The sequence below is a fragment of the Peromyscus leucopus genome, chromosome X, assembly GCF_004664715.2.
Source record: "Peromyscus leucopus breed LL Stock chromosome X, UCI_PerLeu_2.1, whole genome shotgun sequence".
NCBI classification, from domain to species: Eukaryota; Metazoa; Chordata; class Mammalia; order Rodentia; family Cricetidae; genus Peromyscus; species Peromyscus leucopus.
Window position 1 is genome coordinate 15,947,896 of NC_051083.1, and position 64,277 is coordinate 16,012,172.

The 64,277-nt window shown below is 46.5% G+C and overlaps 3 protein-coding genes across 11 annotated transcripts; all 3 read left to right on the forward strand.

Moving 5' to 3' along the window:
* The first annotated feature begins 465 nt into the window (after positions 1 to 465).
* On the forward strand, positions 466 to 12,653 carry Porcn (porcupine O-acyltransferase). Of its 8 annotated transcripts, none has more exons than XR_005089921.1 (15): positions 466 to 612; positions 1,249 to 1,417; positions 2,650 to 2,842; positions 3,227 to 3,270; positions 3,520 to 3,701; positions 3,781 to 3,911; positions 4,027 to 4,044; positions 5,386 to 5,400; positions 5,491 to 5,616; positions 5,775 to 5,875; positions 7,231 to 7,307; positions 7,405 to 7,468; positions 7,575 to 7,660; positions 7,823 to 8,538; positions 8,666 to 8,757. XR_005089921.1 is itself a non-coding variant. In XM_028881397.2 (15 exons), exons 2-15 carry the CDS (start codon positions 1,282 to 1,284, stop codon positions 12,320 to 12,322), a joined length of 1,386 nt encoding a protein of 461 aa, XP_028737230.1. In that variant the 5' UTR covers positions 466 to 612; positions 1,249 to 1,281; the 3' UTR covers positions 12,323 to 12,653. The 8 variants fall into 8 exon arrangements, 7 of the variants coding, with proteins under 7 accessions (XP_028737230.1, XP_037054727.1, XP_037054728.1 ...); XM_028881397.2 differs by lacking the exon at positions 7,823 to 8,538 and adding an exon at positions 12,221 to 12,653 and having other exon boundaries at positions 8,666 to 8,776; XM_037198832.1 differs by lacking the exon at positions 7,823 to 8,538 and adding an exon at positions 10,315 to 10,566 and having other exon boundaries at positions 8,666 to 8,776.
* Positions 12,654 to 13,598: 945 nt separating this feature from the next.
* LOC114701311 (EBP cholestenol delta-isomerase) lies at positions 13,599 to 20,681 on the forward strand. Its single transcript, XM_028881395.2, has 5 exons — positions 13,599 to 13,710; positions 15,958 to 16,317; positions 18,890 to 18,926; positions 19,044 to 19,174; positions 20,192 to 20,681. The coding sequence occupies exons 2-5, from the start codon at positions 16,017 to 16,019 to the stop codon at positions 20,413 to 20,415; spliced, it is 693 nt and encodes a 230-aa protein (XP_028737228.1). The 5' UTR covers positions 13,599 to 13,710; positions 15,958 to 16,016; the 3' UTR covers positions 20,416 to 20,681.
* A 10,365-nt stretch (positions 20,682 to 31,046) lies between these two features.
* Tbc1d25 (TBC1 domain family member 25) lies at positions 31,047 to 54,218 on the forward strand. 2 transcript variants are annotated; one of them, XM_028881393.2, is made up of 6 exons: positions 31,047 to 31,314; positions 32,712 to 32,821; positions 34,397 to 34,551; positions 51,839 to 51,966; positions 52,195 to 52,383; positions 52,636 to 54,218. In XM_028881393.2, exons 1-6 carry the CDS (start codon positions 31,192 to 31,194, stop codon positions 53,995 to 53,997), a joined length of 2,067 nt encoding a protein of 688 aa, XP_028737226.1. In that variant the 5' UTR covers positions 31,047 to 31,191; the 3' UTR covers positions 53,998 to 54,218. The 2 variants fall into 2 exon arrangements, with proteins under 2 accessions (XP_028737226.1, XP_028737227.1); XM_028881394.2 differs by adding an exon at positions 34,087 to 34,192 and having other exon boundaries at positions 31,228 to 32,821.
* Positions 54,219 to 64,277: the final 10,059 nt, after the last annotated feature.

Below are 64,277 nucleotides of genomic sequence, written 5' to 3' on the forward strand. Positions count from 1 at the left end.
TCCTGGCTGGTCCCTGAGGCTAAGGAAGGCTGGGAATTCTTTCAGATCCTTTAAGAGATAGGAAAAAAGGAACCTCGGCCTAATTTTTCAACTGTAACTAGGGTCACACTAGTATTTAGACTAGAGGAACCGCAGGGGCGAGCTCTTTGGCCGAGAAAGGGCTAGCCTCTTCCCTTGCCTTATCTTTTCCATCTTGGTTCTCAAGGATTACAAACTAGACATTAGGAAGCGATTTCTTGGAAATTGAGAAATTCTTGCGCCTGGAACGTCTTGAACGTTCCAGAGCTGAAATGGCAATTGACCTGAAACGGGCACCCGCGAACCCTCCGTGCGCCGACGTGCTCCAGCGCCCCGCGCCCCTCAACCCTGGGGCTCCTCCTCGCGATGCTCTGGCTCACTCCTCCCGGTCCCCGCCCCGCTCCCGCTCTCCGATTGGAGGAACTCAGCCGCTGGCCCGCCCCGGGATTTAAAGGGCCCGCTCCGCTGCGCCGCCCTGGGAGCCACTGCTGGTCCCGGCCTTGCGGCCTGCGGGGGAGGCTGCCCGGAGGAGGTGGCGACGGTGGCAGCATTGCGCGTCCCCGGCCCCCAGGACCACGGCTTCCTTTCTGCCAGGTAGGTCTCCAGTAGTGTGCGCGCGGCTCCCACGTTCCCATCCTTAAGCTGGCCTCCGGGGCGCGGATCTGTACCTCCTGTCCTGGGACCTCGTCCGCATCACCTATAGGACTACCTCCCTGCTATGTCCCCTGCAACACTTCCACTTTCCTGCAGTCCCTCGACCAGGTCAGGGCTTTGTTGGCGGCTTTTCGCTGAGTGGGGTGAGATGAAGCTCACGGAGGATACATCCATACAAGGAGAGATGCACACGGCCCCTAAGTGTCACAGACTCCCCCCTTTCTGCTTTCCACACTGAGTGACTACCTTGGAAATCAAGGAGCCCACTTCTTCTGACCCATTTGATATATAGGTCTAGAATTCATACCATTCTATCATCAATGGACCGGACTGTTCACAGCGTTCAAGATACACAGGTCCTTCATCCCCTGCGGGTCACAGTGCATCCCCAACACCCACTGATAGCACAGTTGGTGGCTCAGCCTGATGTACCTGATTCACCCCCTCCCCCAAGCCTTCCAATATCACGCTGGGGCTTTGGCAGCCCCAAGCTGAAGTCCTGAGTGCTCAACTCCAAACCTGGATTGTGAGCAGCCCCACGGACATCTTACTCCCTCTGTGTCCTCCCTTTGGCAGATCCATCTGTCCATCCATTTGTGTGGGTCCACAATGGCCACCTTCAGCCGCCAGGAATTTTTCCAGCAGCTACTGCAGGGCTGTCTCCTGCCTACTGTCCAACAGGGCCTTGACCAGATCTGGCTGCTCCTTACCATCTGCTTCGCCTGCCGCCTCCTTTGGAGGCTGGGTAAGTGCCTGCCATGCTGTTCCACCACATCAGATTGTATCTTATCTGCCACATTCATGGATACCAAGCTATATGTTACCCTGCCACATCCTAACATGGCACATCCTGCCATGCCAAACCAGACCCCCACAGGTCCAGCCCCACCACATCCCGTTACACTAAGTGCCTTTCCACCACAACACATCCTTTCTGTACAGCCACCACCTCCAGCCACACTATGCCAAGCCACATCCTGTGAAACCAAAACATGACCTTCAGCATTCCTCACGCTGGGATTGTGGGAGCCTCAACTGTCTAAATTCTAAGGTTATCAATCAGATGCTGGAATGCTGATGTTACAAGTATCAGATCCCAAAGTATCATAGTTACAAGGTTTGAAGAGCCTGCCAAGTTGAAATTTTCACATGCTGGGCTTCCAAAATGTGGACACTATGAATTTCTATAATCAGGACATGATGAAATTTCTGGGTTCTTAGATGCTATAGTTTTCACAATCATAGCAAGTCAATATCCAAATGAGAAAGTTCCGAATCCCCGGGATTCCTCTAGGTACAGAGATTTCTGAAAACCACAGATTCTCCTCATTGTTTTTCCTTTTCATCGTAAGTGACTGTTTTCTTTTTCCAGTTTTATTATTTGGGTACATATCAAAGCTACTGACAAGTTGAAAGAATAGTAAGTAGCGCACGCAGGCACACACACACACACACACACACACACACACACACACACACACACAATCAATCAGCAGGTTCTCCAGAGCTCATATTTTGCCACAACAGCTTGCTCTGTCTTCCTACCTGTCCACCCAGCTGTCATCTTCTGAATCATTCAATGACCTGATGGTAGCATGACATTTCACCCCAAGTCCTTCAGTATATGCTCCCTAAGAACAAAAACACACCCTGCCCCCCCCCCAGCCGTAGCTTCAACCATCATCCCCGCCCCTGCAAAATTTCAATCTGGATGCAATACCGTCCAACATCAATTGAGTTTCTCTTTCAGGGTCTCTGAAATGCCCTTAGCAGATGTTCCTTTTTAAATCCAGACCTTGCCATACTTGCTAGCTCTCCAGTGCCAGCATTGGGTCCCCTTCAACGCCATCACATTCTAGGTCTTTGCCCAGGCTGGGCCCTATTGCCCGAGTCCTCCTTCCTTTCCTGCCAGCCCACCAACCTCCCGCGTCTTGTTTTTCCTCCCTGTCTCTGTTTCTCTCTCCCTCCCCCCCTAAGGGCTACCGTCTTACCTGAAGCATGCAAGCACCGTGGCAGGTGGCTTCTTCAGCCTCTACCACTTCTTCCAGCTGCACATGGTTTGGGTCGTGCTGCTGAGCCTCCTGTGCTACCTCGTGCTGTTCCTCTGCCGACACTCCTCCCACCGAGGCGTCTTCCTCTCCATCACCATCCTCATCTACCTGCTCATGGGGTAGGGGTGTGCATCCTCACCCTCACCCTGAAGGCAGGCGGGTCCCCCCCCCCAGGTCGTGATGAAGGGGTCTAAGATAGGATGGCATGGGATTCTAAGGAGAAAGAGAGGCGTCAGGGGGCATCATTCTACAGAGAGAGACCAAAGAGAGAGAGTGACGAGGGTTCCCGAAGGAGGAGGGCTGAACATTTGTCCTTTCGGGAGGCTGTACAGGACGGGTTGATCAGGGGCTTCCCCTGGAGGAGGGAGGCCTGGGGATGTTTTTCCTTAGTGTGTAATATGGGTCAGGAAGGAAGAACCCCTTCAATACCTTGGTGCCCCCTCTGTAGTGTCCAAAGCCCTAGGAGGCATAGGGCCAAGACCATCACCTTTTTTTTCCCTCAGTGAGATGCACATGGTGGACACCGTGACATGGCACAAGATGCGAGGTGGGTAGCTCCGCTCCCCTTCCCCTCCTCGTCTCCTCAGAGCCCCCGCCCTGATGCTTTCCTCCCTGACGTTCCCCTTCATAAACCACACGCAGTGCAGGTCTCCCTCTCCCCTGGCATCTGTGTCTCTGTATCTCTTTCTGCGTATCATTGTGTCTCCCTTTCCTGTCAACTCACACCTGGTACACCTTATCTTTCATTGTGACATGCTTTCTCGTCCATACACTTGACCATGGGCCCCACACATAGGGGCCCAGATGATCGTGGCCATGAAGGCGGTGTCTCTGGGCTTCGACCTGGACCGGGGCGAGGTGGGTGCAGTGCCCTCACCCGTGGAGTTCATGGGCTACCTCTACTTTGTGGGCACCATCGTCTTTGGGCCCTGGATATCCTTCCACAGCTACCTACAGGCTGTCCAAGGCCGCCCACTGGTGAGCTCCTGGGTGACCAGGTGGGCAGGGACTGTGGGAGCCGTCATGGGGCAGTGTTCATGGATCCTTGATCCCACAGAGCCGCCGATGGCTGAAGAAGGTGGCCCGGAGCCTGGCGCTGGCCCTGCTGTGCCTTGTACTGTCCACTTGTGTGGGCCCCTACCTCTTCCCTTACTTCATCCCCCTCGACGGTGATCGACTCCTTCGCAAGTGAGCACAGCCTTCAAGGCCCCTGTGTAGCAGTGAGGAGGTTGGGGAGGAGCCTGGGGTCTTCCCAATTCTGAGCCTGTCTCTTAATGCTTCTGTCTGTCTTCTGTTACTACAGCAAGAAACGCAAAGCCAGGTAAATGAGGGCAGATGCTGAGGGCAAGTGGGATGATCAGGGCTGGGCCAGAGCCTTGGACCATTTGGTGCCAGACATCCGAATCTGACTGACCATCTACCCCATTACTGCACAGAGACCAAGTGTCTGTCTGTGGATGTCTGTGTGACCAAGAATGGCTCAGTGACTCCGTGTATGGCTGACACTCCAACACTACTGTGTCTGGATGTCCTTCTGTTGTACCAATAGAAACAAGCTATGTGACTGTAATGGAGAGTGGCAAGTGTGTATTAGTCGATGACTCTGAACTGTCTGGGACTCCAGATACCAGGGTTGAATTGTTTGCCTGTGGCCACTGACTCCATGAGTGTGGAACTGAGAATCCTGACTGGCTGGCTGTGCATTGTCAGTGGTGGGGCTTGTGTGGCTGTCACTGGCTAGGATAAACCTGGGTCGGTGATTCTGCCTTATCCGTAACTCTGGCCTGCCTGTCCAGTATGCAGCGTGCATGCTTGCCATTGACCCTACCAGTCTGTCTGCCCTCCCAGACTGCTTGGTGCCATCTGCCTAAAGGATTATGACAAGCTATGTGCCTGTTTCGCCAGGACTCTATCTGGCTGCTTGCTAGCCATTTGATTGTGTGACTCGCTACCCTTCCTCAGTGGCTCCTGGTTATGTCTGATCCTGAATGAGACTCCAAAAAGTGGCCGGGCGTGGTGGCGCACACCTTTTTAGTCCCAGCACTTGGGAGGCAGAGCCAGGCGGATCTCTGTGAGTTCAAGACCAGCCTGGGCTACCAAGTGAGTTCCAGGAAAGGCACAAACTACACAGAGAAACCCTGTCTCGAAAACAAAAAAAAAAGAGAGTGAGAAAGTCTCAAAAAAATGAAGTCACTTGACCAGTGTCCCTGAATTAAAGAGCCGAACACAAAGCCCAGGCCTAACTGAAGTGCCTATGTGTTTTGCAATGCAGGACACTATTCTGCTTTTGACATTGTCTGTGAATTTGACAGTGTATGTGTGCATAGCGGGCATTTAACTGTCTCTGTGTCTCACTAAGGTTTTATTTTATTGTCTTATAAGGTGACTAAATCTGGTTAGAGAGCTGAGAGGCTGAGAACATTTTTGCCTGGCTGTGTGGCCATTTTAGTGTGCAGGGCCATGTCATATGCCAGCTCATGCATTCATTTGAGCCACGTGAAATCAATCAATCACCTGACCATGTATGTGTGTGACCATCAGAGTCTGCCTCTTTTGCTACCATGTTTCTGTCTTATCTATGAAGACCTCGGGCCAACTTCCAGGGCCTCTCTGACTCTCTTTTCTCTCTTCTCTGCTGCATTCCTGACCCTGGGGGCCCTAGGGGCACCATGGTAAGGTGAGTCCACAAAGCCGGGATGCTGAAACATGGAGGGGAGGGTGTCGTGTCGGAGCCTGGATGTAATCCCTCTCTTCCTGGCCCTCACAGGTGGCTACGAGCCTACGAGAGTGCTGTCTCCTTCCACTTCAGCAACTATTTTGTGGGCTTTCTGTCTGAGGCCACAGCCACATTGGCCGGGGCTGGCTTCACGGAGGAGAAGGACCACTTGGAATGGTGGGGAGGGCTTTGGGGCCCCTTCTCCCACAGGGTGCTGCCTGGTGGAAGTGTAGGGTGGTGGGAGGTGCTCCTGGGAAGGGACCAGTCTAGACAAAAGCATAGCCACCAGATAGCTTGACATGCCAACTGTAATAGAAGGTCTGTTTTGCCCACAGGGACCTGACAGTCTCTAGACCACTGAATGTGGAGTTGCCCCGGTCCATGGTGGAAGTTGTCACAAGCTGGAACCTGCCCATGTCTTATTGGTTAAATAACTGTGAGTCCCCAAGTCACCACTCCAGAAAAGTTGGTAACCCAGACCCTTTCATACATCTGTACAGCAAGCATTTACTGAGCAACTACTGTGTGATGGGCACTGAAGACAGAGCAGGGGCTGTTAGTGTACCCCAGTTTGTAGAAGGCTTGCCTAGCATTCATGAAGCCCAAGGTTTTGATCCCCAGCACCACACAAAAACTGGGTGTGTGGTACCTGCCTGTAATCCCAGGAGGCTGGAGGATTGGAAGTTCAAGGTCATCATCCTCAGCTACATAGAGCTGTTTTAGGTCAACCTTGGATATATGAGATCCTGTCTCAAAACAAGGTATATTAGGAACAACAACAACAAAAACAAAAAAACCCACGACACTTGCTAATCTGGTAAAGCTGGCAGTTCGGAGGGTGGATAATTAGGAAAAAAACATGCAGTAAGTCAAGTAGTGTTAAATGCCCAAGTAAATAGTAATAACGATGTTGAAACAGGAAGGAATAGGGAGTGGTCTGGAAATTTTAAGTAATTTATCCAGGGCAAGTTTCACCTGACACTTTAGCAAAGATCTAAGGAAAGTGAAGGAGCAAGGAATGCAGATATGTGGGGGAGGAATGGGACAGATGGCGGGAACAGCGGTGCAAAGGCCCTGAGGTGGGAGTTGGCCTGGCGTGTATGACAAACAGCAAGGAAGTTGCTGGAGGAGTGGGAATGTGACTCCATGGTAGGACATGTGCAAGCCTCTGAGCTGCATCCCCAGAACTGCAAGAACAAAGGTCATTAGGCAGTCTCAGTGAGCAAGGTGGGGGAGTGGTAGGACGTGAGATCAGAGAGATCTCAAGAGGCTCCCGGACCGGACCGTTGAGAAGCCTTTGGCTTTTTCTCTGAGACACAGTCTCTGTGGGCAGGGCTGGGATCAGAGGAGAGTCATTTGGGTTGGAACTGGATCCCTGTGGCTAGATGAAGGAAAGGGGGGGAAGTAGGGTGATAGCAGTGAGGGGGCCACTGTAGCCGCTCACATCAGCAACAGTGGTGGCAACAGAGCACATGGGGAGAGCTGGGATTCTGGCATATTCTGAAGGAAGAACTGACAGGATTTGCTGAGTGTGGGTGTGTTGGGAAGGTAGAATTTTCCCCTAAGGCCCTGCAGGGAGGGAGGGTTGGCACTGACTAACCTTGGAAGTCTGGCTGATGCAGGACGGAAGGAAGACTGGCAGTTACTTTTCAGACTTGGGACAGTTGAGGACATCAGCAAGACTTTATCCCAGGAGCCCCAACAGATTACGGTTATCATCGTACCTGTCACTCCCTGGTAGGGCTAGTGGAAGTTCCTGGCAATCTGGACCTGTATCTCTCTTACCTGCAGATGTTTTCAAGAACGCTCTCCGCCTGGGGACCTTCTCAGCCGTGCTGGTCACCTATGCCGCCAGTGCCCTCCTGCATGTGAGCAAGACAGACCTGGATTGAGGGAAGCTGGGCTGGGGGGGGGGTAATCAGAGCCTCCTTTCCACTCTCACTGTCCCCTTCCGCGGCTGTCCAGGGCTTCAGTTTCCACCTGGCTGCTGTACTGCTGTCCCTGGCATTTATCACCTATGTGGAACACGGTGAGTGCAGAGCCCCGTACAGGACAGGCGGAAGGTCCATGGGAGGCTGGACCCCGTCCGTGTTCCCGAAGGCTAACCTCACTGCCTACCATTCCACCTTGTCCAGTCCTCCGAAAGCGCTTGGCTCAAATCCTCAGTGCCTGCATCTTGTCGAAGCGATGCCTGCCAGACTGTTCACATCGGCATCGCTTGGTGAGACTTCATCATGGGTAACCTTGTCCTCAACACTGCCCTTCCAAAATGTCACTTCTGTCTCCATCTTGTATCTGTCTCCGGGTGCCCAGCCTCCTCTTCTGGTGCCTGAGCCATCCCTAAAACCTCGCCTCTATTCACTGGCATCTGTTTCTCTAACAGGCATTTATTGAGCACCTGCTGTATACACACCTGGCATTCGTTCCCCCACTGAACATTTATTGAGCACCTGCTGGTTCTAGGTGCTGGAGACAAAGTGGTGAACAAAGCAGGCCAAAGCCCTGGCCCCGTGGGACAAAGATTTTAAGTGGGGAGACAGTAAAGTCAGTTAAGGCTAATACTAGTTTGTCAGGGTGTGAGTAGCGCTTAGCATAAGGGAAATGGGATGGGAATTATGGCGGTGGTTTCTCTTTTCATCGGGAAGATCAGGAAAGCCTCCATGGGTGAGGCAACTTGTGAGTTCTTTAAGTAAAGGAGGAAAGGGAGGGGAGCATCTCAGGCGAAGGGGATGCCCAGTGTAAAGTCCCATGCCAACATGGGAATCTTGGATCAACTGTGAGGAGGCCAGTGTGGCTTGAGCAGAGAGGGATGGGGAGAGGGCAAGACGGGCCCTGTAGGTCAGGGCGGGATTTGTTTCAGTTTTGTTGTTGTTTTCATTCTGTTTGCCATAAGAAATGCAGACAACCTCATATTTGTCTCCCACCCGGCAACGATGCTCATCACCATAACCCCTGGCCCCATCATTCTTGCTCCTCTGCCTGAACGCTCGCTCGCATCTCCCCCAACCTGGACGCCCTCGTGGTTACCAACACCCTCGTCCTTGGATACCTCTGAGCTCCCATAAGAGGCTCCTTGAACCATCTCTTTCCTATCTCGGGGTACCCTGGGCATCCTCATTCCCGGGACCCATAGTGCCTTGTGTCCCCCCTGGGCTTCCCTGCACAGGTGGTGGTGGGGGACAGTGGGCAGGTCCAGCTGCCAAATATATTCATCTGTCCCCCACAGGGCCTGGGGGTACGAGCCTTAAACTTGCTCTTTGGGGCCCTGGCTATCTTCCACCTGGCCTACCTGGGCTCCCTGTTTGATGTCGATGTGGACGACACCACAGAGGAGCAGGTGAGGCGGGGCCCTGGGCTGGGAGGTGGACCAGGGATGGTAGTTGGGAGAACACTGAAGACCAAGGCCAAGTGTTTTAGCTTGTACAAATGCCTTGCTCCATCTTTCCCATTGACCCTCAAATTGAGTCACACTGCTGCCTCTTTGCTTTGAGTAAACTGCCATATTTACTTATTTACCCTCTAAAATTCATTCTTTTGAGATAGAATACAAAATCCAGGCTTTTCTCTCTTTTTTTATTTTTATTTTTTTTAACTGTTAGGAATTGAACCCAGGTCCTCCCTCATGTTATTTACACCTCCTAGCCCCAAGTTTTATTTTTGTTTGTAGCTTTGTTTGCGACATGGTTTCGTGTATTTTAGGCTGGCCTCAAACTCACTGTTTACCTCCTAAGGGCTGGGATCACAGGCATGCATCACCACACCCAGTTTTATGGGCTGCTAGAGATCAAACTAAGGGCTTGATACAAGACGTGTAAGCACTCTACTATGTTACACACCCCAGCCCTAGGGGTGTGCGTGCCTCTGTGTGTCTGTGTGTGTGTGTGTGTGAGAGAGAGAGAGAGAGACGGAGACAGAGACAGAGAGAGACAGAGGGGGGCAGTTGGTGGAGAGAGACTCATGTAGCCCAGGAGAGACAGAGACACTCATGTAGCCCAGGCTAGCCTCGAGTTCATTATTAGCCAAAGATAACTTTGAACTTCGTATCATCCTGCACCCACCTCCTGTGTGCTAGATTATACACATGTACCTTCAGGCCCAGTTCATGCTGGGGATGGAGTCCAGGGCTTCCTGTGTGCTATCAATTGAGCTACAGCCCTCGCCCTGGATTCTGCTTTAAAATTCATATTCCTTGGAATGATGATGCACACCTACAGGTGCCAGCTACTTGGGACGCTGAGGCAGGAGTGTCATGTGAGTCCAGGAATGTTGCCACCTGGACAACATAATTGAGACCCTACTTTAAAAAATTCACCTTAAAATGTCTATACTTTTTTTTGGAGCCAGGGTCTTTACATAGCTCTGGAACTCCCGATATAGATCAGGCTGACCTTGAACTCACAGAGATCCACCTGCCTCTGCCTCCTGAGTGCTGGGATTAAAGGTATGTGCCACCACACCCAGCTCTATGCTATTTTTATTTGTGTCAAGTATACAAATTCCAGGTATATTCATTTTACAATTGAGAACAATTTGAAAATTAATTCATATGGTTTTTGAAGAATCTAAATTTTGCTTTTCTTTTAGTTAAGTTTTAATTTTTCTCACTTTTTTTCTTTCTTTTGAGATAGGATGTCTCTGTTCCCAAGGCTAGTTTCAAACTCCACATCCTGTCTTAGCCTCTCTAGTAGTTAGATTTTTAAATTCTTTTGTTGTTGTTTTCAAAACAGGGTTTCTCTGTGTAACCCTGGCTGTCCTAGAACTTGCTCTGTAGACCAAGCTAGCCTTGAACAATTTTTTTAAATTATTTTTTTAACATTTATTTAATTATGTATTTTACGTGTATGGTATTTTGTCTGCATGTACCCATACCGGAAGAGAGCATCAGGTCCCATGGGACTGCAGTTACAGAAGACTGAGCTACCATCTGAGTGCTGGAAGAGCAGCCAGTGTTCCTAACTGCCGAGCCATCTCTCCAGCCCATAGTTTTAAGTTCTTAACCGAAAATAAATTTTCATGTTTTTTTCCTAATTAAAAACATTTTAAAATTTTCATTCAAATTGAGTGTAGAAAATCTTGGGTTTGCAGCCTGGCATGGTGGTGCACACCTTTAGTTCCAGCACTCAGGAGGCGGACACTGTGAGTTCAAGGCCAGCCTGGTCTCAATCTCATAGTGAGATCCAGGCCAGCCAGGGTTACACAGAGAAACCTTGTCTTAAAAAAAAAAAGCCAGGAGGTGGTGGTGCATGCCTTGAATCCCAGCACTCAGGAGGCAGAGGCAGGTGATCTCAGTGCATTCCAGGCCAGCCTGGGCTACAGAGTGAGTTCCAGGACAGGCACCAAAACTACACAGAGAAACCCTGTCTCGAAAACCCAAAGGGGAAAAACCAATCTGGGTCTATTTGGTTCTGTTTTCTTTTTGTTGTTTCATTCCTGGATTCTGTGTTAGTCCAGGCTGGCTTGAAACTTGTTTCTCAAATCTCAGCCTTCCTACGTGCCAAGATTACATGTGTCACTAGGCAGTGGTGGCACACGCCTTTAATCCCAGCACTTGGGAGGTAGAGGCTGGGGGATCTCTGTGAGTTCGAGGCCAGCCTGGTTGATCTACACAGTGAGTTCCAGGAGGACAGCCAGGGCTACACAGAGAAACTCTGTCTGGAAAAGAAAAAGATTACATATATCAGCCATCATGCCCACTTTGGCTTCTTTTTAGATAAAAAAGATCCTCCTATCTCCAGCCTCCCAAATACATGAGATTACAAGGCGTGCACCACCATGCCAGGCTTTCTTTAAGGGACAGGTGTGGTGATACATGTTATTATTCCCAGCACTCAGGAGGCAGAGGCAGGTGAATTTCTATGAGTCTGAGGCCAGCCTGGTCTACAGAGTGAGTTCAAGGCTAGCCAGGGCTATGTAGAGAGACCCCCCCATCTAAAAAAAACCAACTAAACAAAAAATACTTTAGGGCCAGAACTGTAGATCCCTCAGTTGGTAGAGCCCTTTTGTACCATGCTTGGAATGTGATCCTTGGCACTCAAAAACAAACAAAAAAGTAAGCATTGTGGATATTCACTGCAAAATGCATAAGCAATCATTTCAATTCATTTTTAAACTGTCTTGCTCAAAGCATATCAAACATACACACAATTTATTTTAAGTTCTTTCCTCCAGGTTTTTTTCCCCCCAGAGACAGGGCTTCTCTGTATAACAGTCCTGGCTGTCCTAGAACTCACTCCGTAGACCAGGCTGACCTTGAATTCAGAGATCAGCTTGCCTCTGCTTCCTGAGTGCTGGGATCAAAGGCGTGTGCCACCGCCCCTGACTTCCCCTAGATTTTAAGTACACAGTGTTTTTTCATTCTTTTTTTTTTCCATTGCAAGAGTTTGACATGGTTTACTTTGTCCCTTATTGGTACACACTCAGGTTTCCAATGGTTTCATATTGCAAACGACTTAGATGACAAGTATAACCCACCACATCCAGCACATCATCTTGTTTTTAAAATGACTTTTTGTTGCTGCAGGAAATCAAAACCCAGGGCCTCCTGCATGTAAACACACACCTTCCCATCAAGCTATACACTCAGCCCCTTAAAATGACCTTTAAAGAATAATAATAATAATAATATAAAAAGCTATACTGGTTAACCTTCATAAGTACTTCGATCCTTCTGGTCACTTAGGGATACAAGGAAGTACCAAACATCCCTGGGCAAAGGATAGGTTTCTCTGAGAGAATCTGCCCTCCTTGAATTTCAGAACCATGACCTCTTTCTCTCCTACAGGGCTACGGCATGGCATACACTGTCCACAAGTGGTCAGAGCTCAGCTGGGCCAGTCACTGGGTCACTTTTGGATGCTGGATCTTCTACCGTCTCATAGGCTGAGGCATATGACCCTCATAATCCCCTTCAAGACCCCTCCTTAGGGTACCATCCCTGACGGGTGATGAGGGAAGACCCTTTCTCAACTCCTTGACCCCTCTCCATTCTTGAGCCCCAACACCCCTACACACAACACACAACAAACAAACACAGCCTTTCCATGCCTGTCAATCCCCACCCCAGCACCAGGCGGGAAGGGGGTGGTCCTCGTTGGGGTCTAGGAGTGGTGGATACTTGGGGAAGCAGAGAGGAGCAGATCTAGGGCCTCCCCGCCTGCCTTCTCCCTTTTTATATGCAGTTTGTTATTGTCAAATAAAAGTAGAAAGACACAATAGACTCGTTCTTCACTGACCAAAGGGAAAGAGAAGGAAGCGCAGAAGGTACACTACTGATAAGGATTTGGAAACTGAAAGCTAGGAAGTGGGAGCAGATTGTCAACTGTTTGCGGTGAATTGTTCATGATCGGCTAACGAGCCCAGGACGGCAGGGTCCTGGTCCTGTTTATGTGGATCAGGAACAGATGAAAGGGGGGAGGGGGTAATAAGTGATAGAGAATGGAGGGGTCCCTATTCTGATTGGTTGCTCGGATTAGGATGGGGGGGAGGGCAAGACATATGAAGGGTTGATGCGTATTGGTCCTTAGAACTAAGGGTTGTAGGTTATAATTAAACTGAGTCTGAGATGGGTCTGTTTTCTGACTGAATGCTGGTGGGGTGTGGTTGCTCACTGGTTTAGCGTCATACTTCTGTTTGGCTCTTAAGAACTGGCACGTTTGAGAGTCTCCACACCATCTGGCCGGCAGGAGTGAGAGTTCTGAGTAGTTTCGATTTGAACTAGGGACTGATGAGGATGGCCACTGCTGTTAGGGAGTTCTGAGCTCCGGTGGGCGCTAAGTTTGTGCGGTATGCGACCTACCTGTCATATTTTCTTTGCATTCGGACCGAGGATGGGCCTGGGAACTGATTGGTTGCCTAGAAAAGTAAGAGATGGAGGGCCACGCAACGCATATTCATTAGCATATGTTGAGGATTTACCATTTCATCATCCTCACCTCCTGCGATTGATAAGGGGGCGGGGAAATTGAAGCCCAGAATAGCGTAGATTTCCTACTGGCAGAAAACGCCCACCGACCTTGGAGGGTCCGGGTCTCCACCCCACTCCTGACTTAGTCTCAGCCAACAGGGAAGATAGCACCGCGCGAGGACAGGGCCTGACACATACGGAGGGTTCCTATTGGCAGAAACCACCTTCTCCACTTCACTATTGGTCCGCTCCATCAGGCTGGGAAGCCGCGAGGGCTGGGCGGAACTGGGGCTGTTTGGGAGCCCTCAGGTCTGCTTGGGAAGTCGCGAGCCTGTGCTAAGAAGTAGCCCTGCGATCGCGCCGCCTAGGTGAGTGCTCTCCGCCAGCCAGCGTACCCCAGTCCCCACACATGCCCAGGCCCTCCCAGCCACCTGCATGCGAGCCCTGTCCTACCCCGCGCCTGCGCGGGACCTGGGCCCTAAAGCAGTTGTCCAGACGACTGAACCCTCTCGTTAAGAAGGTTCTGGTTGTGATTGGTGGTCTCTGGGTTCGGTTTCCCTTTCTCCTGGTTAGCGCCGCCCGGGAGACGGTGCCTTTGTTACTCCTTCAGGCTTATTGGCGGCATGGCAAATTAATTTCCTGAAGTTGGCTTTTGGAACTTGGTGCTTGGGGCTGTAGCTCTGATGGGTCATCTCTGCAGCCCCCCAATTGCATTTCCTGGACCCCGATGGTAGGGGTAGCTTCCAGTTGAATGATCCCATCCACTCTCTCCCGCAGTGGACCCAGGCTGTCTATGTTCCTGTGTCTTTCCACCAAACTGAGCCCCAAGTGCTGGGACCTGGCTTGGTGACAGTGACTCTCCCACCAGACTGTGACCAATGCGGCCCGTGGCCAGGACTGATCCCTGTGTGTCCTTCACTATCTTGTGACCCCTGAGGGCTGAGATCAAGGCCTTTGGTACTTGTCACCTCCACCAGACTGTGACCAATGAGGACTGGGACCAGGACTTGTACGTGTGTCCTTTACCACATTGTGACCCCCTGAGGGCTGAGTCTGTCACTAGTAACAGGAAATACAACTCTGTGTAGCTGGCAGTGCATCCTGATGTTTCCCACGCAGAGCCTAGGGGCCTCTGTGTAGGTTCATTGGAGGCCTGGAAACCTGCCGTGTAAGAAAATGTTAGGCTATATCACAGTGAAGCAAAGTTAGCGAGTTTATTAAAGCAGAAAACTGCGCTTGAAGAGTGTGTTAGGAGAGGAATGCACCGAGGTGCCCAGCAGAAGCTATATATCTAATTTGGGGGTCTCGGGAAGCTACTTAATCTCTGAGTTTGTTTATTTGTTTAAATACAGGATCTTGCTATGCAGTTCTTGCTACCCTGGAACTTTCTATGTAGACCAGGCTAGCCAGGAACTCATGGCAATCCTTCAGCGTCAGCCTCCAGAACGTTGAGATTTCAGGCATATGCTAACACATTGTTGTACGTAACTCTGAATATTAGGGAAAGTATGTGCTTGTGAACTTACTTTTTTAATCCACTGTCTTTGAAGACCAGATTTCAGTATAGTATATAGACTTGCAGGTGAAGAAGGTAGAGGAAACATGTTGATCAAAGGAATCCTCACACACATTTGACAAGGACATTGGACTTAAGTCCATTAGCCTGTTTTGACAGTTTTGGTTTTGCTGTATCCAGAAACAGGATATAGTTCTTTTACTAGTGGACTGATTAAGTATGTCAAAATCCCTGGCGTCATTACCAAGACAGTGAGGAGGACCTTTGTCCTGCTCAGGCCCACTTTATTTCCTAACTAGCTCTCTGGTCTCACCAGTCTCAAGCCAGGCCCATTTCTTATTGCTATGCCTCCCAGAGGCATGGTACAAGTCTTTATTATTTATGCAGGTTCATATTTTAGTTATACTCTTTTTTGTTTTGTTTTTGTTTTTGTTTTTTCGAGACAGGGTTTGTCAGTGTAGTTTTGGTGCCCATCCTGGAACTCGCTCTGTAGACCAGGCTGGCCTTGAACTCACAGAGATTAAAGGCGGGCGCCACCACCGCCCAGCCATTATGTTCTTTCTTTTAAGATTAATTTTATTTTATATGTATGGGTATTCTGCCTGCTGCATGTATGTACCCACAGAAGACAGAAGAAGGTGTTGGATCCCCTGGCACTGGAGTTACAGATGGTTGTGAGCCACCATGTGGGTGCTGAGAATTGAACCCAGGTCCCTATAAGAAGAGCAAGTGCTCTAAACCACTGAGCTGTCTCTCCAGTCCCAGTTATATTCTTCAAATGGTTCAAAATTAGGGTTTTTTCTTTTTCTTTTTTTTTCCCTCTCTGTCCTTCCCCACCCCTCCCTCTGAGACAGGGTATCGTTGTGTAGCCCCGGCTGTCCTGGAACTCACTCTGTAGGCCAGACTGGCCTCAAACTCACAGAGATCCACCTGCCTTCAAGCGCTGGGACTAAATGCCTGTGACACCAGGTCCAGCCTCTTTGGTCTGCTTTTAATCCAGTCTTCCAGTAATTCTGTCAACTAATCGATCCAGTTCATTTACATTTCTTGTTGCAAACTATTTGGATTTGGATTAATTATGTGCTTTCTGTTTGTGCAGGTTTTTCTGTTCCTTTTTTCTCCCTGTTTATCTCCAGGCAGAGAGTATCCCATAGAAACATGACCACCAATAAGGGCCCCTTACACCCATACTGGCCCAGGCACCTGAGGCTGGACAACTTCGTGCCTAATGACATCCCGACCTGGCATATCCTGGTGGGCCTGTTCTCCGTCTCTGGGGTCCTGATTGTAAGCATGTGGCAGTTGTCCCATCGAGCGTCCGTTGTCCCCCTCGGGACTTGGCGTCGACTGACCCTGTGCTGGTTTGCTGTGTGTGCGTTCATTCACCTTGTGATTGAGGGCTGGTTCTCTTTCTACCATGAGATCCTTCTTGAAGACCAAGCCATCTTATCCCAGCTCTGTGAGTCCTGACTTCTTGTACTGTGGGAGGGAATTTTCCGGGTAGAGATGGGCTTTGATAGTTACCACCCCGGCCCCAGGCATGCTTGCTTGCTTTATCTTTCTTTTTTCTCCCTTCCTTCCTTCCTTCCTTCCTTCCTTCCTTCCTTCCTTCCTTCCTTCCTTCCTTCCTTCCTTTTTAAATTCTGTTAACTTCTTTTTAAAGCCTAAGCAGTTGTTACCTGTGCTGGGATTCTTTTTTTAATTTTTAAGATTTATTAATTTTGGGCTGGAGAGATGGCTCAGTGGTTAAGAGTGCTTACTGTCTTCCAGAGGACCTGAGTTCAATTCTCAGCACCCACATCAGGCATTTCACAAATGCCTGTAACTAGCTTCAGGGGATCTGACACCTCTCTGGCTTCCAAGCACCTGTACACATGTGATACACACATGCACAAGTACACTTATACCCCTAAATTAATTAAAAAATAAAATAATTAATTTTTATTTTATGTATATGAGTGTTCTGCCTGTGTGTGTGTGTGTGTGTGTGTGTGTGTGTGTGTGTGTGTGCCATGTACATGCCCATGGAGGCAGGAAAAAGGCACCAGATCCCCCTGAAACTGGAAATGGGGATGGCTGAGATTCTTTTAAATCCTTTTTTGGTTTTTTTTATTAATAGTTTTAAATTTAGTTTTATGTGCATGGGTGTTTTACCTACCAGTATGTCTGTATATATTTTATTTTATTTTAATGTGCATTTGTGTTTTTGCCATGGGTGTGGGGATCCCCTGAAACTGGAGTTATAGACAGGTGTGAGCTGCCATGTGGGTGCTGGGAATTGAACCTGTGACCTCTGGAAGAAGAGTCAGCGCTCTTAACCCCTGAGCCATCTCTCCAGCCCAGTATGTCTGTATACTACATGTACGCAGTACCTGCAAAGGCCAAAAGAGGGAATTGGGACCCCCCAGAAGTGGAGTTAAAGAGGATTGTGAGCCACCATGTGAGTGCCCTGTCTTCTAGAAGAACAGTCAGTGCTCCTAATGCTGAACCATCTCTCCAGCCCCAAATTCACATGACATTCATAGGCTTTTTATTTTCAGTCTCATGTAGACCTGGCTGGCTTGGAACTTGCTATGTAGATCAGGCTGGCCTTGAACTCACATAGATCAGCTGCTTCTGCTTCCCAAGTGCTTGCATTAAAGGGTGTGATACCATGCCCCACCCAGTTAGGGACACTTGTAAGCCTCCATGGAGACACTGAACCCAGGTCCTCTGCAAGAGCAGCAAGTGCTTTACTTTCTACTGAGTCTCTCCACACCCTCAACTTACCTGTTTGGTTTATTGATTTATTTATTTTTATTTTCTGTGCATTGGTGTTTTTCCCTGCATGCATGTCTGTGTGGGGTGTCAGGTCCCCTGGAACTGGAGTTACAGACAGTTGTGAGTTGTCCTGTGGGTGCTGGGAATTGAACCTGGGTCCTCTGGGAAGAGCAGCCCGTGCTCTTAACCACGGAGTGGTCTCTCCAGCCCCTACTTGTTTGTTTTGTGACAGATCTCACCGAATAGCTTTGCCTGGCTTGGAACTCTCTGTGTAGATCCGGCTGGTCTTGAACCCACAGAAATTCTCCTGCCCCTGCCTCCCAAGTACTGAGATTAAAGGTCTTTGCCACCAAACCCAGCCTGTTAACTTTTTGATTGAGCATATATTCACGAGTCAATATCAAACCATTTAAAGAAATATGCAGTGAAAAAATCTACCTTCTGTCTACCATGTTTCTCCAAAACTCCAGTAATTATTTCAGGAGCAAGGGGTAGCTCTATTGTAGAGCATGTGTGTAGCATGGACAAGACCCTGGGTTCCATCCCTAACACCAAAAAAGTTATATTTCTTTTCAGAGTTTATTTGTGTATAAGCTACACACATGAGCCTCAGTTTACTTGGCTGTGAAAGGGCATAACAGTACATACCACACTTCTATAAGGCACTTAGAACTGTGGCAAGCAGTAAGTGCTCTCTAGTGATTCATGTTTATTCTTTTTGGGTGTGTGTGTGTTGAGACAGGGTTTCTCTGTGTAGCCCTGGCTGTCCTGGAACACACTCTAGCCCAGGCTGGCCTCGAACTCACAGAGATCCGCCTGCTTCTGCTTCCATAGTGCTGGGATTAAAGGCGTATGCCACCACCTCCCGGCAGCCATCTTCTGTTTTTTCCAGACGATATCTCATGCAGTCTGTGCTGGCGTCTAAATATCTGTAGTTAAAGGATGAACTTGAACTTCTCTTCCTCCTGCCTCTGTCTCTCAAGTGCTGAGATTACAAGCATGCGCCATCACCCCTGACTCTCACACTATCATCTCTGCCTCCTTTTATTCCATATGCCTTGAGTGCCATGCACTAATAGCACCATTGTTGTCTATCAGTCTTTACACATGTTCTTCAAACACACAAACCCGAGAATCGAAACTGCTACCTCCATTGTACAGTTGAATAAACTGAGGCATAGGGATATTGTAAAGTTTCTTGTCATATAGTGATTACCACTCATAAGAGTTCCTTTTCCTGACTTGATTCTTCATGTGTCTGTTTTCCTCAGGGAAAGAGTATTCCAAGGGAGACAGCCGATATATCCTGTAAGTATTTTGCCTGTCAGTGGAAATCTGTATTGGTTTGGGGCCGTGGTGAGTTGGGGCACTAACACATTGTTCTGGGCAGAGCACAATGATGCCAGTGTCCATCTTCTCTTGCAGTAATGATGGCTTCATCGTCTCTATGGAGACTATCACAGCTTGTCTCTGGGGACCACTCAGCCTGTGGGTAGTGATTGCCTTTCTCCGCCAGCAACCCTTCCGATTTGTCCTACAGCTTGTGGTCTCTGTGGGTAAGGAGAAAACCTATACCGGCACTACAAGGGTTAATGGGGGAATCTATAGATACAGGCACATCCCTGTGGGTGAGATCTCATAAGTATCCATTCAGAGGTGAGACATGCTGAATTATAAACTCCTCGGTATTCTGAAACATCCAAATCTCTTTCTGAGCCTGCCTCTCCAGCAGGAATGTACATTTCTCCTCCTTCTCCATCAGAGTCTCCTATGAAGGTTACTTGATATAGTCCATGTTGCCCAAAGTCCCTGGGTCCTCCAGGATCAGGACCTAAAGTGTTAGTTTTTTTTTTTTTTTTCATATATGAGCTCTCTTTAGTCCTGAAATCCCAAGTTGTCATGAATTCTAGGTTTTATTTATTTATTTATTTATTTATTTATTTATTTATTCATTCATTCATTCATTCATTCATTCATTCATTTATTGATTTTTTTGAGACAGGGTTTCTCTGTGTAGTTTTGGTGCCTGTCCTGGATCTTGCTCTGTAGACCAGACTGGCCTCGAACTCACAGAGATCTGCCTGTCTCTGCCTCCTCTGCTGGAATTAAAGGCGTGCACCACCGCTGCCTGGCGAATTCTAGGATTTTAAACTACCTTCAATTCTAGATCTTTGAGGTCTCCTGAGTTGAATTCTCTATGCTCTTGCTGGGTGTGGAGGTACATGCTTGTAATTCTAGCATTCAGAAGGCTGAGGCAAGAGGATTTTGAGTTTGAGGTCAACCTAGGCTACATACCAAGACAACTCCCCCCCCCCCCCCCCCCCCGACACACACACACACACACACACACACACACAAGGGAGGGAGGGAAGGTTGAAGGGAAGAAAGGAAAAACAATTCCCCAAACTCTGATTTCTGCAATTTGTACTTTCGTTATTTCAGATTTCCAGCTTAGGTTTCAGAATTTGAGTTGAGCTGAGTCCTTAAAGAATGACTTGGCAAATGCCATGGGAGAGAGTCTGACTCCGCTTCACTGTCCTCACAAGGGTTTTTTCTTCTCTTGCCTCCCACAGGCCAGATATACGGGGATGTGCTGTACTTCCTGACAGAGCAGCGGGATGGATTCCAGCATGGGGAGCTAGGCCACCCCCTTTATTTCTGGTTTTACTTTGTTATCTTGAATGGCATATGGCTGGTGGTACCTGGAGTCCTCGTGATTGATTCCATAAGGCATCTCACTCATGCCCAGAGCATGTTGGACAGCAAGGCTGTGAAAAGTAAGAGCAAGCGGAACTAAAGAGCAGTAGAGTGAGCCGGAACAGCGCTGACGAGGCGCTCTGCCTACCTCCCAGGAGACTCAAGTCCTCCTCGCAGGTTGAAGGGTCACAACTACCTGACGTGTCACACTCAGGCTGATGAGTGGGTACAAAAAGGGCCATAGTCCAGGAAGGTAGGGAATGTGTGGAGCTACTGCCAGGAAAAGATGTAAGAGAAGGTTGGGGGGTGGGGGTCCATGATGGTGGCAATTTTCAAAACTGGGAAATAAAATATCTTTAATTATAATACTGAGAGATTTAATTCCTAATCCTAGTAATGTCTTGTTACTAACCCGGCAGACCTCTCCCATCACTTAATCATCCCTAGGCCTCCATCATCACGTAGATATCCCATGTCTGGCCTTCCAAACCCTTAACGCTTACTCCAAAGACTCCCATGATTCACCCTGTAGAACCTAGAACCCACTGCACAGACCTCCCTTCAAGATCACCCTGTCACTTATCCCATGAATCCTGCCAGGAACCCCGTAGTTCCCTTTTGTTAGCTTGGGCTGCCGTAACTAAATGATATGGATTGAGCAGTGAACAGCAGAATGGAATTCTCGGTATTGGAGCTGGTCAGTCAAAGTGTCGGAAGGTTTGGCTTGTTTTTTGTTTGTTTGTTTGTTTGTTTGTTTGTTGTTGTTTTCTGAAGCCTCTTCCCTAGCACTGAATTCTGTGTTCTCACATTTCCCGTGTGCTCAGCTTCAGTCTGTATGTACTCTTAGGACACCATTCAGATTGGAGTAGGTCCCATTGTACCAGCCTCATAGCCTCATTTTTAACTTCATCACATCTTTTTTTTTGTTTTTGTTGTTGTTGTTGTTTTGTTTTGTTTTGTTTTTTCGTGACAGGGTTTCTCTGTGTAGTTTTGGTGCCTGTCCTGGATCTTGCTCTGTAGCCCAGGCTGGCCCCGAACTCACAGAGATTCACCTGGCTCTGCCTCCCGAGTGCTGGGATTAAAGGCGTGCGCCACCACCACTCATCACATCTTTTAAAGACTCTATCTCCAAACTGACCACTTTCTAAGGTTCTTAGAGTGACGACTTCAATATACGAACCTGAAGAGGACACAGTTCAGTCCATAACATTCCTGCCCTCTGGGCTCCCTAAATCACATCCTTCTTTTTTTTTTTCAGTTTTCAAAAAAAATTTTTTTTGAATGCCGAATGCTGTTTATTGAAGGAGGGAGGAGGTCTTAAATACAGGCTTACAGCACAATGGGAGAACCCCGGAGGGCAGAAGTTCACTACCGATGTTTTACAATCTTGCATCTAAGCTGTTAACACCCAATATGCAGGATACACAATCACATCCTTCTTGCATGCAAACTTTCTTTATTCCCATCCCTCATTCTCAAATCCTTCACTCTTTCTGGAATTAACTTTTTCTGGGGTGAAGTTAGAGTGCTGGAGACCAAAGAGAATACAAGTTCTTAAACTCAGCTCTATCCCTGAGACACATTCATCACTCATGATTTAACTTTGCTTTGGTTGGTTTTTTGTTTTTTTCTGTTTGTTTGTTTTTGTTTTGTTTTGTTTTGTTTTTTTGAGACAGGGTTTCTCTGTGTAATAGCCCTGGCTGGTCTGGAACTCATACTAGACCAGGCTGGCCTCGAACTCATAGAGATCTGCTTGTTTCTGACTCCCAAGTGCTGGGATTAAAGGTGTGCACTGCTGCCACCACCTGGTGAACTTTTTTTTATTTATTTTTTGGTTTTTGTTTTTGTTTTTTTGAGTCATGGTTGCCTTATATAACCTAAGCTAGCCTGGAACTCACTATGTAGTTCAGGCTGGCTGCCTTTCAAATGCTAGCTAGCATTGTAGGTTTGTGCCACCAAGTCTAGCTTTTTTGATTGATTGATTGATCAATGATCGATTGATTTGGTGACAAGGAATTACTGTGTATTCCAGGCTAGTCTTACCATGAAGCCCAGGCTGAAGTTGAACTGGTAATCCTCCTGACATCTCTGGCTCAGCCTCTCCAGTGCTAAGAGTACAGGCATGTGCTATCATGCCCAGCTCCTTCTGTGGATTTTTAAAATTTTACGTTTATCTTATTGAGTTTGGCTATTTTCTGTGTACCATCTGTCTAACACCTGTGGAGGCCAGAAGGAGCATCAGATCTCCTGGGACTGGAGTTAGAGATGTTTGTGAGCCACCATATAGGTGCCAGAAGAGTAGCCAGTGCTCTTAACCCCTGAGCCAACTCTTCCCCTGGCATGGATTTTTAATCCTAAGTCTCAACTAAATATAAGGATAAGACTTGAGGTATGACTTATCCTTAGGCAAGAACTTCTTACTTTGCTGTGAACCTCTAAAATCAGTTTTCTGTTTGCACAATGCAGTGGCAAAGTTGGGAAGAGGTGCACGCCTTTAATCCTAGCACTTGAGAGGCAGAGGCCAACCTGGTCTACATAGAGAATTCCAAAACAGCCAGAGCTACATAGTGAGACCCTGCCTTGAAAAAAAAAATGCAGTGGCAGGACAGATAGATCCCATTCCACAATGGAGAACTTGAAAAGAGGAATGGGATCACAGAATCCAAGTAAGTGAAAATCCCATTTCAGTGTTAAATCCCCTTGACTTGATGCTACATCTTCCGGGTAGGGGTCCTGCCTCTGAACCTGCTGGGGCCAAAATGTTACTCTTAACCCGGGGAGGCAGCTTGTCCCACTGAAACCAAGGAATGGGCTGCCTTTCATAACTACGAGGCAGACAGTTCTACTCCAATCACTCTTCTTTCACAACCTGAAAACCCTATTGTCCTGTCCTGTGGAACTCGAGTGGGATGATGTGCCCTTATTTTGCCCTGTCCTTGTCCCTCTCAGTCTCAGCTGGCAGTGTCTGCTGGTGTTACCATCCCTTTACTCCTGGATTCTGATAAGATGGCTGGCCAGATCAGTGAAGTATAGCCAGCAGTGATTTTTATAGACTGTCTAGCCATCTCTCCATGCCCATGATGTTTCCTCTTTAACACTTTGCTTGGTTTTTGCAATATGAGACAGGCTGAAAATATTCTAAGTGTCCTTGTTCCTTTCTTCCAAACACTTCTTTTTTGTTTGTATTTTGTTTTTTGAGACAGTGTTTCTCTGCATAGTCCTGGCTGTCCTGGAACTCACTCTAGATCAGGCTGGCCTTGAACTCAGAGATTTCTTAGTGCTGCCTCCCAAGTGCTGGGACTAAAGGCGTGTTCCACCACCGCCCAGCTCAAGCACTTATTTTTTGGGGGGATTTTTTGTTTGTTTGTTTTTGTTTTTCAAGACAGGGTTTCTCTGTGTAGTTTTGGAGCCTGTCCTGGAACTCACTCTGCAGACCAAGCTGGCCTCGAACTCACAGAGATCCGCCTGCCTCTGCCTCCATAGTGCTGGGATTAAAGGCGTGCGCCACCACTGCCCAGCCCACTTGTTTTTCAATTGCTCTGTTCCCAATCATATTTTTCTGTTAAGCAGCAAGGAGAAACCAGATTACAACACCTTTTCACTTTTCTTTCTTTTTTTTTTTTGTCTTCTTTCTTTTTGTTTGCTTGTTTTCTTTTGTTTTTCAGGTAAGTTCTCATGCTGTAGTCCAGGCTGGCCTGGAACTAATTATGAAGCCAGAATTGCTTAAAGCTCATGGCAATCCTCCTGCTTCCACCTCTTGAGTGGTGGGATTACAGGTATGAGCCACTAGTCACCCAGTCATCTTCAGTGCATTTCTTAGAAATCTCAACTGAAAATCCAAGTTTACCGCTCCTGAGTTCTACCTTTAGTAGAATAAACTCAGTCCAGTTTCCATTTCCATGTGAGATCTCAACAGAAGCATCTAGAATGTCCATATTTTTTGTAATAGTGAAAGGATAGGAAAAAGATATATTAAATGTGGTCACTTGGAGAAGAGAAGGAAATAAAAGGGCCTGGGGACCCCAGTTCTGTCTTTGGGGTGTTCTAGGTTTAAATGGAGGGGAAATGGTGCAGGGATCAGGAGTTAGGCATAACTAGGCAGTTATGCATAACCTGGCCAGGCGGTGGTGATGGCGGCGGCGGCACATGCCTTTAATCCCAGCACTCGGGAGGCAGAGCCAGGCGGATCTCTGTGAGTTCGAGGCCAGCCTGGACTACCAAGTGAGTCCCAGGAAAGGCGCAAAGCTACACAGAGAAACCCTGTCTCGAAAAAACCTAAATAAATAAATAAATAAATAAATAAATAAATAAATAAATAAATAGGCAGTCCTGGGTGAGGGAGAGTCCGGTGTGTCATTATCTCCCTCCCAGTTCTGTATGGGGGTCTGGAGAAGTTAGTAGTTGTCAATTCAGGGAAGCCACCTGGTTCTGTGAGCCGATTGTGTCTGCTCCAGGGTATGGCCTGCTCCAGGGTACGGCCTTGCCATCATGGATAACTGCCCCCTGTGGGTGTAGTCTGCTCAGCAGCTTGCCTATTGCTCAGGAGTAGTTTAAGTCCCACGTTAAATGGATGTGTTTCGATCCATCCCTGTTGAGTTCAGGCTGTGCCTTGCTCTACAGCACTTCATGCTTTGCGAAACACTAGCTTCTCAGGCTGTCTTGCTTTGGGAGACTCCATTTCAGAAGCTGCATTTGATAGCATTTTGAGTGTAATCCCCGAGGCAGGATGACTCTGCACCTTGGTGGACACATAAATAATACCATCTGTCGAGTGCCACCTACAGGACACAGACTGATGTTACTTATTTCTGAAAGAAAGCCCCTCTAAATTTACCCAAGTAAGCCAGACCATATGAGCACATTAGTATACTTAAAATTGTATCAGGAAATCCAGGACCAAACAATTATCAAACACTCCAGATCAAAGAAGGGATGCGGCATCCTCACCTGGACCCCATAAGGAGGAAGACATTGAGATGCTGATGCCACCCACCCCACAACCTATCAGCTGACCCTCTAGGGTGTGTGTCAAGGGACTGACAGGCAGAGAAATCGCGACTGTCCCAGGAGTTTCAGCTTGACTTGGTCACCGCTGTTGATGTGACCTGCTCTAGATGCCATCACTTGTCTGCCTGTCTGCCCACCTGGAATCTGTTCTGTACTTTGTTTGTATTGATGTCACAGTCTTTCATCCTGTCAGGACAGGACGACTCAACCCTGAGGCTCAACTGAATTCTGATTCTGTGGCTTGACTCTACAGTGGGTCGGTCCTCCAGCAGACCGCCATTAGGGTGGGTTACCTAATGCCTGAAGAAACTTGCCTTGCATTTCTGTCAGCCTCTTGAATGTGCTTATTTTTACTGTCTTTTTAGATTAGTTTTATTTTATTATTTTATGTGTATGGGCATTTTGCTTGAATGTATGTCTATATTCATGTAGGGCATGAACTAGAGTTAGAGACAGTTGTGAGCTGTCGTGTGGGTGCTGGGAATTGAACCTGGATCGCCTAGAAAGAGCAGCCAGTGCTCTTAACCACTGAGCCATCTCTCCACCCCCAACCAACAGTCTCTTAAGGCAGTTATCTTAGTCTGCCTGGGCTGCTATAACAAAATACTCTCTAAACTGGGTGTCTTATAAAAAACAGAAACTTCTTTAGCACAGTTCTAGAAGTTAGTCCTAACATGATCATCTACTGAGGGCCACTTTTCACTTTTTCACTGTGTCCTTACATAGTTGAAGGTTTAGAACTCTGGTCTCCCCACCACCACCACCACCACTGCCCAGTTGCTCTGGTCTCTTATTTGGCCACTAAATCCTATATCCACCTCCTAATATTGTCAGACTGAAGATTAGGTTTCAATATAGTAATGGGGTGACACAATGTTGAGACTATAAAAATCAAGGCTTTTTAAAGCTTGTACCTCAAAACTCTTCCTCCGCCCTTTACCCAGTTACAAAACTACCTCCACATCTTTAGATGTTATTTACAGTAGCATCCATCCTACTCAATATCAAGTCTGTATTAACAATATGCCATAGATCAAGAGGCTGTGGGGAGCACCTGAGCTTGTTTCCCAGCACCCACTTGGGGCAGCTCACAGTTGCCTGTAGCTCCAGCTCCAGGGAGATCTCATGTCACTGGCCTCCATGGGCACTGCACTCATGTACACACATAATTAAAAATAAATAAGTATTTTTTTAAAAAAGAAAAAAGTCTGTGTGATGGGGGTGTAGACAGTTGTTCATATAACTGAGACTGACCTTGAACTCCTGATCTCTTGCCTCTATTTCTTAAGTACTGGGGTTACAAGTGTTGTATCTGGCTTCCATATAGTTAAGACAACAGGAATTTCCTGAGTCTGGTGGGGTAAGTTGATAGGCCAAGGCAAGAGAATCTCACGTTCAAGACTAGTCTTGGTAACTTGGTGAGACCCTGTGTGAAAAAGTCAAAAGAGAGCCAGGCATGTCCTCAGGAGGAGAGGCAAGCAGATCTTTGGGTTTTGAGGCCAGCCTGATCTACATAGTGAGTTCCAGAACACAGAACAGCCATGGCTTTATGGAAGGACCCTGTCTCCCCAAACCAACCAACCAACCAACCAACCAAAAAAAAAAAAAAAAAAAAAAACCAAGAGGGCTGGGGGCACAAATCCATGGTAGATTACTTAACTAGCTTGTGCAAGGCCCTCTGTTTATTCTGCAGTACAACAAGCAAACAAAAGCCATATCTTCTCCGCTCTGGAGGCTGAAAGTTCACGTTGATTTTGTCAGACTGTCGTGAGGCTGCTCTCTTTGGCTTGCAGTGACTATGACTCACTGTATCTTCATAGGGTCTCGCCTCTTTGTAAACCATGACCATGTCCTAATTGCTTCTTATCAGGACACCAGCCAGGTTTTCATTAGAGCTCAACCTACCAGCCTCATTTTAACTTAATCATCTCTTTAAAGGCCCTACCTCCAAATATAGCCACGATATAAGTTACAAGGAATGAGAACTTCAACATGAATTTTTTTGGACCTGCATTACCCTGATTACTCATACTATATATCCCCTAGTACTACTACATAGAGCCAAAGAAACGCCCAATACTCACTGTAAAAATCCCCACCACAAAGTGTAAAGATCCCCAATCTCTAGCTCTACAGACATCACTCACTCATAGACCTCATCACACCCCCATGGGCCCCATCACTAACTACATAATTCATAGCACTCCACAGACTTCCCACCATTCACCTCACAGACCTTTCCCTGAATCATTTAGCTCCCTGGCCCCTAATAACTCATTCCACAGACTCACCCATCAGGAACCCGACAAAACTCTCATTCCATAGGGCTTTCCATTCACCCCACAGATACCTACCATCATAACTCACTCAGCCGCACCATTATCCCCAAGTCCTAATCTCTCACAACATAATACCCCACCACTCACCTTACAGGCCAGCACAACAGTGTCTGCAGGATCCCTGGTACTCTAACAGCCCACGTCACCTGACAGCACCTCATCTGTCACCTACAGATCCCTGAGCACTCACTCTAAAAACCAACTACAGCCCCTACAGACTTATCCATTATTTGCCCCATAGGCTCCATCATTAACCCTGTCCCTTACCTCTTAATGCCTTACCATTACTCACTGCAAAGACTCTCCACCAATAGACTTTCCCACCACTGCCCCACAAGTCCTCATCACTTAGTTTTCGGTCTCTTGATCACATCTTACACAGGCCTCTTGTGTTCTTGACCCCACAGACCCTTGTTATGCTCTGTCTGCCTAAAGCCAGACTTCAGGCTTTCACTCTACAGTTGGGGAAACGTCTTTTTGAGGAAGTGCATTTCAAGAGGAAGCAGGTACGGCAGCAACAAGAACCCCACCAGCAGTCAAGAAATGTCTGGCCAGGCAAATGTTAAGCCCAAAGTCCTGCACAATCTCACTTCAGTTCTTCCATTTCATATGCTGCTGCCACGCAGTCCCTTGCACGATTTAAGGGCATGCTGACTTGGCTCTGCTGCCCACCCTAGGCACAGCCTCACTTTCTGACCACTGTACCACCTACTCTTTGTGGTACTTTGCCTTCTGACCTTGGACTTGTTTCTCCACAGTCTTTAATACTAACACTCACTTCTCACTGGTGAGTGATACGTAAATTACTATTAGTAACATCCACCTCATTGAGTTTTGAATACAAGTAAATGCATTGATATATGAAGTCTGTCTAGCACATATACTTTGTATTTGTTGACTAGAAGATGAATAAACAAATGAAAGGGAAGATTCTCCCCACAACAGTAACAAGGGCCTCCTGTTTTATCTCCTTGCTTCCAGTATCTTTCTGTCTAAGCCCTCTGCACACTGGAGGCATCTTACCCTGTCAAAAGGGTGCACCAATACTGGCCTTCAGTGCTAATGGGTTGGTCATTCCACTCTAACGTAACTGACATGAGAGGCAGACTGTCAAATTCTTTCCCAGCAGAAAAATCCACTGGTCATCTGGGTGGTGGTGGCGCACGCCTTTAATCCCAGCACTCAGGAGGCAGCAGCAGGCGGATCTCTGTGAGTTCGAGGCCAGCCTGGTCTACAGAGGGAGTTCCAGGACTGCCAGGGCTACAAAGAGAAACCTTGTCTTAAAAAAACAGAGAGAAAAGGAGAGAGAGGGGGAGAGAGAGAGAGAAGAAAATCCATTAGTACATGTAGAGCAGGAGAGACATACTAATAACCCTAGCTGGCTTCCAAAGAAAAGTCCCTGTTATTTATAGCTTCTGAAAAGTGGGATATATTTTGAATGTATAATGCCAAGGCAACACATTATTTTAAAGTATACCAAATTGAAATTGCAAACTTGTCTAGAGAAGTTAACCGGGAATATAAATCAGAATCAGTGATAGAGTGATGGCTAGGATCAGAAGCTCAAGGTTTTCTCCAGCTACAGGGCAAGTTCAAGGCCAGCTTGGGATACATGAGACCAGCTCAAAAAAAAAAAAAAAAAAGGTAAGGCCCCATGAGACGGCTCCCTGGGTAAAGGTGCTTGCTGCCAGGCCTGATGACCTGAGTTTGATGCACAGTATCGACACGGTGGAAGGAGAGAACTGACTCCTGAAAGTTGGTCTCTGACTATCTCATGCATGCTGTGGCACATGCGCGCACACACACACAATAAAGTGTAATACAACTGTTTAACTTCTCTACTGCACACAGGGCTACACACCTTTAATCTCAGCACTCAGGAGGTAAGAGACAGGTATCCAGGCCAGTTTGGTCTACATGGAGAGTCTCAGGATAGCCAGGGCTGCACAGTGAGAACCTATCTTATTTTTTTTTTTCTCAAAAGAGCCTAAAATGCCAGGAGGTGGTGGCACATGCCTTTAATCCCAACACTCAGGAGGCAGAGGCAGGCGGATCTCTCTGAGTTCCAGGCCAGCCTGGTCTACAGAGTGAGTTCCAGGACTGCCAGGACTACTCAGATAAAGCCTGTCTCGAAAAACCAAGGAAGAAAAGTGCCTAAGATGAGTTTAACCATCTAACCCATATTTAATAGACACATAGTTTATTGTGATTGCAGTCCTGTGGGTCTCCTGTATGCTAGACATATGCTCTATCAATGAGGTAAACCCCAGACAGACAAGAGTTTATAATAGGGCTAACCTCAACAAGTTGTAAGGATTAAATCAAATAAAGACAATGTAGGGCCAGCAATTTCAGGATGGAGCCTGAAGGATCAAGACAGCCTGGGCTACATTAAAATGTCTCAAAAATGAAATAAAACCTGGGGGGGAAAAACTTTTGGAGAAAAGTAGGACCTCCAGAAAGCATAATATGTCTACTTTTGGTAAATTACTTAATGAAGTATAGCAAGAGTTCAGAGTGTGTAAAACTCTTTATGTACAATTCCTTGAGTTTTTGTTTTGTTTTCAAGACAGGATTTCTCTGTGTAGCCCTGGCTGGCCTTGACCTCGGATTTGCCTGCCTCTGTCTCCTATGTGCTTGTATTAAAGACATGCCAGTTCCTTGAATTTAAGTGTAAATTATTTATTAAGAGATTCTGGGCCAGGTGGTGGTGGCGCACGCCTTTAATCCCAGCACTCAGGAGGCAGAAGCAGGCAAATTTCTGTGAGTTCGAGGCCAGCCTGGTCTACAGAACTAGTTCCAGGACACCTAGGGCTACACTGAGAAACCCTGTATCGAAAAACAACGCCGCCCCCCCCCAAAAAAAAAGAGAGAGAAAGAGAGAGATTTTGGAAGGTGGGCACGGGGAAGACGGTTCACATCTATAAGCCCTTGGAAATCTGAGGTTAAAACAAAACAACCTGAAGTTCGAATTAAGCAGGTAAAATTAGCGGGATTCTGTAAAAACAAACAGAAAAACTAAATACAAAAATCTTTGAAGAATTTTTTTTGCCCCTTCAGGGGATTCATTTGAAGGGAAGTATTTGAAACAGATGACATCATCTGTCACCCGAGGCACGTGGCAATTCCGACCGGGTCCTGGAACGTTGATGTCACCACGCTGTGGCTTCCTCTCCGCCCTCTTCTCCTTCTTGAACCCGTCGTCAGTTTAACACGCCGGCTCATGAATCCGGAAGTAGACTGCCAAAACAACCGCGCCACGGGACCAGGACAGGCGGGACCTAAGCGGGCACTCGCACATAGGCAATAAAAAGCAAAATCCATGTCTTTGGGGGGCGGGGTTCCTGGCACCAGCACTCTAGGCGCATGCTCAGAGGCGACCTCCAGGCCAGGTGGGAGGGGCAGGGTCGCAGGGTACCCTGTGCGCCTGCGCAAGGTGGGGCCGCGGGCGCCTGCACTGTGTAGAGTGTTCGTTAGGGTAGGGGGCAACTGTCTGCTGTCACCAGGACAGCGCGGACAGTAGCGGCGGGATGGCAACAACCTCCCCGGCTTCGGACATGGCAGGCTCTGCAGCGCCCCCACCCGTTGGGGGTGCCCAGGCGGCAGCGGCGGCTGAGGAGGAGGAGCGAGAGGTGGTACGGGTCCGAGTCAAGGTGAGGCTGGCGGCTGGTGGGCCAGCCTGCCCGGGCACCCAGTGGACGAAAAGATGGTGGCTGTCATAGGATAGAGGGCAGGACCTGAAATTTGGGGCGTTACTTGGAGACGGGGCCGAGGTTTGAGAGCAGAATGATGGGAGAATGAAGACATGGGTCTTGGGGACATATACTTGGGTATATAACGAAATAGAGGGGAAGGGGACTGATGGAGTGGAGGGATGGAGCCTGGGGGTAGAGAGATAGGTTGTAGGGTTAGAGGAGGGGCCTCTGGAGTCCAGAGGAATGAGGGAGGTGCTGTTGCTGTCAGAAGGGGGAGTCCTAAAGTCAGTCAACATTTGGGAGAGTGAATGTCCCCACCCCTGAACCCACGTGCTTGTGGGGGGGGGGGGGACAAAAACAGTTAAATGATATGTTTTGGACACCAGTGAGTATCATGAGAAAATAATAGGAAAGGTTAGGATCTTTACCCAAAGTCGTATGGGAAAATCCCCCAATGAGGATTGAAGTCACAGAGACCCGAATAAAGCGTCAGCTATGTGCATTTAAGGTGGGAGAAGAGTTCTAGGTAGAAGGAACAGCAAGAGTTCAAGGCTGGGAGGTGGAGATGAACTTGGTATGTTCCTGTAGGTTCCCATAATGTTGGAGAAGGAAGACTGAGGGTAAAAGCGGTAGGACAATCGGAGAGAGAAGGGCAGGTGGGCAGCCTGTGATGCATAGTCTGAGGAAGGAACTTGTTGCAATAATTCGAGCAAGCTCAGCCTGGAGTGGTGGCATTGGCAGTGATGAAGAGGTCAACAGATCACTTCAGTGTAGTAGCACTCTAAGGCAAAGATTTAGTGAGTGAGCCGGATGAAGTGGGAAGGATGTGCAGACCAAGAGTGATCAGCAGACACAAACGATTGGAGGAAGGATGCAGTCAAGGTAACTCCCAGCAGTTTGGTACTACTAGAACATACAGTTCAAAATAAATCTGAGTGGAGAGAGGGCTAGTTTGGGACCCTCGGTTTGCTGTTGAAAAGATTTAAGCGTTGCAGTGTTACAGGTAGATTTGCTTGATTGATTGCAGTATGGGGGACTGATTTTATTGTGGTCAGACTGGACATGGTGATTCTGGCAACCATATTTAAGGGAATCTAGAAAGATTGGCCATCTGGACTGTTGCAGTAGCCTTCGTTCCTGCTTGGCTGTTTTGCAGAGCAGACATACGGACATCCATTCTTTCTTTGCCCAGAAGCTGCCTGTGCCTTCCCCTCACAGAGAACAAAAGCCCAGAGCATCCCATCTAAATCTTGGTCCCTGCCACCTTCTTTGACCCTGCTCTGTACCTCACCCACTCTTCCAAATGGGAATGGTGATGGGGCCCCTCGTGGCCTACCCCTTGTCTTCTTTCTTAGAAATGTGAGAACTTCTTGTCACCTGAGTTCCGCTCTTTCGCTGTGGATCCTCAGATCACCTCACTGGACGTGTTGCAGCACATCCTCATCCGAGCCTTTGACTTGAATGGGTGAGTGGGAGGATGAAGCAGGCCATTCATCTCAACAGCATCTGCCTGGCATTTGTGCTTTGGTTTTGTTGTACATTTGTTTTTCTTCAAATAATTCAAATAATACAAATGAATATATGTATCTTGCTTGAGTATTTGGGTAATGTCATAAGATAAACTAGCAGAAGTACTTTGGGCTACAGGGTATATGTTTTTCAAACTTTCACCAAATGTTTCCAAAATGGCTCTCCAGACAAGTTTTACCAATACAGCCTCAGCAGCAGCATAGAAAATGTTTTGCTGGATGTGGTGGTCCACACCCTTAGTCCTAGCACTCTGGAGGCAAAGACAGGCAGATCTCTGACAGTTCAAGGCCAGCCTACTCTATATGGTGAGTTCCAAGACAGCTAGGGATACACAAACCCTCTTTCAAAAAAAACCAAAATAAAATAAAAGGTTTGTTTCACCAAGCATGGTGATGCATAACTGTGATCTCAGTACTCTGGAGACTGAGACAGGAGGTGCAAGGCTACCCTAGGCTACATAATGAAACTGTCTCAAAAGGAAGAAAGAAAATAATACAATTGTTACGTCCTCACAAACAGTGCTTTCTATAAGACAGTGCAAAATTTGTCAATCTGATAGCTGAGAGTTGATATCTCTTGGGGGCAGATGTTATGGTTATCTTGTGGTGGTACATTTTTCTGGAGGAATATACGACTGTGGTAACAAAATTTTTAAATTTATTTAATGTATATATTTTATGTGCATTGGTGTAAAGGTGTTAGATCCCCTGGAACTGGAGTTACAGACTGTTGTGAGCTGCCATGTGGGTACTGGGAATTGAACCTGGGTCCTCTGGAAGAGCAGCCAATGCTTAACCACTGTGACATCTCTCCAGCCCTGTGGTAACAAATTTAAATAGTATGAAATTAAGCGGGATGTGGTAGCCCATGCCTCTAATCCCAGCACTCAGGAGGCAGAGTCAGGCAGATCTCTGTGAGTTTGAGGCTAGCCTGATCTACAAATCAAGTTCCAGGACAGGCGGGGCTGTTACACAGAGAAACCCTGTTTCGGGGGGAAAACAAAAAACAAAAACAAGACAAAAGTATGAAGTTGATGGATATTTAGGATGATCCTTGGTTTACAGTGATCATCACACAAAATACTTCTTTCTATAGTTGCACAAGTGAAGAAGAAATTCTTAGTTGCTATTGTACATTTGTGCATTAACATTCTGTTGTGAAAAATAACAAACGTACAGACTGCTCTTTTTTTTAATGTAGTAAGAAGGCTGCTTTCTTCCCACTTCTGTCCCTCAACTACACTGTTACCATCCCCAGAGGGACCAACATTTTACCAGTTTTCAGTGTGCCCTCCAGATATCAGCAGGTGTGTATCTGTTTCTGTGTTTGTGTAACAAAGTGGATATTCATGACCTAACCTCAGGCTACCCATAATCCTTAGCATAGTCCCCAGCAAATAGAAGGGAGTTGTTTTCAGTACCTTTCACATTACCTTCCTTGTTTTGTAAACTGTTCCTGAAGCGGCTGGGGAACTGGGGATCCCAAGAGCTCCCTCATATCCTTTGTCCAGGAAGAAGAACTTTGGCATCAGCTACCTGGCGCGAGACCGGCTAGGACAGGAAGTTTTCCTCGCCCTCCTTTCTGACTGGGACCTCAGCACAGCTTTCGCCACTGCGTCCAAACCTTACCTGCAATTGCGTGTAGACATTCGGCCCTCAGAGGACAGTGAGTACCCGGTGCCCGAGGGCTACTGCTTTGAGATCCAGCTTTCCCCATAGATGATAATGCAGCCCCTTACAGGACACTCCTGGTAAGCCACAGGGACTCGATTGTTTAAAAACTGTATCTGAAGATCTGGGTTCAATCATCAGTAATGCCCCCAAAAGTTTTTTATCACAATGGAAGTTAGATATTTTACACTCAAGTTCAAGACTAGCCTTAGCTACAAAAGCAACCCTGTCTCAAAACAAAACTACAAAATAATTCGTTTAGTGTTTTGAATTTTCAAATTAGGAATATTCAACCTATATTATCACCCAGTGAATTCTGTTTTGAACATTATTAGTTTGAATTTGGCTTTGGTTTTGGCATTTTTTTGAAGCAGTTGTGGAAGCTAGCCCTGGTTGGCATCAAACTTACAGTGATCCTCCTGTCTATGTTTCCTAAGTGCTGCGATAGGCAGGACCCACCTATATTGTTGGTTTGTTTTGTTTTGTTACTAAGAATCAGCTGCCAGGCCATATGTTTGCTAGGCGAGTGTTATACACTGAACTGCACTTTGCCCCTTTTTATTTTAAGATAGGTCTCACTAAGTTTCCTAGGCTGACCTAAAACATAACAATGTTTCCCCCTCAGCCTTATGAATAACTGGGAATACAAGTGCATGCCACCACACCCAGCAGCACTCCACGCTCAGCAAGTATTTCTTGGGGGGGGGGATTGGTTTTTTTTCAAGACAGGGTTTCTCCGTGTAGCTTTGGAGCCTGTCCTGGAACTCACTCTGTACACCAGACTGGCCTTGAACTCACAGAGATCCGCCTGCCTCTGCCTCCTGAGTGCTGGGATTAAAGGGATGCATTGGTGTGTGTGTGTGTGTGTGTGTGTGTGTGTGTGTGTGTGTGTGTGTGTACACTTGCACATGTATGCCGTGATATATATGTGGAGGTTAGACAACAACTTGTAGTCAGTCAGTTCTCTCCTATCATGCCAACTCGGCAAGTTTTTTGCTTTGTTTTGTACTAAAATGTTATGGAGTCATATAGTTCTCAGCCTTAGAGAGCTAATGTACACATTTGGATGACTGAGGCATTTTATTGACATCATGGGCATCGTAAATAGCTAAATGGAATACCTGGGCCATTTAATGAATATAGTTAAATGTCAAGGTAATCTACAGAGCTGAGATGATGCACACCTTAAACCCAGCACTCCTGAGGCAGAGACAGGCAGATCTCTATGAGTTTGAGGCCAGCCTGGTCTCTTACAGAAGAGGGATTATTATTTTTCCAGAAAATAGATGAAGAAACAGGCCTAGAGAGGTCTAAGATTTGTCCATGTTATATAGATCACAGTAGAAGAGCAAAATTTGAACTCAGGCAGTTGATGATGTGGCTCCAGGGTCTTTTCAGAATAGTTTGCCTCTGTGATGTTTTGGGCTTGTTTATACTGGCAGGGGTCAGGCCGTGGTGGCGCACGCCTTTAATCCCAGCACTTGGAAGGCAGAGGCAGGCGGATCTCTGTGAGTTCAAGGCCAGCCTGGTCTACAGAGTGAGTTCCAGGAAAGGCGCAAAGCTACGCAGAGAAACCCTGTCTCGAAAAAACAAACAAAGAAAAATGCTTGACAGCCTTAAAAAGAGAAAGAAGGAGAGAAGGATAAAGAGAGAGAAGGAACTAGAGGGAGAGGAAGAAAGAATTGAGAGAAAAGTCAGGCAGCAGGGCACAGGAAAAGGCAGTCATTGAAGTCGTTTCCCAGGCCTCAGTCCCCTCAGCTCTAGTGGAAACAGTCGTAGTATTTCAACAGTCTTCCTGATGAAGTAAGCACGAGGAAAAGCCAACTGCGGGAGAACTGAGAAGGTGCCGATAGAGCCAGAGTCATTGTCCTTCTCTTTGACAGAAGCACAGTTTGAAAAGCTTCTTTTTCTGAGTCTGTGTTCATGTGTGGGAGTGCGGGGTGCATTGAGCTTCTCCATTACCATCCACCTTCTTTTTGAAATGGGTTTCTCACTGAGTACGGAGATCACCAGTTAGCTGGGTTGGCTGGTCAGCAAGCCCATGGATCCCTGCCCACTCCCCAGGAGCTGGGATTAGAGGCACACAGCACTGGGCCTCTCATCTGATGTGGGCTCTAGGGATTACCAGGGATCTCTACTCGGGGCCCCAGGATTATGTGGCAGTCACTTTACCAACTGACTCATCCCCCTAACCCAAAAGTTATCTTCAGCCGGGCGGTGGTGGCGCACGCCTTTAATCCCAGCACTCGGGAGGCAGAGCCAGACGTATCTCTGTGAGTTCGAGGCCAGCCTGGACTACCAAGTGAGTTCCAGGACAGCCAGCGATGTTACACAGAGAAACCCTGTTAATCCCACTGATTAAGAATAAGCACACTGTCACAGTTTAAAACCAAATGTGAAGCAAGCTTTAATTAAATACAGGCCAGGTGGATGGGCTCTGGCCAGGTCAATACCTAGGTTCCTGGGAAAATGGCCCAGAATCACAGTTTGCAGTGGCTTAAGAAGAAAAACCCCTAACTCATTGCATTTCCTATCAGGTCCAAGTGTACATCCTGATGTATTTTCTGCCTGTGAACCTCCCGCCCACATGTGATCAGGCACAGCCAGTGCAGATAAGTCAAACAGATTTGTTTAGGGGAGTGAAAAACATGGGGCCTGTTATCTCCCATAAACAATAGCCTCCAGCATTTCGGGAGCTGTCTGTCCTTGGGCAAGGGGCTTGCAGATCAGAGGCATTTTTGTTTCATGGCTCTCTTAGGGATAGTGATTAAAACTTAAAATGTAACTTTGGCTCTCACAACCCTGTCTCAAAAAGCCAAACAAAAAATTATTTTTTCAAGCTGTGTGGTGGTGGCGCAACGCCTTTAATCCCAGCACTTGAGTGGTAGAGGCAGGTGGATCTCTGAGTTCGAGGCCAGCCTGGTCTACAGAGCAAGTTCCGGGACAATAAGGGCTACACAGAGAAACTGTCTCGGAGGAAAAAAAAGTTTTCCATGGGCTGGAGAGATGGCTCAGCAGTTAAGAGTACTGGCTATTCTTCCATAGAACCTGGGTTCAGTTCTCAGGACTCACTTGGCAGTTCAGAAGGCTGTAACTCCAGTCCCAGGGGATCCTGACATTATCTTCTGGTCTCCAAGGGTACTGCATGTATGTGGTGCACAGACATACATGCAGATAAGTCACTCATAAAATAATTTTTAAGGACTGGAGAGATGGCTCAGAGGTTAAGAGCACTGGCTGTTCTTCCAGAGGTCCTGAGTTCAATTCCCAGCAACCACATGGTGGCTCACAACCATCTGTAATGAGATCTGGCGCCCTCCTCTGTATACATAATAAATAAATAAATCTTTAAAAAAATTTTTTTAAATTAACTCTTGCCAGGCGGTGGTGGCACGTGCCTTTAATCCCAGCACTCAGGAGGCAGAGCCAGGTGATCTCTGAGTTCAAGGCCAGCCTGGTCTACAAAGTGAGTTCCAGGACAGGTACCAAAACAACATAGAAAAATCCTGTCTCGAAAATCTAAAAAAAAAAAAAAATTAACTCTTGAGCTGGAGAGATAGTGAAGGGGTTAATAGTTCTTGGTACTCTTGCAGAGGACTCAGGTTCGATTCCCAGCACCCATATGGAGGCTAACTATAACTCCAGTTTCAGGGAATCATATCCCCTCTTCTGCATGCAAGCAAAACATAAAAAAATAATAAAATAAATGTTCAGCAATGAACTCTCCAGTTATTGCTGAATCACTTCTTTTCCTTCCTCACTGTTTCCAATATTAATTGCCAGGTTCCTGTGTGTGCATGGTCTGTTTCTGGATTCTTGAGTTTCTTTCTCTGATCTCTTTATTTACAAACATTTTTAAAAGGACTAGCAAGCAAAGTTTATTGAGAAAGAAATGACTCCCTGAAGCCACGAGAGGAATCAAAAATGAGTTGCCTTAAATTTGCATTATATTTTATTTATTTTTGTGTGTGTTTATATGTATGTGTGCTCACAAACATACCACAGAGTACATGTGGAAGTCAGGACAACTTCCAGAAGTCAGTTCTCTCCTTCTATCATTGTGAGTCTTGGGGATTGAATTTAGGTAACCAACCTGCTGAGCCATCTTCCGTGAACGAGCACACACATGCACGCCATGGCATTCATGGTACATAGAGGACAACTTGTGGGACTCTGTCTTTCTACTATGTGGGTTCTGGGGATTGAAGCAGGTCCCCAGACTTGGTGACAAGCACCTTTTTCTGTTGACCCATCTCACTGGCTGTATGTTGGACTTTGTGTGTGTGTGTGTGTGTGTGTGTGTGTGTGTGTGTGTGTTTCTTTTTGTTTCTTTGAGACAGGTTCTCACTGTGTAGCTCAGGCTGGCCTTAAACTAAGATCTTCCTGCCTCAGCTTCCAAGTGCTAAGGTTACAGGTATAGACCACCACCACATTCAGGTTATGATAGATTTCGTATTTTCTTTCGTAAAAATGTTATTTTCTGGGTGTTTTTTTTTTCCAGTGCTGGGAATGGAACCCAGGGCCTTGCACATGGTAGACAAACACTGTTCCACTGAGGCATCTTCCCAGCCCTAAACATATTTCATGAAGATCATATAAATGTACTCTTCTTGTATGTGTTCATGTATGTATTTGTGTAGATACGTGCATACTAGTATGCATGTGTTTGGAGGCCAGAGGTCAATGTTGCTTGTTTTCTTCAATCACTTCCCACCTTACTTTTTCAGACAGGGTCTCTTAATAAACCTGGTGCTCACTGATAGGCTACGAGGCAGGCCAGCAAGCCCTGTGGATACTTCTGGTTTTGTTTGTGCAGTGTTGTGATTACCTAGCTCTGTTTGCATGTGAGTGTGTGTGTGTGTGTGTGTGTGTGTGTGTGTGTGTGTGTGTGTGTGTGTGTGTACCAGGACACACACACGGGAACGTCAGAGGACGGTTTTTTAAGAGAAGGTCTCTCCTTCCACTTCATTGAGGCAGGGTCCCTTTTCCTCTTGCTGTGCTGCATACCCCAGGCTAGCTGGCCCAGGACCTTCCAGGCAGTTCTCCTTTTTTCTACCATCCATCTAGTCCTAGGAGTGCTGGGATTACAGATGTGTACCACAACATCTGGCTTTTTGAGGCTAAAACTCAGGTCATCAGACTGTACTGAGCCACGTCCCTAGCCTAGCCCTGGCTTATGCCAGTGGCAGAGATCCAAACTTGTCCAGCCCTCCACCAATTAACTGAGCCATCTTCCCCGCCCCAGTCCTTATTTAACAGAATGAACTTGTCATGCCATTAAAGTGCCCAGGAGAGGACTAGGTGCAGTAGCACTCGCCTCTAATTCAAGCTCTGGGGAGGCGGAGGCAGGAGGATCTCTGTGAGCTGGAAGCCAGCCTTGGTCTACATACCAGTTTATTTTGTTGTTGTTGTTTTTTGAGACAGGGTTTCTCTGTGTAGCTTTGATGCCTTTCCTGGAACTCGCTCTGTAGACCAGGCTGGGATTAAAGGCGTGGGTCACCATTGCTGCCCAGTGTCTACATACTAGTTTTACACCAGCTGTGGCTACATAATGAGACTTTGTTTCAAAAAAAAAATCCTGTCTGCATGGTGGGGCATGCCTTTAATCCCAACACTAGGGAGGCAGACAAATTTCTGTGCATTTAAGGTCCACCTAGTGACATCCAGGACAGGCAGTTTTAGGTACAGAGACCCTGGATCAAAAAAAAAATCTTGATGAGAATTTTATTGGAGTTACATTTGGGAGTGGGACGTTGTTGAGACAGGGTCTCTCTATGTAGCCCAGGCTGGCCTGAAACTCAGAGATCTGCTTTCCTGCCTCTGCCTCCTGAGTGCTGGGATCAAAAGCCTTGGAGTTACAATTTTTTAAAGAAACAATTTAGGGGCTAGAAAAATGGTTTGGTGATTAAGAGAGTGTACTTCTTTAGCAGAGGACTCCAGTTTGGTTCCCAGCACCCATGTTGGGTGGTTCACAACTGCCTGACACCCCAGCTTCATTACAATCTGAACTCTGGCCTCCACACACAGACACTCAATTAAATAATTTAAAAATTTTAAAGCCGGGCGGTGGTGGCGCACACCTTTAATCCCAGCACTTGGGAGGCAGAGGCAGGTGAATATCTGTGAGTTCAAGGCCAGCCTGGGCTACAGAGTGAGTTCCAGGAAAGGCGCAAAGCTACACAGAGAAACCCTGTCTCAAAAAAACCACTTTAAAAAAATTAAAATTTAAAAGAGAAATGAATGGGATGCAGCAAATAAACCCAAATAACTACTCTGTGGGTGAAAAGGGAAAGTTTTTCTTCCAGACTGCCAAGGCTGTCTGGGAAAAGCAGAGGGAAGCAACTGTGGTAGGGTGGAGGGTTCTCCGGGTTAAATGTGACTAAAGGAGCCTGGGAGCTGGGGTGTGGGCTTGGGAGTAGGGATTGGGGGGGGGCTAGCGGCTTCACACACTAATAGGCACCACAGTTGTATGTTAATGGAGGAGCTTGAATGATTTCCTTTAGGCTGTAGGAACTCTCTTCAAGCCCCTGAGGAAATACTGACTTGGAGGACCTGACAAGAAACTGTTTAGTAAACACATTCACCTTATTAAAAATAAAAATGAGGCTCAGAAGGCTTAAAGTTTGCTACATCAGACCTTCCTGGGCCATAGATGAGTTCAAGGCCTGCCTGAGCAAGTAAAAAGTGGGGGTGGGGGTGGGGGTGTTGGGTTTAGGATGTAGCTTAATGGTTGAGCATTTGCCTAGCATTCGCTAGCCGCTGAATTCAATGCCTAGGACTAAATAATAATAAAAAGTGAACATGCTTGAGACCCTGGGTTTGATTCTCATTCTCAGTATCACATAAATGAAAATGTTTTTTAAAAATGCTAGAGTCAGCCGGGCAGTGGTGACATGCGCCTTTAATCCCAGCACTTGGGAGGCCAAGGCAGGTGGGTCTCTGTGAGTTCAAAGCCAGCCTGGTCTACAAAGTGAGTTCCAGGACAGCCCGGAGTGGGGGGGAGGGAACACACACACACACAAAAAAAAAGTGGGAAACAAAAGTTTCTAGCTAGCCAGGGCCACAGAAAAATATTTGGTTCTGTGACCCTGAGGGGCCTTGAACATCCTTTTATAGAGAAGGACCAGTGCAGGGGGTACAGGATTTTGAGCCTCTGGGAAGTATGGCGCCTGGAGTTGGGGTTTATGACCTAGGGAAAGAACAATTCCCAGGAGAGTGTAGTTCTTTAGATTTACGACCCCTTGGGGAGTGCATTCCAAGGGCTGGTGTTTACAACCTCTGATTACAGGGTGTTAATTCAAGATGTTTACCTAGTGTAGATGCCTTTAAATTTCTTTCTCCTTACCTGGGAGAAAGCAGGGCAAAGGGTCAAAGAGGTTCCCAGTCCTACAACACTCAGAAATATGTGTCTAGGTTATAAGAGTACAATGTTCATATTTCTGGGCTCTTCATTTACAAACAAATGTACAAATTTATTCATATGTAGGAACATGACAGTATATTCACATTTATATCCAACTGGTTTATGCTCTACATGTTATACTATTAATACTGTCCAGTATATGGACCTTGTAGTATAAATGTTAATGTCATTCTTGAGATTGTTTTCTTTTCTTTCTTTTTTATTTTCTGTGTATGGGTTTTTGCCTGCGTGCATATATGTGCACCATGTGCATGTCCAGTGCCCAGGGAGGACAGCAGAGATTGGATCCCTTGGGACTGGAGTTATAGCTGGCTTTGAGCTGCCATGTGGGTGCTGGGAATTGAACTCAGATCCTCTGGGAGCATAGTTAGTGCTCAGAACAGCTGAGCCATCTCTCCAGCGCCCTGATCATTTTCATGGCTCTGAAAGTACCAAGCATGTTGTGAGCATGTGGGAGGCCGAGTCTCTCTGAGAAGCCCATTTTGGTCACCTCTACATCATGGTAGATTATCAAGCTAAGACCCCGAACCAGTTTGGACATTTGTGATAGCAATTTTCTCTGCATTATAATTACAGGGCTTCTTTGTGTAACAGTCCTGGCTGTCCTGGAACTAACTCTGTAGACCAGGCTGGCCTCAAACTCACAAACATCCTCCTGCCTCTGCCTCCCGAGTGCTGAGATTAAAGGCGTGCGCCACCACCGCCCGCATATGTGTTTTTAATTTTTCTTGTGTGTGTGTGTGTATAGGATGGGGGTTTTGCCTGTGTATGTATATCTGTGTACCATGTACATGCCTGGTGTTCTTGGAGGCCAGAAAAGGACATCTGATCCCCTAGAACTGGAGTTACAGATGATTGTGAGCCACCATGTGGTCACTGGGAATAGAACCCAGGACCTCTGGAAGAAGAAGCAAGTAGACTTAACCACTGAGCCATCTCTTTAGCCAAATATATGTATTTGAGATGGGGTCTCGCTGTTTAGCCATGGCTGGCCTCAAACTCGGAGGTTCGCCAGCTTCTTCCTCCCAAGAGCTGGAATTTAAGGCATGCACTACCACACAGGGCTAACAGTATTATTTTTAATAGCAATGATTTTGGTTGGTTTTAATAAAAAAAAAAAAGCCTTTGCCATGTTCCTGCTGTTCTTTTTCTTAGCTAGTCTTAAACATGAATTTGTTTTTGTAAACCTTAAAATAATTTCACCCAGTTTGGGGGGGGCGAACATTAGAATTGTGGTTGGTGTTTCACTGGATGTATATATTAGTTTAAGGTTTGGCAAGTTTAACAACTTTATGATGAAAAATGTAGTATGTATCATATATATTACGTAATATCGCAAACAGGATCTGGGCCAGAAGCCCATAATGAAATGCTTGGATGTGTCTGTAGGAAATGTGTGCACGTTCACTCAGAGTTGGTTATGTAAAAGCTATTTATAGCCTCATGTTGGTCCATGTCAGGTTTTGCCACTAGACAGGTTTGTGCTTGCAGAAATCCTATGCTATTTCTAAACATGTTTTCAATTTTCCTATTGTTTATCAGTATATAATAGAATACTTCTCTTTTCCTGTTAACTGCTTTTGGCCTTCAATAGCTCATGTTCCCCTCCCCCTCCCTGCCTCCTTTCTCTCTCCCCTTCCCTGCCCCCTCTTTTGGTCTCATGAGCCTAAGCTGGCTCCGAATCTCTGGTCCTCCTTTCTCTGCCTACCCAGTACCAAGATTATAGGTATGTGCCACAACACTGGGCTGAGTGGCTCTCTTTGTGACATTCATGTTGTTGCTGTGGTTGTCATTTATGTTTGTCAGGTATACCTTAAAATTTCTTTAATTTTATTTATTTCTTTTTTTTTGGAGCTGAGGACCGAACCCAAGCACTCTACCACTGAACTAAATCCCCAACCCCCAAGTTTCTTTAATTTTCACCACCACCACTACCTAGCCTCTCGATTTTTGAGGCAGGTTCTCACTAGATATCCTATGCCAGCTTTGGATTCATTATGTAGCCCCTGCTGGCCTCAAACTTGTGATAGTCTTCCTAACTTCATCCTGCCAAGTACTGGGATCACAAGCATGAGCCACTACACCCAGCTTCATTTTTATATGAATTTATTTATTTATTTGTTTTACATCCCGGCTGCAGTTTTCCCCCCTCCCTTCCTCTCAGTCCCTCCCCTCTGACCCCCTTCTGTTCCCACTCTCACCCCTTCACACACACCCCCATCTACTACTCCTCTGTTTCTGTTCAGAAAGAGGTAGGCCTCCCATGAGTATCAACCAAACATGGCATACCAAGTTGCAGTAAGACTAAACACCTCCTTGTGTATTAAGGATGGACAAGGCAATCCAGTATGAGGAGTAGGGTCCCCAAAGCCTGTAAAAGAGTCAGAGACAGCCCCTGTTCCCACTGTTAGGAGTCCCACAAGAAGACAAAGCTACACAACTGTCACATATATAGAAAGAGCTTAGGTTGGTCCCTGGTTGTCGGTTTGGTCTCTGGGAGCCCAGGTTAGTTGATTCTGTGAACTGTTTTCTTGTGGTGTCCTTGGGCCCTCTGGCTCCTACAATCCTTTCTCCCCTTTTCTGCAGGATTCCCCGAACTCTGCCTAATGTTTGGCTGTGGGTCTGCATCTGTTTCCATCCGTTGCTGGATGAAGTCTCTCTGATGGCAATTGGACCAGGCACCAATCTGGTCACAGGAGATGGCCAGTTCAGGCTGTATCCGCTATTGCTAGGACTCTTAGCTGGGGTCTTCCTTGTAGGTTCATGGGAGATTCCCTTGTACCAGGTTCCTACCTGACCCCAAAATGCCCCCTCCTTCCCAGTAGTCTCTTTCAGTACTCTCCCCCTCCATCTGCCCCCACCTGATCGCTCCTGTTCCCATCCCCACCTGCCCTAAGTCCACTCATGAAATCTCTTCTATCTCCTCTTCCCAGGGAGATCGGGGTATCCCCCATGAACCCTTCTTGTTACCTAATCTCTCTGGGTCTATGGATTGTAGCATAGTTATCCTTTATTTTACAACCAATATCCACTTATGAGTGAGTGCATACCATGTTTGTCTTTCTGGGTCTGGGTTACCTCACTCAGGATGATTTTTTTCTAGTTCCATCCATTTGCCTGCAAATTTATTGATATCATTATTTTTAACAGCTGAATAATACTCCATTGTGTAAATTACTACACTTTCTTTATCCATTTCTTGGTTGAGGGACATCTAGGTTGTTTCCAGGTTCTGGCTATTATGAATAATGCTGCTATGAACATAGTTGAGCAAGTGTCCTTGTGGTATGATTGAGCTTCCATTGGGTATATGCCCGAGAGTGGTGTAGCTGGGTCTTGAGGTAGATGATTTCCAGCTTTCTGAGAAACCATAACACTGATTTCCAAAGTGGCTGTACAAGCTTTCCTTCTCACCAGCAGTGGAGGAGAGTTCCCCTGGCTCCACATCCTCTCCAACATAAGCTGTCTTCAGTGTTTTTGATCTTAGCCACTCTGACAGTAGTAAGATAGAATCTCAGGGTCATTTTGATTTGCATTTCCCTGATGGCTAAGGATGTTGAACATCTTAAGTGTTTCTGGGACATTTGAGATTCTTCTGTTGAGAATTCTCTGTTTAGCTCTGTAGCCTATTTTAAAAATTGGATTATTTGGTATTTTGATGTCTAGTTTCTTGAGTTCTTTATATATTTTGGAGATCCGTCCTCTGTTAGATGTGGGGTTGGTGAAAATCTTTTCCCACTCTGTAGGCTGTTGTTTTGTCCTATTGACAGTGTCCTTTGCTTTATAGAAACTTTTCAATTTCATGAGGTCTCATTTATTAATTGTCAATTTTAGTGCATGTGCTATTGGTGTTCTGTTCAGGAAGTTGTCTCCTGTGCCAATGTGTTTGAGATTATTTCCGACTTCCTCTTCTATCAGGTTCAGTGCATCTGGATTATGTTGAGGTCTTTGTTCCACTTGGACTTGAGTTTTGCACCCAGCTTAGTTTTAAGCCTTTTATTTTAAAATAGATATTTATTATTTTATAAGTCAAGTGGTGGTGGCACACATCTTTAATTCCAGCAGTCAGAAGGCAGAAGCAGGCAGATCTATGTGAATTCGAGGCCAGCCTGATCTACTGAATGAGTTCTAGGACAGCCAGGGCTACACAGAGAAACCCTGTCTGAAAAAAAACCTTGAAATAGTTATTATTTTATGTGACTGTATATATGCTTGAGTGTATGTATGTGTACCATCTGCATGCAGGTACCTGGGATAGCTGGAAGATGGCCCTGGAACTGGAATTACAGGTGGTTATGAGGCACGCAGTGTGAATGCTGAGCCCAGGTCCTCTGCAAGAGCACCAAGTCCTGTTAACCACTGAGCTGTCTCTCCAGCCCCCTCAGCCTTCTTGGTTGGGTTTACCTATAACTTTTTCAAGGGTTGAACCCAGGGCTTTGTGTATGCGCTCTTCTTCTGAGCCACCTGTCCACCATTCTTTTTTCTTTTTTTAAATTTTGAGATAAGGTTTCTCTTAGTTATTTTTCTATTACTGTGATAAGATAGCATAACTAAGGCAACTTAAAAAGGAAAGTATTGGGAGGCTGGAGAGATGGTTTAAGAGCACTGACTGCTCTTCTGGAGGACCCAGGTTCGATTTGTTTTAATTTTACGTGTATGTATGCCTGCTTGTATGTATGTGAACCATGTGCATGCCTGGTGTCCAGGGAAGCCAGAAGAGGGTGTTGGATTCCCTAGAACTGAACTTTCAGGCAGGTGTAAGCCACCCCTTGGAAGCAGAGAACGGAGTCCCAGGTCCTCTACAAGAACAGCAGGTCCTCTTGACCACTGAGCCGTCTCTCCAGCCCCAGTATTTATGCAGTTTTAGATACTTGACAGTGAATTTCTTTTTGTTGTTTTGAAACAGGGTTTTACATATATCTTAGGCTGGCTGGCCTTTAATTTACTATGTAGCCCAGGCTAACCTCAAACTCAAAGCAGTCATCCTGTTTCAGTCTCCTGAGTGTTTTGATTATAGATATGTGCCACCATGCATGGTGGTTGCTAAACTTTGATTTTGTTGTTGTTGTTTCATTTTTCAAGACAGGGTTTCTCTGTGTACTTTTGGTGTCTGTCCTGGATCTCACTCTGTAGACCAGGCTGGCCTCGAACTCACAGAGATCCACCTGCCTCTGCCTCTTGAGTGCTGGGATTAAAGGCGTGTGCCGCCACCTCCTGGCTTTCTCTTTTTTTGGTTTTTTTTTTTTTTTTTTTTGGTATTCGCATATTAGGTCTTCAAGCTTGGCCTCCAAGTCTTTTTTACGTTTTTTACTGAAATCATTTAACTTTACCTCTATATCTTAGAGTAGTTTCCTAATTTGGTAAGCAGTACAACCTTCATCTCACCTGGAAAATGCTTTCATGTCTAGCAAGAGCAGGCTGGCAGCTGTTGGGGGTGGCCCACAAAAGGAGCAGGCACTGGTTAGGAAGCAACAGTCTGAGGTATGGGGGCGGGGAGGGTAGCGGCTCAGACAGGGTCACAAGGCGGATGAACAGTGAGCTGGTGTTGAAGTGTGTTTCACACGTATAAACCACAGGGCTTGGCAATGACTTGGACTTGGGGACTGGGGGATGGGAGCTGGCAGGGGTGGGTCATGAGTTCTGGCAGGTGAACAGATGAAGCAAAAGGGAAGAGCTATGCTAGGAGTGGATCTCCACCTCTCCTTTGTGACCCCTTAGTTTTGGGGTACCCTCAAAGAGATCCATGCAGAGGCAGTGGCATCTAGATGTGACCTTGCTTTCCCTTCAGCTCTGTGGAAAAAAGGGCTATCTATGCCGGGCGGTGGTGGCGCACGCCTTTAATCCCAGCACTCGGGAGGCAGAGGCAGGCGGATCTCTGTGAGTTCGAGGCCAGCCTGGTCTACCAAGTGAGTTCCAGGAAAGGCGCAAAGCTACACAGAGAAACCCTGTCTCGAAAAAACAAAAAAAAAAAAAAAAAAAAAAAGGGCTATCTATGAATCACGACCAAGCTGCTTAGGGACGCTATTGACCTGTAAATGGCAGTGACTTGCTACAGAATTAAGTTCCAGGTCAGCCTGGGTTACAGTGAGACCCTGTCTCAAAAAAAATTAAAAAAAAAATCTCAAACCTAAAGTCAGGCTGCAGGTGTAGGTGCCTGGCAAAGTGCCCTTCACATACATGGGCCTTAGGTTCCATCTCTAGAGCACAAGCACGCACACACATGATTGATGGTGGCTGAAGAGACGGTTCAGCAGGTAAGAGTGTCTGCTGGGCTGAGATGGCTCAGCCAGTAACGTCCAGCAAGCCTGACTACCCAAGGTTGATTTCCAAAACCCACTGGAACCGAGTGAGAAAACTGACCTCATAGGTTGTCCTCTAACCTCCACACATGTACTGCGGCACACAGGAAGTAAACGGAACTTTTTCTTGTTGTTTTTGGAGACAGGATTTCTCCAGGAAGCCCTGACTGTCCTGGAACTCGCTCTGTAGACCAGGCTGGCCTCAAACTCACGGAGATCCACCTGGTTCTGTCTCCCGAGTGCTGGGATTAAAGGTGCATACCACCACATCTAGCAATAAATGTAACTTTTAAATTAAAAAAAAAAAATGAGGCTGGGGCTGGTGAGACAGCTCAGAGGTTAAGAGCATTCACTGGCTGTTGTTCTTCCAGAGGTTCCAAGCTCAATTCCCAGCAACCATATGGTGGCTTATACCCATCTGTAATGAGATCTGGCGCCATCTTGTGGCATGCAGGCATGCTTGCAGACAGAAGCACTGCATACATAATAAATAAATAAATCTTTAAAAAATGAGGCTAGCCAGGAGGTGTTGGTGCATACCTTTAATCCCAGCACTCACTTGGGAGACAGAGGCAGGTGGATCTCTGTGATTTCCAGGACAGCAGGACACTGTTTCACAGAGAAACCCTGTCTGGAAAAAAAAAAATGAGGCTAGAGACATGGCTAACTGGTTAAGAGCAACATATTGCTCTTCCAGAGGCCCCAAGTTTGGTTCCCAGCACCTTTTGTCAGATGGCTCACAGCTGCTGATAATTCCATCTCCAGGGGATAGGAGACCATCTCCTAAATTCCAGGGGTATCTCCACTTCACATGCACATACCCTAATACATGCACACATATATACACACATAATTCAAAAGAAAATAAACCCTTTAAAAAAAGAGTGCAAGCCAGGCAGTGGCGGCGCATGCCTTTAATCCCAGTACTCTGGAGGCAGAGCCAGGCGGATCTCTGAGTTCAAAGCCAGCCTGGTCTACAGAGCAAGATCCAAGATCCAGGACAGGCACCAAAACTACACAGAGAAACCCTGTCTGAAAAAAACAAAACAAACAAAAACCATAAAAAAAAAGAGTGCTTGCTGTTCTTTCAGGGGATCTGAGTTCGGTTCCCAGCACCCACATATGGTGGCTCACCACCTCCAGCCCTAGGAGAATCAAGGCTTCTGACTCTGCAGGCATCTACACTCATGTGTATATACCTCCATAAAGAGACATCCTCATATACATAATTAAAAGTAAAAGAAAATCTTGCTGGGCTGCAGCCATGGCTCAGCAGTTAAGAACACTGGCTGCTCTTCCAGAGGACCCAGGTTCAATTCCCAGCACCCACATGGCAGCTTACGACTACCTATAACTCCAGTCCCAAGAGATATGATGTCCTCTCTGGCCTCCCTGGGTACCAGGCATGTATATGGAGCACAGGCAAAAATCTATACACATACAAAAATTTTCTTTTTAATTTTAAATTTAAAAAAGGGTTCTTAATTGGTAGCGAACTTCTGCCCTCCGGGGTTCTCCCATTGTGTTGTAAGCCTGTATTTAAGACCTCTTCCCTCCTTCAATAAACAGCATTCGGCATTCAAAAAAAGAAAAAAGGAAAAAAAAAAGGTTCTTGACCTTTTTGCTGCTGCAGCCACATCATATTTGAAGTGAGAAGAGAGATGAGGAAGAGCTCCTAAGGGAAGGGGGCGAGGATAATGGAGTACATGTACCATGAAAACAGGAGAGCCGCAAGAGGGGGCAAGGTGGATAGGGATGGCACCGGTGAGGGTGAATAAGAATAAAGTAGGTTTGTGTGTGTTTATGGAAATGCCATCATGATGCCCATCACTCTGTATGCTAACTTAGCAAGCTTCGTTTCAAAAAGAAAGGGAAACTCTAGTGAACTAAACGAAACCAAAAGGATGCAAGGGGGACCTAAGATAGAGAAGGAAGCAATCTTCGCTGATGTTTCACGAGCTGGGAGCAGCTAAGGTCAAGCCTAGAATGGTTTCCTTTGTCTGACGTGCACAGCGTAGCTCCCCACTAACCCTTTTTCTAAGCTATGTCTGGGCTCTGGGGTAAGCTAGATGAGGCGATGATCCAGGAATAGGAATCTACCATCCCTAGCTGTGGAATCTTGGTCACTAACTGGTTGTTGCAGACCTTTTTGGTCATTCTCTGTAAAATGGGGATGGTAACAGCGCCTTTTGTCACTTTGGTGGGGAGAACTATCATGAATGTGACATGAGGAGGGTGGGCTCTCGACTTTGGGCCTGGACTTCACATTCGACGTCTTTCCTTCACTAGGTATGGGGCCTTGACCAAATATCTACAGACCCATTTCCTCATCCAAAAGAGTGATAGGCCGGGCGGTGGTGGCGCACACCTTTAATCCCAGCACTTGGGAGGCAGAGGCAGGCGGATCTCTGTGAGTTCGAGGCCAGCCTGGTCTATAGAGCGAGATCCAGGACAGGCTCCAAAACTACATGGAGAAACCCTGTCTCAAAAAAAACAAAAAAAAAAAAAAAAAAGAATGATAAATCCAAGGGAGGTTGTACACACCTATAGTCCTTTAATTCCAGGTATTTGGGACGCTGAGGCATAAGTTAGTTCAAGGCCAACCTGGTCTAGAATAAGTTCAGGGCTAGCCTGGGTAACTCAGAGGCACTGTTTCAAAACAAGTTTTTTTAAAAGGCCTCCTGATGTTGCTCAGCAGTGGAGCCCTTGCATAGAACATGCGATGTCCTGGTTTTGATTCCCCAGGATTGTCCCCTCCACACACACACAAATATATTTTAAAAAGAATACTAGCTAGTACTCCATAGAAGTGAGTATAAGGATCTAATTTATTTTCTTTGTATTGGCTGGATAAAGGGTATGTGCATATCACAGGGTGTGTATGAGGGCCAGAGGACAACCCCACCATGTGGGTTCCAGAGATTGGACTCCGCTTCTCAGGCTTGGCGGCAAGTGCCTTTACTCACTGAGCCCTCTCATTGGCCCTTAAGTTTGTTTGTTTGTTTGTTTTGAGACAGGGTCTTACTATGTAGCTCTGGCTGTCCTGGAACTCACTCTGTAGCCCAGGCTGGCCTCGAACTCACAGAGATCCTCCTGCCTCTGCCTCCTGAGTGCTGGGATTAAAGGTGTGCACCACCAGGCCCTCAATTGTTTTTTTAAAATGAGATAGAGTCTCATATAGCCCGGGCACTGGTCTTGAACTCTCCCTCTTCCTACCTCAGCCTCCAGAGTAACTGAGATCACAGGCCTGTACTACCAGGCTCAATGGATATTATTATTTCTTAAGGTTAATCTCTTGCTTCAGTGCCTTGCAATAAATATTATTTAAATCATTAAAATAGTAAAGGCTTCCCTGCCATTTTGTGAAACATCTCCCTCATAAGAACTATTCATGGCTGATTTTTTTTTTTTTTTTTTTTTTTTTACATTATTGGGATGATACAGGGAAGCGGGAATGACCTCGTTTCTGCCCTGCGGGCAGCTGGGCTTTAAAAAGGAACCCAGCCCTGTGACCTGGGTTCACATCCCTGTTCTTACAGTGCTTCACTCTGTGTGCTCAGGCCCACTGCTGGAAGACTGGGATATAATTAGCCCCAAAGATGTCATTGGATCCGATGTGCTACTGGCTGAGAAGCGTTCTTCACTGACGACAGCCGCCTTGCCTTTTACACAATCCATCCTCTCTCAGGTGATTTCAGGAGACTGGGGGGCTCCAGCTGTGCTTGGAGGGAAGGGCCTATCTAGAACTCCCATTCCAGAGCTTGCTGATGGCCTCTGCCCTATCCTGCACAGGGACCTGCAGCTGCAGCAGCTGCTGCTGCTGCTTCTTTTTTTTTTTTTGTTCTGTTTTGTTTTTGTTTTTGTTTTATTTTATTTTATTTTTGACCTGTAGCTCCTTTTCCTCCTTCCTTCCCAGGTGGGCCGTACGTTGTCTAAGGTCCAGCAGGTGCTGAGTTGGTCATATGGAGAAGATATCAAGCCTTTCAAACCACCTCTGAGTGATGCTGAGTTTCACACATACCTGAATCATGAAGGCCAGCTCTCCCGTCCTGAGGAGTTGCGGTTGCGGATCTATCATGGCGGTGTGGAGCCTTCACTTAGAAAAGTGAGCCCCTCAGTCACTCAGTGTACCCATCACTCTGTGGTCACTGGTAGCACGTGAGATACATTCAGCGGAACACACTGTCATGGGTAGGGTAGAGAGATTCCAAGGAAGAAGATTCTATTTTAGGTAATTCAGTGGCAGGAAGGTCGACTATCACAAGGAGGACAGAGGCCCCAAGAGACAGGGTGGGGGGTGACTAATTGACATGGGTATGAAGCGCAGCCTCATTTCCTATTTATTGTCTCTGGCCAGGTGGTGTGGCGGTACCTCCTGAACGTGTACCCAGATGGGCTGACAGGCCGTGAGCGGATGGACTACATGAAACGGAAGAGCCGAGAGTATGAGCAGCTCAAGAGCGAGTGGGCCCAGCGAGTGAACCCCGAGGACCTGGAATTCATCCGCAGCACAGTCCTCAAGGATGTGCTTCGTACAGACCGAGCCCATCCCTACTACGCGGGGCCCGAGGATGGCCCACACCTACGGGCCCTACATGACCTGCTCACCACCTATGCCGTTACCCATCCACAGGTGTCATACTGTCAGGGCATGAGTGACCTGGCGTCGCCCATCCTTGCTGTCATGGACCATGAGGGCCATGCCTTTGTGTGTTTTTGTGGCATCATGAAGCGCCTGGCTGCCAACTTCCATCCTGATGGTCGTGCCATGGCCACCAAGTTTGCCCACCTCAAGCTGCTGTTGAGACATGCCGACCCAGACTTCTACCAGTATCTGCAAGAAGCAGGCGCTGATGACCTCTTTTTCTGTTACCGCTGGCTGCTGCTGGAGCTTAAGCGCGAGTTTGCCTTTGATGATGCTCTCCGAATGCTAGAGGTCACCTGGAGTTCACTGCCCCCTGACCCTCCTGAACATGAAGTGGAGCTTGTTGGACCTCCCAGCCAGGTGGCAGACACTGGCTTTGGTGGCCACAGGGGACGGCCAGTACGTCAGAGGCACATGCTAAGGCCTGCGGGTGGAGGAGGCGGTGCCTTTGAAGATGCTGTTGTCCACTTGGCTACATCCAGCCAGGGACCTAGTGGTGGGGGACGTCTCCTGAGACAAGCCAGCCTGGATGGTCTCCAGCAACTCAGGGATAACCTGGGCCCCAGGAAGGACTTTTTGGTCCAACTAGCCCACCCGGCTGCCCTCATCAGCTCTAAATCCCTCTCTGAGCCCTTGCTGAACTCCCCAGACCCACTCCTCTCCTCCTCGTCTCGGCCCGATTCCCCATCTTCCTCATCTCCTCCCTCCACCCAGGAGGCCTCTCCTTCTGGTGACGTAGCTGTAGGATCCCCCTTGATGCAAGATACGGGTTCTCCCCGAGAGCCAGGGAAGTCCCTACCACCCCCCCCTCCAATGGGCCTTCCCCCACCCCAGGAGTTTGGCCGAGGGAACCCATTCATGCTCTTCCTCTGCCTGGCTATCCTACTGGAACACCGGGACCACATCATGCGCAATGGGCTGGATTACAATGAGCTAGCCATGCATTTTGACCGCCTGGTGCGGAAACACCATCTAGGGCGTGTCTTGCGCAGGGCCAAGGCTCTCTTTGCTGATTATCTGCAGTCGGAAGTGTGGGACTCTGAGGAGGGGGCTGAGGCCACAGCTCCATCTTGACCGTAACCCTTCCAGCTTTCCGACCCCAGTGGTACCCTATTCTTTGCATTGAGGGCCTACACACGAGACATTACTCCCTGCCTGCCATCCCTAGACATGTTGGAGCCTGGGGCCCTCTCTCCTGGGTTTGAGTGTGTGTGACTCACTGGTGGCACTGCCCACAGAGGCGTGGCCTCTTTTCTGGTTTGGTTTTGTTTCTAAACTATTCTTTGCACACACAAAGGTCACCGTGGCATGTCTATTTCTTTACTTCCTGGATGTTGTAGAAGTTACTGTGGGCTCTTTAGTGGATGGGACTGAAATAACTCAGTTGGTTTAGGGTGGCGCCTGCTTTCTCTACAAGACACAAGGAGAGTAGCTGTTGAAAACCAGTTATTGGTGAACCCGGCCCAGGGACTGCTCTAGAAAAGGCTAAATCTGTTTGTTTGGTTGCTTGGTTGGTTTTTGGGGTATATCTTTCTACCTGGAATATAAAGGTCTATTTGATAGCTGTGAATGTTATTTCAGGACAGGCACAAAAAGATGAGGAAGAGAGCATTTCTAGCTCAAAAAAAGGCAAGATTTGTGCCAGATGTGGCGCACGCCTCTAATCCCAGCACTCAGAAGGCAGAGGCAGGAGAATCTCTGAGTTTGAGGCCAGCCTGGTCTACAGAGTGAGTTCCAAGTCAGCCAGGGCTGTTATATAGAGAAACTCTGTCTCAAAAAAAAAAAAAAAAAAAAAAGAAAAAGAAAAGAGCCTTTAATCCTAGCACTCAGGAGGTAGAGCCAGGCAGATCTCTGTAAGTTCAGGGCCAGCCTGGTCTACAGAGTGAGATCCAGGACAGGCACAAAGCTACACAGAGAAACCCTGTCTCGAAAAAAACAAAAATTAAAAAAAAAATAAATAAAAAAAGAAAGAAAAGAAGAAAGAGGCAAGATTTACTACAAAAACTGGGAGTTTATGGCCTAAAGAGAGAAACATTAAGGTCACTCATCATTTCTAGGATCTAGACTCTTTGTGGACCTTCCAGTGCATGATGTTGGCAGCCCTGAGCAGGGGTCTAAGGTTTCTTGCTTTCCACATGCTTTGGAACCAGCTTATGGACTATGCCATGCCATGATTAGAGCCCTAAGCTAGGTTTCCAGCTGATGGACACCTGTCTTAACCATTTCAGCATATTGCCATTAATATGGATAAGAAAAATCAAGCACCGATAAAACTTGAACCCTATAAGAATTTGCCTAAGTATTTGCAAGATAATGATAAAAATGAGGTCCCTGGGGCTGAGTGGTGGCTCAGTGGTGAACAATATTCATTGCTCTTGCAGAGGACCTGCATTCAGTTCCCAGCACCAACATGGTGGCTCAGAACCATCCATAACTCCAGTTCCAGAGGATCCAACTCCCTTCTGACCTCTGTGGCCACTAAGCATGCACATGGCATACATATATGCATGCAAGAAAAACACTCATTCATATAAAATAAAACTAAAAAAAAAAATCAGGTCCTTGATCAGGCTGCAGTGGTATGCACATAATTCCCAGCTACTTGGGAGATTAAAGGAGAATCACAAGTTCAAGTCTAGCCTGGGCTACGGAGGGAAAAATCTGTCTCTAAAACAGGCAATCCCTCTTCCCTACTTACCTCATCAGAATGTGGAGGAGCTTTCTCACAAGGAAACTGTCCTGTGCTAAGGATATGATAGATAGTAGATGAGCTAACTGGGGTCCCCGAGTCATGACCTAGCTGTGCAAGGTCTGACTAGAAGTTATGCTGCCAGAGATGATGGGACATCAAGGAAAAGATCTTTTTGTTTTGTTTTGTTTGTTTTTTCGAGACAGGGATTCTCTGTGTAGCTTTGTGCCTTTCCTGGAACTCACTTTGGAGACCAGGCTGGCCTCGAACTCACAAAGATCCACCTGCCTCTGCCTCTCGAGTGCTGGGATTAAAGGCGTGCGCCACCACCACCCAGCTGAAAAAGATCTTCTTATCTGTTCCCCCACACACACACACATTACCACGTAAAGCTGAGGGTGACCCTTAAAAGGTTCTTATCACCCCCAATGTTGGTGGAGAAGGATTAGTCACTTGAAGAGCAGGACAAAGGTATCTTTTTGTGTCCAGGGTATTCAAACACTGTGGATCTACCAAGTGCACACTGTAATAAAGGGTTTGGACTCCGTGGAAGCCATACATAAGAGTGTAAGGGCTTTCTGGGGACTTTATGTATTCCTTTTGTCAGTAACTAGCTGATACCCTATGGGGTATGCCCTATTATTAATGAATTCTGATTTTATTATTTAAAGCTGTCCTGGAACTTGCTTATGTAGACTGGCTGGCCCCAAACTCAGAGATCCGCCTGCCTCTGCCTCCTGAGTGCTGGGATTAAAGGCGTGCGCCACCATGATTGGCTTTAATGTTAATTTTATGTGTATGGTTGTTTTGCCTACATGTATGCCTATGTACCACTATGTGCAAGATGCTTGCAGAGGCCAGAAAACGGTATCAGATCCCCTGGAACTGGAGTTACAGAGAGTTGTGAGCTGCCATTGGGGTGCTGGGAACCAAACGTGGCTCTTCTTAAAACAATGAGCCATCTCTCCAGCTCCAAGTACTGATACTTAAGGGGTCATACAAGTCAGTTCTGTGTATGGACCTTTAGAATGCCAATGAATCCATTCTGTGAACAGGAGGCTTGGGCTCTGAAAGGCAGAAACCTTTACTTTTTCTCTAGGATACTTGGACCTTCTGGTCCATTCCAAGATGGCAAAAGATATAAGCCGCTGAACCCGCTGGGAGAAACTCCAGAGGAAAACACAGGTTCCAGGGCTGACAAGAGGGCTCAGTGGGTAAAGGCGCTTACCACCAAGCCTGAGAAGCTGCATTTGAGCCCCAGGCCCCATATGGTAGAAAGAGAGAACTGACTCCTGTCAAGTTTCCTCTGACCTCCACATGTACTCGCCACCCCCCCCATACACAAATTAATAGTGTAATAACAAATAGGTTTTTTTAGAGCCAGGCAGTCATGGCGCATACTCAGGAGGCAGAGGCAGGGGGATCTCTGAGTTTGAGGCTACCTTGGTCTACAGAGCGAGTTCCAGAACAGCCAGGATTACACAGAGAAACCTTATCTCAGAAAACCAAGTGTATGTGTTTGTGTGTGTGTGTGTGTGTGTATGTGTATTATATATACTTGTGTGTATATATTTATATATTATATATGTATATAAATGTATCAAATATATAAATACATATACATATATTCACCCCATAGACCAGGCTGGCCTCAAACTCACAGAGATCTGCCTGTCTCCTGAGTGCTGGGATTAAAGGCGTGTGCTGCCACAATTTATTTTATATATATATATAATTTTTTTCCTAAAGAAAACATGGGTTCCAGAAATTGTAGCACCTCATGTAGACCCATGAGGGCATAGAAAACCATCTTTTTTTTTTCTTTTTAATATTAGCCTTTTTCTTTTATTCAGCTTAAAAAATGTATTTGCTTTTAATGCATTGGTGTTTTGCCTACATGCATGTCTGTGTGAGGTGTCGGATCCTCTGGAACTGGAGTTACAGACAGTTGTGAGTTGTCATGTGGGCGCTGAGAATTGAGGTCCTCTGGGAAGAGCAGCCCGTGCTCTAACCACTGAGCCCTCTCTAGCTCCATAGGAACTGGTATGTTTTGAGAGACAGATAGCTGGAGGCAGCAAATACAATCTAGACTAGGGGGAGATGCAGGTTGTTAGGGCTCTGTCCTTTTCTCCACATTGCTTTGGAAGTTTTTGCCTGCTCTCTTACGGAGGAAATCATCCAGACCCAAGTACAAGTGTCCAGATGGCTAGTGTGAAGGCAGCAGCTATCCTAGGGGAAGAATCGGCAGCCAGTGGCCATCAGTCTCCCAGATGCCAGGACTGCTGGATACTCTGAGGGAGACCACTTCCTTCCCCCATCCCCTCCGGGACAGGGTGTCTCTGTGTGTAGCCCTGGCTGGCCTCGAACGCAGAGATCTATCTGCCTGCCACTGCCTTCCAAGTGCTGGGATGAAAGGCATGCGCCACCACTGCCCAGCCAAGACTATCTCCTTTTAAAGTGATTTTTCCTCTGAGGGTTTGATGACTCCTTACTAGAACATTTGCAGATGTTAGGAAAGCAAGTGGGAGTGAAAACTAATTCTGTAGTGCTAGGAGCCATACAGTCTGGCTCATCCCTCACACTTCTCTTCACCCCTCAAAGTCCAGGTAAGTGAACAGGTGGAGTTTGGTCTCCGCTTTCCTCACTGCGTTTGGCCAGCTAAAGCAGCGAGTAACTTCAGTTCAGTATGAGTTCCAAGCTTAGAAGCCCCAAACAACAAGGATTTATTTATTTGTCTTGCCGTTTCCAAGGGTCAGGAATCTGGAAGTCGCTTAACTGGTGGCTTTGTCCCAGGGTTCTTTCTGAGGTTTCAGTTGACTTGTCAACCAGGACGCCTGACTTAGCTAATGGCTTCACTTGCATCATAGGGCTATTGGCAAATGGTTTCAGTTCTTAGTACCTGAGCCTTTTGGTGAGGTTCCTCATAATGTGGGACTCAGACAAGCAGATGAGATCGTGACCAAGACGCACGTTACAGGTTACAATGCCTGTTCAACTCTGAGAACCCAAAGAATGTGCAGACACACATGCACACACAGAGTCTTCACCTCATCATGTAGCAGGCAAGCTGCTGGGATTACAGGTCTGGACCACCACACCCAGCATTTCGCAATGCTAGGGATTAACACACAATTTTAGGGATGATATGCAGACATTCTACCAACTGAATTCACTCCAATATATATATATTGTAAGTACAGAAAATGAAATGTTAGGACTAAGTCCTGATATAATAGTAGTTACCAAAAATATTTAAAACAGATTCTCAGAGCTGGAGAGATAGCTTAATGGTTTAAAACACCGGCTGCTCTTCCAGAAGACCTGGGTTCAATTCCCAGCACCCACATGGTAGCTCACAACCATCTGTAACTGTAGTCCCAGGGAATCTGACCCCCTCTTCTGGCCTCCTGGAACACTAGGCATACACATTATACACACAGGCAAAACACCCAAACACTTAAATTTAAAAAAGAAGCAGACCCTAACTGCCATTTTTTAAAGTCCAAGCAAGGCATGGTGGCATACACTTGTAATTCTAGCATTTAAGCAACACAATCAGATCCTGTCTACAAAATCGGTGGGGGTGAGTTGGGGTGAGATGGTTCAGTGGATAAAGGCACTTGCTGCCAAGCCTGAGGACCAGAGTTCGATCCCCAGGACCCACATGGTAGGAGAGACCATCCTTCCTGAAAGTTGTCCTCTGATCTCAACCTGTGAGCTCTCTCTCTCTTTTTCACCCTCCACCCCCATTACACACAAGATTACAAAAGATAGAAAAGATGCACACAGATGGTTAAGGAAGATATGTCTACCACAAATACATTTTAAGCTTGGGATAGATAGATCTATAGATGTTGGTATACTATATGTATCATTTCTATCTTAATTTGCTTTCTATTGCTATTGATAAAGACCATGGCCAAAAGCAACTTGGGGAGGAAAGGGTGTATTTCACCTTACAGCTTAGATCATGAAGGAAAATCAAAGCAGGAACTTGGGGGGAAGAACTGAAGTAGACTTCGTGGAGGAATGCTGCTGTATTAGTCAGGGTTCTCTGGAGTGAGAGAACTTACAGAATGACTATATATATATACATATATATGTATATATACATACATAATATATATATATATAATATATATATATATATATATATATATATATATATATATATATATATATATATATGAAGGGGATTAGAATGACTTCCAGGCTGTAGTCCAGCTCCTCCAACAATGGCTGGCTGTGAACAGGAAGTTCAAGAATCCAGAAGTTGCTCAGTCCACCAGGCTGGAAGTCTCAGCCGGTCTTCATTCAGTACGTGCTGGAATCCTGAAGAAGCAGGTTCTAATGCTAGTAAAGGAATGGACTTGCCAGCAGGGAGGAGGCAAACAGGCAAAGGACAAAAACTTCCTTCTTCATGTCCTTAGATAGATAGGCTTCCAGCAGAAGACTAGAGGTGTGTCTTCCCACCTCAAGACCCAGATTAAAAGCATGTTTCTTCCAGCCTCAAGATCTAGATTAGAAGTGGATCGTCCTAAAAAAAAGAAGAAGAAGAAAGTGGATCTTCCTGCTTCAAATTAGGCAAAAATTCCCCTACTGGTGTGCCCTCCATTTTTGGATTTTAGTTAATTCCAGATGTGGTCAAGTTGTCAACCAAGAATAGCCATCACAGCTGTTTACTGGCTTGCTCTCTGTGACTTGTTCAGCCTGCTTATACAACCTAGAACCATCTGCCCAGGGATGGCACTGCCCACAGTGGGCTGGGCCCTCTTACATCAACCATTTTTAATGTAGGCATGCCTACAGGCCAAGCTGATGAAAGCATTTTCTCATATGGAGGTTCCGTCTGCCCAGATGACTTTAACTTGTGTCAAGTTGACAAAAAACAAAACCAAAACAAACAACCCAACACAATATCTATGTAACCTTCTACTTAAATGTGAAAAGTGCCTTTTATATTAGCAGTTAAGAACTTAGATACTGTTAGGACACAAAGAGGGCCTCAGTAAAACCCAAGAGCATAAACAGTAAAGGCTGTAGGCTTAGCTAAGTGTTACAGTATTTGCCTAGAATGTACAAGGCCCTGGTTAGAGCCTCAACACTACAAAAAGGGGGAGTGTGTGTGTGTGTGTGTGTGTGTGTGTGTGTGTGTTCTCTGACCATATGTAATAAAACTAGCAATAACAGGAAGCTAGAAAAAAATCACTCCCAGTTTTGCAACACTAATCCTTAGATGAAAGACAAAATAAATATTTAAAATAATAAAGTATTACATGCAAAATTTGTGGAACAAAAATTTGATTAATAGAAGAAAATATATAGCTTTAAACACAATCATCAGAAAGAAAGGAGGGGTTGGAGAGATTGTTCATTGGTTAAGAGCACTGGCTGCTCTTCCAAAGTTCAATTCCCAGCACCCACATGATGGTTCAAGCTTCTGTAAGTCCAGTCTAGGAAATCCAGTGCCCTCTCCCGGCCTCTACAGACACCAGATGCATATGATGCATAGATATACATGCAAACAAAACACCCACACACATAAAAATAAATTAATAACATTTTTAATTTAATTTTTTAAAGAAAGGAGCCAGCCATGGCCTGCACGGGACTGGACTAGGCCCTCTACATAGCGAGACAGTTGTGTAGCCTGATCAGCTTAAGAGCCCCGCCTGGCGGTAGGATCAGAATCCATCCCTGGTGCATGAGGGGGCTTTTTGGAGCCCACTACCTATGCTGGGACACCTCGGGCAGCCTTGAGGCAGGGGGAGGGACTTGGACCTGCCTCTACTAACTAAATGTACCTCCCCATGGGAGGCCTTCCCTTCTTGTAGGAGGGAATGGGGGGGTGGGTTGGGAGGGGGAGGCTGGAGGGGCGGGAGGAGAGGGATCTGTGATTGGTGTGTAAAATAAAATTTTTTTCTTAATTAAAAAAAAGGAAGGATCCTGGCACGGCAGCTCCCACCTGTAGTCACAGTTGTGACTTAAATTAAGGACAACGTGAGCTAGATAGTGAATTACAGACCAGCCACTGTTACAGAGCAACACGCGAGGGAGGAAGAGAGGAAGCAAAATGATCTAAGCATTCAACCCAAGAAGTCAGGGGAAGCTTGGTGGCTTAGGCCTGGAATTCAGCACTTAGAAGGCAGGGGGATTACCTGGGCTACATGAGACCCTGTCTTAAAGAAAAGAACAACCAACCAAAAGCTGGGTATGGTAGCACATGTCTTTACTCTTAGCACTTAGGAGGCAGAGGCAGGCAGATCTCTAAGTCTGAGGCCAGCCTGGTCTATATAGCAAATTCCTGGCCAGACAGGGTTACATAGTAAGATGCTGCCTCAAAATAAAATCCACAGTGATCTCTAGTGTCACTCCAGAGGCTGAAGCAGGAGGTTGACTTGAGCCCAGGAGTTTAAGGCCCCCTTAGGAAACTTAGCAAGATCCCATTTTCAAATATAAATAGAGTTGGTCATGCACATCTGTAGTACTAGGGAGGAGAACCAAGAGTGTAAAGCTATCCAGGGCTATGTAGTGAGTTCCAGGCCAACCTGGAATGCATAAGAGAGACCCTGTCTTTAAATAAAAGAAACATTTATTTCATCTTCTTTGCTGGGAAGATTCTGGTGATGTATTAGCTATCGATTGACATCAAACTACCACAAAGCTGACCGACTACATCGGCCATAATGCTGAGTGCAGGTAGTTCTAGACTTTGTGATGCCCAACAGGCAAGGGAACTAGGCCCAGTTCACAAGTGGAGCTACACAGTGAGACCTTGTTTGTCTCAAGACAAAACAAAGAAACAAACATCCCCATGGTTTGGGAAGGTCAGGATTCTGGGAGTGGCTTAGTGAGATGGCTCGGCTTCATATGCTCATAGGGTTACTGCCTGTCAGCTACCTGGAGGTGTGGATCCACTTCTCAGAGGGCTGTTGGCAGGAGACCTCAGATCCATGCCACTTTAGCCCCCTCTGGAGGGCTACTCTTGACAAACCAACAACCATTTCACAGAATGCTCAGCCTGCAAGAGGGAACAGAAAACCAAACTGCCTTTTTATGGGCCTGGCTTGAAAAGGACACACTAGCACTTCAGCCTCGCTTATTTTGTTCATTACAACTGATCCACTAAGTCCAGTCCATACTCAAGGGGCAAAGGAACGAGGCTCCAATTCTTTCGTTAGGCATTTTTCTTGGAAGGGTGTGTGTGTGTGTGTGTGTGTGTGTGTGTGTGTGTGTGTGTGTGTGTGTCTGATTAGGTAGCTTAGGGTGGCCTTGAATGAAAGATCCTACTGCCTCAGCCTCCCCAAGTGCTAGGATCACTGCTTGAAGTCATCACACCCGACTAACATGCCAAATCTTAATGGGAGCAGCATCAGTGTGCACATACCTTAAAAGCACAGGTAACATCATGATGTTATTCCCCGAATCTTTACATAAAATGCAGTTCCAAAAAACATCCATTTTAAAAAAATTATTTCTTTATTTTTCTATTGTCAGCTTGATACAGTATAAATTCTTATCTTAATAGTGAAATGTTTCATTGAGGCTTGCCCAGTAATTGAGTAAAACCAAAACTTAAAAGCCACAGTCATCCTAGGTCCCCCCTTCTATATATGTATATAGCCTCCATGGTTCTGTGGGTTGCAGCCTGATTGTTCTTTGCTTTATATCTAGAATCCACTTATGAGTGAGTACATACCATGTTTGTCCTTCTGGGTTTGGGAAACATCCATTTTTAAAAAATAATTTATTTAACTTTATTTTATGTACATTGGTGTGAAGGTGTCAGATCCCCTGGAACTGGAGTTACAGACAGTTGTGAGCTGCTATATGGGTGCTGGGAATTGAACTCAGGACCTCTGGAAGAGCAGCCAGTGCTCTTAACCACTGAGCCATCTCTCCAGTCCCCAAACATCTGATTTTTGTTTGCTGTTCCAATACTGGGTTGTACCATGTAGCTAAAGTTAGCCTGAAACCTGTTAAAAGCCTCAACTTTACAATTCTGCTTCAGTTTCCTGGTAGATGATGGTGAGACATCTGGCCCAGAGGCACAGTAAAACCAGACACAGCTCTCCCCTCTGCTGGGATATATATAAGTCAAGGGGCTTGCACATCCTAGGAAAGCACTCTAAAAGCAAAACTATAGAGCTAACAGAATAAGTTGTAGAAGAGTATCTCTGGAACTTGGGGGGGAGGATTTCTTTAAAAATACAGACAAGGTGGTGTGACCCCAGCACTGGAGAGGCTGAAGCAAGAGGTTTATGAGTTTCAGGCTATCCTGAGCACAGTGAGGTATAGATCATAGAGTGAGAAATGATTAAATAAAAAATAAATGTACTTAAGTAAAGATACTACTTACAAATTTAATAACACTCAAATCCCCGAAAAATCACTGAGAAATATGGGACCATAGATGAATAGCATCTGAAGCTTAACAAATCTACCAGTGTTGGGGTTGGTGGTGGAGTAGGGGACAGGCCTTTACAAAGTTGAACAAATTCATTCTATGAGTGAAAAATGTAGAGTCCCTGAAGGCAAACAAGTCGTTATTAGACACTGAAGGCTGGGAAAGACCAAATTGTCAGGCTGTAGACTCAAACAGTGCTTGCTTTGGATTTCACTATGTATTGCAAAAGTCAATCCTTTGGATCAAGAGCTATTCTGA

Bases quoted from the DNA above. Each gene is read 5' to 3' on its own strand.
- Porcn (XM_028881397.2), top strand. From the start codon at position 1,282: ATGGCCACCTTCAGCCGCCAGGAATTTTTCCAGCAGCTACTGCAGGGC. The intron at 1,418-2,649 runs GTAAGTGCCTGC...TCCCCCCCTAAG, and splicing joins CCGCCTCCTTTGGAGGCTGG to GGCTACCGTCTTACCTGAAG. The intron at 8,777-12,220 runs GTGAGGCGGGGC...TCTCTCCTACAG, and splicing joins ACGACACCACAGAGGAGCAG to GGCTACGGCATGGCATACAC.
- LOC114701311 (XM_028881395.2), top strand. From the start codon at position 16,017: ATGACCACCAATAAGGGCCCCTTACACCCATACTGGCCCAGGCACCTG. The intron at 16,318-18,889 runs GTGAGTCCTGAC...TGTTTTCCTCAG, and splicing joins AGCCATCTTATCCCAGCTCT to GGAAAGAGTATTCCAAGGGA. The intron at 18,927-19,043 runs GTAAGTATTTTG...CTTCTCTTGCAG, and splicing joins GGAGACAGCCGATATATCCT to TAATGATGGCTTCATCGTCT.
- Tbc1d25 (XM_028881393.2), top strand. From the start codon at position 31,192: ATGGCAACAACCTCCCCGGCTTCGGACATGGCAGGCTCTGCAGCGCCC. The intron at 51,967-52,194 runs GTGATTTCAGGA...CTTCCTTCCCAG, and splicing joins CACAATCCATCCTCTCTCAG to GTGGGCCGTACGTTGTCTAA. The intron at 52,384-52,635 runs GTGAGCCCCTCA...GTCTCTGGCCAG, and splicing joins TGGAGCCTTCACTTAGAAAA to GTGGTGTGGCGGTACCTCCT.